The 59,387-nt window shown below is 35.0% G+C and overlaps 7 protein-coding genes across 13 annotated transcripts; 2 read left to right on the forward strand and 5 right to left on the reverse strand.

The window, feature by feature from the left end:
- The first annotated feature begins 924 nt into the window (after positions 1 to 924).
- LOC18038129 lies at positions 925 to 1,800 on the forward strand. The gene is made up of 3 exons (XM_024182547.1): positions 925 to 1,135; positions 1,253 to 1,488; positions 1,561 to 1,800. Exons 1-3 carry the CDS (start codon positions 925 to 927, stop codon positions 1,798 to 1,800), a joined length of 687 nt encoding a protein of 228 aa, XP_024038315.1.
- Positions 1,801 to 25,484: 23,684 nt separating this feature from the next.
- Positions 25,485 to 28,357, reverse strand: LOC18040017 (glutathione S-transferase L3). The gene is made up of 9 exons (XM_024182548.1): positions 28,272 to 28,357; positions 28,070 to 28,144; positions 27,227 to 27,287; positions 26,985 to 27,071; positions 26,341 to 26,439; positions 26,133 to 26,235; positions 25,966 to 26,042; positions 25,715 to 25,822; positions 25,485 to 25,601 (listed from the first exon to the last, which is right to left on the reverse strand). Exons 1-9 carry the CDS (start codon positions 28,355 to 28,357, stop codon positions 25,485 to 25,487), a joined length of 813 nt encoding a protein of 270 aa, XP_024038316.1.
- An 8,344-nt stretch (positions 28,358 to 36,701) lies between these two features.
- On the reverse strand, positions 36,702 to 39,980 carry LOC18040018 (glutathione S-transferase L3). Of its 2 annotated transcripts, XM_006428870.2 has the most exons (10): positions 39,828 to 39,980; positions 39,629 to 39,706; positions 38,985 to 39,045; positions 38,774 to 38,860; positions 38,254 to 38,352; positions 38,062 to 38,164; positions 37,904 to 37,980; positions 37,306 to 37,413; positions 37,120 to 37,206; positions 36,702 to 37,008 (listed from the first exon to the last, which is right to left on the reverse strand). In XM_006428870.2, the coding sequence occupies exons 1-10, from the start codon at positions 39,836 to 39,838 to the stop codon at positions 37,003 to 37,005; spliced, it is 717 nt and encodes a 238-aa protein (XP_006428933.1). In that variant the 5' UTR covers positions 39,839 to 39,980; the 3' UTR covers positions 36,702 to 37,002. The 2 variants fall into 2 exon arrangements, with proteins under 2 accessions (XP_006428933.1, XP_024037999.1); XM_024182231.1 differs by lacking the exon at positions 37,120 to 37,206.
- Positions 39,981 to 40,560: 580 nt separating this feature from the next.
- Positions 40,561 to 43,271, reverse strand: LOC18039297 (glutathione S-transferase L3). The gene is made up of 9 exons (XM_006428871.2): positions 43,166 to 43,271; positions 42,947 to 43,079; positions 42,688 to 42,774; positions 41,875 to 41,973; positions 41,665 to 41,767; positions 41,490 to 41,566; positions 41,149 to 41,256; positions 40,960 to 41,040; positions 40,561 to 40,827 (listed from the first exon to the last, which is right to left on the reverse strand). The coding sequence occupies exons 1-9, from the start codon at positions 43,174 to 43,176 to the stop codon at positions 40,816 to 40,818; spliced, it is 711 nt and encodes a 236-aa protein (XP_006428934.1). The 5' UTR covers positions 43,177 to 43,271; the 3' UTR covers positions 40,561 to 40,815.
- A 1,176-nt stretch (positions 43,272 to 44,447) lies between these two features.
- LOC18038047 (thylakoid membrane protein TERC, chloroplastic) lies at positions 44,448 to 50,340 on the reverse strand. 5 transcript variants are annotated; one of them, XR_002904830.1, is made up of 15 exons: positions 50,075 to 50,340; positions 49,879 to 49,962; positions 49,267 to 49,400; positions 49,093 to 49,169; positions 48,316 to 48,403; positions 48,094 to 48,174; positions 47,938 to 47,994; positions 47,480 to 47,561; positions 46,635 to 46,684; positions 46,346 to 46,402; positions 46,163 to 46,241; positions 45,632 to 45,690; positions 45,082 to 45,231; positions 44,907 to 44,964; positions 44,789 to 44,808 (listed from the first exon to the last, which is right to left on the reverse strand). XR_002904830.1 is itself a non-coding variant. In XM_006428873.2 (14 exons), the coding sequence occupies exons 1-14, from the start codon at positions 50,226 to 50,228 to the stop codon at positions 44,717 to 44,719; spliced, it is 1,152 nt and encodes a 383-aa protein (XP_006428936.1). In that variant the 5' UTR covers positions 50,229 to 50,340; the 3' UTR covers positions 44,448 to 44,716. The 5 variants fall into 5 exon arrangements, 2 of the variants coding, with proteins under 2 accessions (XP_006428936.1, XP_024037359.1); XM_006428873.2 differs by lacking the exon at positions 45,082 to 45,231 and having other exon boundaries at positions 44,448 to 44,808; XR_002904829.1 differs by having other exon boundaries at positions 44,769 to 44,808; positions 44,907 to 45,231.
- A 906-nt stretch (positions 50,341 to 51,246) lies between these two features.
- LOC18038048 (protein MODIFIER OF SNC1 11) lies at positions 51,247 to 55,562 on the forward strand. 2 transcript variants are annotated; one of them, XM_006428880.2, is made up of 6 exons: positions 51,247 to 51,718; positions 53,149 to 53,229; positions 53,344 to 53,472; positions 53,606 to 53,672; positions 53,770 to 53,841; positions 55,274 to 55,562. In XM_006428880.2, the coding sequence occupies exons 1-5, from the start codon at positions 51,399 to 51,401 to the stop codon at positions 53,806 to 53,808; spliced, it is 636 nt and encodes a 211-aa protein (XP_006428943.1). In that variant the 5' UTR covers positions 51,247 to 51,398; the 3' UTR covers positions 53,809 to 53,841; positions 55,274 to 55,562. The 2 variants fall into 2 exon arrangements, with proteins under 2 accessions (XP_006428943.1, XP_006428944.1); XM_006428881.2 differs by having other exon boundaries at positions 51,248 to 51,718; positions 54,002 to 55,562.
- Positions 55,563 to 56,880: 1,318 nt separating this feature from the next.
- LOC18038136 (probable protein phosphatase 2C 38) lies at positions 56,881 to 58,812 on the reverse strand. Its single transcript, XM_024182100.1, has 4 exons — positions 58,427 to 58,812; positions 57,981 to 58,348; positions 57,568 to 57,804; positions 56,881 to 57,403 (listed from the first exon to the last, which is right to left on the reverse strand). The coding sequence occupies exons 1-4, from the start codon at positions 58,755 to 58,757 to the stop codon at positions 57,179 to 57,181; spliced, it is 1,161 nt and encodes a 386-aa protein (XP_024037868.1). The 5' UTR covers positions 58,758 to 58,812; the 3' UTR covers positions 56,881 to 57,178.
- Between the last annotated feature and the right edge of the window lie 575 nt (positions 58,813 to 59,387).

The raw sequence follows: 59,387 nt of genomic DNA on the forward strand, positions 1-59,387 counted from the left end.
TTTCATATATTTTTTTATTTTTTTTATTGATAATTGATCTTTTCCTTTGTATAGTTAAGTTAAATACATAAGTTGTTTTTTGTTTATTTAAAGTTTAATGTTGATTTACAATTGTTTGTTTTGTTTAACAATTTTAAAACACCAATTTATTACTCTTATATTAATTTACTTATTTTACCTTTTTTTTAAAAAAAATCTATAACCGTGACTGAAATAAAAGTTATTGCATAACATACGGTAGATTCCATTAAATAAGCCATTATTAACTCAGTGACAGATTGAGTTGTCGTATAAAATATACTAAATAGGACTGAGTTTGCATATTGAATACGTAACTCGGTGACTAAAACTTACTGTACCGGTAGAATTTCCTTTTTTTCGTTTTCATTCCAAAAATACCAACAAAAAAAAGTTAAAAACCTTCCTATGTTTTAGTAAATTAATCATTTTCCCACCATATTTCAAAACTCATAAAAAAAATTTTCCTTGTCAATGAACAGATCTGATTAATTTTCAGCTTTTTTTTTTGTCTTTTACTATTTTACCTCTAATACAGTGAAAATCACCATTGATCGAAATAAATTTCCAATTCTCTAAAAAAATTAAAAAATAACGAAACTTTTAACGGCATGGAAATTTTGATTGGTTTTGAAATATGCAGATGAAATGATTAATTTTAACAAACAATAGGGTGTTTCGATAGTTTTCCCTAATAATAGTAATCAATTAAAGAGTACTGCATGAGAATCTATTGTATGTAATCCAATTTGTCTTTTGGGAGAATACCTTGGGCTCTCATTTCACTTTTTCTATATAACTCTCCAACAACCCTTATAGCTCTCATCATCACTACAGATTTTTAAGAGTTATAGAAAAAAGAAAGAGAGAGTAGTTGATATTTTTGTTTTTTTTGAGAGATAAAAAATGAGTTCAAGGCTAAGTCTCAACTTGAGTCTTAAGACATCTTATGATCCAAAAACCATTTACAATTTGGTCAAAGATCTGTCAGAAATGAACAGCGTATCGGACAAATTATCGGTCTTGAATGATTATCTTCTCAAGTATGAAGGAGAATTAGCGAGGATTGCGGCCTCTAAACTTGAGCTTCCTCAGTGCAAGTTGCTTCTAATCGAGGGTATATTTATCTTTGAAGAAAATGGTTCAGTTTTAATTTTTGCATGTTGTATAAATGTGAATGCTTGTTTGTATTTGTTTAATTCGGTTTTGTGCTTTTGTGTTTATATACATATAGCTATTGAAACCCTGAAGAAGGAGATCATGAACATAAAGAATCTTAAGGAACCCGAAACCAAAAATTCTATGAAGAGGAAGTATTATGAGAATCAACAAATGATTCTCTCGGATGTTCATAACAGAAAAGGGAAAAATCTAATGATCAATTTGAACTCTCCTGCTGAATCTGATCCTGAACCTTGGAACCCTGCTCATGATCACAAGAAGCAAAAAACAATCATTGATACTACCCTGGTAAAAAATATTTAAATTAGATGTAACTATAAAAAATTTTCGTTATATTTTGTAAGTTTGGTAATGACGCAGGTGGCAAATCTCACTCAGTCATCCATCAATCGGGCGCCAACTATGGCCGCTGATAGAAGTTCGGCCCTTGAAATTCAAAGCGTAACCGAGCCTGCTAATCTCTGTAGCTTTAATCTACGGACCGATCCTGTCACCCCAAATTATCACTCGAATCCGTTAACAGAACAAACAATGAAGAACAAAGGGAGATCCTGGACACCGCAACTGCATAGTGCATACAAGATTTCTAGAGGCTCTTAATTCCCTTGGCGGAGAACGAGGTCCATTCTTACTACATAAGACATTTATGATGGATGATCATGTTTTTTTTTCTTCTTGCTCTTATCATTGATTTTAAATTTATTCTAATTTTTATTTTATTTTCTTTTGGTTTTAATTTTAACGAGCAGTGGCTACTCCGAAGCAAATCGGGGATGTGATGCAGGTTGAGGGGCTGACCATAGATCAAGTGAAGAGACGGGTTGACTTGAACTCTTTTAGGTGTATTGTTAGCTAATTTGTAGAACGTTGATGACCATGTGCATAAAATGCGGTAATTATTTCAGTGCTGTCATCAATTGTCTTCTTCTTGCTTTGATTGGATTACTTGTATACATATTTCAAATGAAAATTGGTTTACCATTATTCAATTTATGATTATAATTATTGATTATGTGGATCAGCCAGGGAAGTTGCTCTTGCTTCTTTTCTCAGTTTCTGTTCACTCATTACAACATATATATTTTAACCAATTGTAATATTCTAGCAACTAGTGAATGGATAAGGAAGAATACTCTACTCTAGGATTAACAAGTAAGAACTTATATAACTATTGAGTGTTTCTGGAGTACTCCCTTATTTATTGAATTATTATCACGTAGTGAATAAAAACATGTCCAGTCTCCTCAACTTAGATTATAGTAAAGAATAAACAGAAGCTCCTTTGAAAAATAAGGTATTATTGGGAGCATATTGTAGCCAAGTATTGTTTACTCAAAAAGATTTATTTTTCAATAATTATTGGAAACTGACGAAATTCTGTGGATGAAATTCTGTTGAATGCAATATCTTGGCTATAGCCATCATTCGATACGCTGCTTACCACTTGCCTATTTGATATCAGCAAACTAAATGAATTATGTTGGTTATTGTTATCACCTTTACACATTTATGATGATACAACCGACATGTAGGTTTTCATTCAACATTACATTTTTTCATATACATCTGTTATTATGACAACTTGTGGAGATGAAGGTAACGATTGAACTTGACTCTAATTTCAGAAGCATCGACTGCACGTATAGATTCCGAGAGCTCAAAAAAAAATTGTCACAAACAACTACTAGGAGAATCACGATCCATTGGTATACTATCAACCCTGACGCCCCATCACTTCTTCATTAGGGTACCTTTGAAAGGAGGCTCCACTTAGCAATTTACATTAGAAGAGTTCCGCAACATAGAAGATTTGGGGAAAAGTTATTAGAGAGCTGTAGCTGGAGGCATGAATTTCACATAGACTAGAAACTGAGGAACTTTTTTCATCAATTTGTTGACCACCTTGATATCCTGTTTGTTCAAAAGATAGTTAACATCAGTTTTATTTTTCTGCAATACAATACAAATTCTCTTAGTCTGAATAATATGTCCTAGGATTTGAAGCCTGGTATCTCTTACCCCAGTTTTCTCTGTTTCTTCTGCTGCTTCTGTGGTTTCGGAAATCTGAATGTTTTCCAGATTTCATTATGTCTTAGTTAATCACTTGCAGTATTAGGCTCAAAGCCTGAGATTGAAATATCCGTTTCCAGGCTCAAATGAACATATGGAGACTGTAGTCAACAGTGTGACAATTCTGTACCGAATTTCCTTTATTTTCCCTCCTCTCAAACTGCAAAGCAAATTTAAAAAAATCAGATGGCTGTTTGGGGTTCTTTTTACCTGTCCACATGTCTGAAGGCAAAGCTCTGAAGCTTTGTCTCATCCATTATCAGATTTTACCTTCTCAGACCATTGTCATTCAGTTAAGGTTCTATATCTGCATCCATGACAATCAGGTTAACTGATTCCAAACATAAAGACAGAGCAGATGCTCATGTGTTCATAAGCTGAAGGATGTTGATGAACAGCCCTCCACAAACCGGAACATGATTCCCAAAGAGCTTCAAAAATCTTGCTCATGCATGTCCTCCTGCATTTGTGACGTATTGCTGGTCAAATACCATTGGCTTCACAATGCAACCTATTTCAAGTCATGGGAGGCATCCTATTTGGTCAAAAAATCTGATAGGCCACCAATTAGGTACACATATGCACGACGCAAGAAAGGAAGTACCTAGCTGCTAATTACCTTAATTTACGGGCAGTTTTGGGAACATTGTTCCGGTATGGAAATGGTAACCAATATCTGCCATAATGGTCATGGAATCTGGATAATTATGGGTAGGAATTATTTATGGTAATATGTAGGCAATAAAAAGGAACACAAGGGAAAGTGTAGGGATATTGAGAATTATTTGTATTGAGCCTTGGCCCTGGGAGAGAACTAGGTCTCTCGAACTACCTGGTTGTTAGCTTGTTTCCTTTAATTTCAATAAAACACATATCCCCTTTCCTATCAAATTATCTATTTCCTTTACAACAAAATCGAGGGTCTATCATTTGGTATTAGAGCAGGCTCTGGGAATATGGTCACGAGGATGGAATCACGGGTGGAGTTCATGGAAGAGGTGGTGATGTCGGTACAGGGGGAGTTAGGTGTAATCAAACAAGAATTCCAGAAAATCCCTAACCTGGAGCAAGGAATCGCTGCCTTGATGAAGAAGCTTGATCAGGTCGTTCAGATACAAGAGGAGGCGAAGCGCGAGAATGGCATATTACAATCATCGACGGCGGGCAAGACTCCGAAGCAGACTGACGAGGCAATAGATGAGAACCATGGCAGAGAGATGATGCTTAACGCTCGGTGGGATCTCTGGCCTAGACGAATTAAACTTTCCTCCTTTGATAGAGAGAACTTCGACGATTGGATATTAAAGGCAGAGAGATATTTTGCCTTGCATCGGATGACTAACACAGAGAAATTGGAGACAACCATTATCAGTTTTGAAGGGGAAGCCTTGATCTGGTTTGGATGGGAGAACCAGAGAAGACTAGGGATGGCAAAAACCAGGTCTGAGTCCGGGTTTGGCCTTTCCGGTTCCGGACCTGGATGCCAATTCTCCTTCCCAGATCCTAATAAAAACCCACATTTTCTTTCTCCGGGTCCGGTATGGGTTCAACCTGAAAAAATTCGGGTTTCCGGATTGCGGGTTTTAAACCCGAAAAGTTGGAGGCTGGAACAATGAAGCCTTTGTGCGTGCCCCTTTTGACTCTGTATAAGAGTGGATTAGCGGTTTCTTTGAGGTGTCGGTTGAGACACCGGCGAGTCCACGAGGCAGCAGCCATGAAAGCAATGAGCAAGGTTAGAGATCCAGCATCCACGAACAAGAGAGAGATGAGATCGAGCGCTGGCAAGAGTGGATTAGTAGTTTCTTTGAGGTGTCGGTTGAGGCACCTGCGAGTCCAGGAGGCGGCAGCCATGAGAGCAGCGAGCAAGGTTTGAGATCCAACATCCAAGAACAAGAGAGAAATGTGATCAAATTTAATGAGAGATGAGAGATAAGGTTGAATTTGATGGTGCCAAAGATTGTTTGTTGCTTTTAATGATGATCGATGATGAATTGACAATGATTTAAATTGATGTTGAGGATGATATTGATTGTTATTATTGTTGATGATGAATTGACGATGGGTGGATGATGATGAATTGAATTGATGTTGAGGAAGAGGAAAATAAAGGTGGCGGCTGGGGTGGGGATTTAGGGTTTCTTTTCGTTTCTTTCTTTTTTTTTTCTTTTGGCTTTTATATTTATATTTAATAATAAAAATTAATTAATTAATAAATTATTAATACTGTAGTGCGGGTTCAGGTTCGGTTGAACACGCAACCGGACCCGCATGTATCCGGGTTTGAAAAAATGCTACCCGGATCTGTTTTTTTATGCACCTGGGGCGGGTTTAACCCGGACCGGATCGTCCAGGTTTATCCGGGTCCGCGCCGGGTCTGAAAAAATTTTCCATCCCTAGAGAAGACCATTCCTGAGTTAGGAGGAACTCAAATCCCAACTCCTTTTGAGGTTCCGATCTCTACCCAATGGCTCTATGTATAAGGAATTTTCGGCTCTTAGACAAAACGAATCCGTGAGGGAGTATCGAAGACGGTTTGAGCAAATGGCTTCCACGTTAAAAGATATTTCTGAACAGGTTTTGGAGTCTACATTCATAAATGGGCTGGGGAGTGACATACGGGCTGAATTAAAGGTATTGGGTCCAAATGGGCTTGAAAAGGCTATGGGATTGGCAATGAAAATTAAAGCAAAAAATTTAGAGTCTAAAAGTTACACACGTGGGCCTGGACATTCTAATTACTTACCCACTAGAACTCAAATGGGGTGAGGCACTACAACATTGGAGACTACAGTTCCAACAAAAGCTCACGAAGGCCAAGGATTTCGAAAATTAACAGAGGCAGAATTGCAATCCAATCAAGAATGTGGCCTGTGTTATAAATGTGACGAAAATTTTTCACCAGGACATCGTTGTAGGAAGCAAGAACTACAAGTGGTTATACTTCAAGAATATGAAGCAGAGGCACAAGCGGTGGAAGATGTGGGTCAGGAAAGAGAACTGGAGTCCAAGCCAACGGAGGGGGCTAAAAATCAAGTGGTGGAGGTGTCATTAAATTCGGTGGTGGGGCTCACTTCACCTAAAACGCTCAAATTGGCGGGCGAGATTAATAATAAGAAGGTGGTCGTACTTACCGACAGCGGCGCATCACATAATTTTATTTCAAACGAGGTTGTCTTAGTCTTGAAACTTCCCATCACTAATACAGAACCTTACGGGGTGATTTTGAGAACTGGTTCAGCCACCAAAGCTCAAGGGATCTGCCGAGGTGTAGGGTTCATTTTACAAGGAGTGGAGATAGTAGAAGATTTTTTACCTCTAGATCTGGGTATTACTGACATTATCATGGGAATTCATTGGTTGAAGACTTTGGAAGCGACTCACATTAATTGGAAGACTCACTCTATGAAATTTAATACGAGAAATACTATTGGGAAAAATCAGTTTTTTTAAATTTTATAAAAACTTTTAGGATCAATCTCATACAATACATATGAATTCGTAATCTAGAAAATCATACATTGACAATCCGATTTGGCTATTTCATTGAATTAATCTAGGCTCCCAAATCACGATCCGTCACCACCACTCCTATTAGATCACGATCCGTCATCAATGATCTTTCAGGTTATGACTCAAGATTGATCTGCACTAAACGTGTGGGCGCTTTTATCACCATTAAAAGAACTAGCAAGAGAAAATATTTCTCTCAAAATTAGAGAGAAAAACTTTTTTTCTCTAATCTGTATATTGTGGCCTCCCTTTTCTTTTAGAGAAAATAAGCATTTTTATATCTCTATTTGGTGGAAACCTTAGGCTCTATATTTATTAATTTTTTAATTCCATTAAATCACATTTGATTTAAATTAAAAAATAATAAAACTAAAAGTGGTGTTACTTGTTCATGTGTTATAGGGGCCCACCTTATAAAATAACGCAAGACCCCTTACAAACAAGTATATTAAATGGAGTCTCCTACTAAATATTATATTTAGGCTTTTAAACTAAATAGCTAGTTATCTTACTTATTAAACCAGTAGCAGGGCAGTCAATTAAATGAGCTAACCCAGGGATTAAATAGGTTCATACAATAGTGGCTACAATAATTAGTCCTGTAATTAAATTAGCCCAATTATTTAATACCATATATACTCCACTAAAAGATTGGAATTGACCTCCATAATTGTATGTTATCTAGGATAGTGTTTTCAAATAATAATTCGACCCATGCCATATTGATTTCTTTACTGTATAATCCTTTGTACCACATCGTTAATTAAATTGATATCTCAGTTGTCTAATAAATTTAATTACATCTTATTCCTTGATACTTATTGGTTTTCTCTAATGATCATTTTGAATATACTAAATATGTTGACACACTCTGGCAAGAAAATTCTATGATCAAGTGCTGAAAACCCATCAAGAGATGTGTTGCACAAATTCTATATTGTTAATATATAACTCCAATACTCATAATTGCTCCCACCAAGATACCAGGTAATCTTGACTATAAATGTGTGTCGTGCCCATTGGTAACTCAAATAGAATAACAATTACAATCATGAAATCATAACTAATTCAAGATTAAGATTACAGTAAAATCAATGCCTATAAAATTTAATAAGTCTAACAGTTATTATAAAGTTAATTAAATCTTATATGTGATCATGTTCAATTTAGTCGTACTACATCAATAAATTCATACATGGTTAAGACAAATCATTCAATGAATTTATTATAGTCTATACCTAAATAAAGTGCTCAACTTTATTTATCAACTGCGAACTTAATTTATTTAATCATAAGATAACTTGTATTTATTTCTTTTGTGAATCAACATGGTGATCACATAAATACATATAATATGATTAAATGAACTATACTCAAAATATTAATGTAATTAATATACTTGAATAAAATACCTCATTTATTTTATTAATCAGAAAAATTATTTATTACAATCAAATAAACACATATGCTTTTAAAGAGCATATTTTCCCAACAAATACACCGGTGAATTTACAAGGGCATCCCTCATTACACAAAACATTGGTATCACTTAAAGCCATGTGTCATACTATTAAACACGAAGGATACAGATATGTAGTGGAGATCGTCGCAGTAAGAATTGCCACAGAAGAAACAATTGTTATTCCCCATGAGATTGAGACAGTGTTAGAAAATTCTAAGGAATTGTTTGAGGTACCTATGGACTTACCACCTTTTCTTGGAAAGGAGCATGCCGTAATCTTAAAGGAAGGAACTTCACCTATTAGTGTCATTCCTTATCGATATCCTCAAGTACAAAAAGATGAGATTGAGCGATTAGTAAGGGAGATGTTGGCGCCAAGATCATACAGCCTAGTGTGAGCCTTTTTTTAAGTCCAATGTTAAGTAAAGAAAAAGGATGGGAGCTGGAGATTCTGTGTGGACTATCGTGCCTTGAAAAAAGAGACAATGGCAGATAAATTTCCCATACCCGTGATTGATGAGTTGCTGGATGAGTTACATGGAGCGACTGTGTTCTCTAAGCTTGACTTGAAATCTGGATACCATCAGATTCGAGTACGGCCTGAAGATGTTCCTAAGATGGCTTTCCGAACCCATGAGGGTCATTACGAATTCTTGGTCATGCCGTTTGGGCTAACTAATACACCTGCAACATTTCAAGCACTAATGAATCAGGTTTTTCGACCATACCTTCGTTATTTTGTGTTAGTATTTTTTTGATGACATCTTAGTATACAGTCGTAGTATGATAGAACATGCATGTCATCTGGCAATGGTCTTACAGCTTCTCATAAAGCATCGACTATATGCAAATCACAAGAAGTGCTCATTCGCTTGTACCCATTTAGAATATTTAGGGTACATAATCTCCGGAGATAGCATGGAGGTAGATAACTCTAAAATACAAGCCATGCTTGAATGGCCAGTACCACAGTCAATTCGAGAATTGCGAGGCTTTCTAGGACTTATAGGGTATTATCGTAAGTTTTTCAAGGGGTATGGATTGATTGAATGGCCTCTTATAGAGCAATTGAAGAAAAATCGTTTCGGGTGGAATAAGGAGGCTATGGAGGCATTTGAGGCTCTTAAAAAAATTATGACCACAGTTTCTATTTTAGCTCTTCCAGACTTCACTAAACCATTCGTCATTGAAACCGATGCATCGGGATATGGTTTAAGTGCCGTCTTGATGCAAGAAGAATGACAATGGCTTATTACAGCTAAGGGCTAAGGCAACGAGCAAAGCTGCGTCTGATTTATGAAAAAGAATTGATGTTTATTGTCTTTAATATTCAAAAATGGTGCCCATAGCTGGTTGGGAGGAAATTCGTAGTTCGAACTGATCAACAAAGCCTGAAACACTTATTGGAGCAGTGAATCGTGGCACCTGATTATCAAAAATGGATGGCCAAGTTACTTGGTATGACTCCGAAATTCAATATAAACTGGGTACAAGCAATGAGGTGGCTGATACATTATCGAGAGTATTACTTCCTACAGAGTTACACCAGCTGGTGGGCATATAGTGGTTAGATTGAGAGGCTTTGTAGGGGGAAATTGATAAGGACGAATTTTGAACAAAGTTGAAGATGGACCTGTAGTAAAAAAGAATGCGAGCTAATAGATTTTCCTTGGAAAATGCTCGGGTTTTCTATAAAGGGCGTATGATGTTGTCCAAGCATTCCACCATGTTACTTTCTATTTTGAAGGAGTACCAATCATCCCCTATGGGTGGACATTCTGGAAAGGAACGTACTTATAAAAGAATAGTTGCTGATTTTTTTTGGATTGCCATGTGTGGGGTCGTTTTCAAATAGGTGCAGCAGTATGACGTATGTCAAAGAAGCAAGTCTATGTCCATGTCATCGGCAGGGTTGTTACACCCCCTTTCTTTACCTAACCAAGTTTGGGAGGATTTAACAATGGATTTTACAGAAGGGCTGCCCAAATTAGAAGGTATGAATACAATACTAGTGGTGGTTGACAGGTTGGCCAAATATGCCCACTTCTTGCCTTTGAAACACCCATTTACAGCTCGAACAGTGGCAGAGTTATTCTTGCGAGAAATCATTTGCTTACATGGGGTACCTAGCATTATCATCTCTAGTCGCGACAAAGTCTCTCTCAGTCACTTTTGGCAGCAATTATTTCGCCTCCAAGGATCAGAGTTGCGCCGTAGTACAGCGTATCATCCTCAAATGGACAGGCAATCCAAAGTGGTGAATCGTTACTTAGAGACATATTTGCGATGCTACGTCCCAGAGAAACCACGGGTTTGGTGCAAATGGTTAGCCTAGGCAGAGTACTAGTATAATACCACATACCATAACACCATTAATTGTACTCCTTTCAAAGCACTCTATCGGCCGGATCCACCACCCCTCATCCGTTATAAATCAAGGAGTACTCCAGTCTCGTCAGTGGAGCAACTCTTAGAGGATTGAGATGCACAGTTAGATGAGTTTAAACTACATCTCTTGCGTGCTCAACAGAAGATGAAGTCCAAGGTTGATGCTAAACGGCGAGATGAAGAGTTTGAGGTGGGAGAGAAGGTTTTTGTAAAGTTCGACCTTATTGCTAGAAATCTTTGGCAAACCGACACAATGAGAAACTTGCTCCACGTTTCTGTGGCTTTTTTGAAATTGTGGCTCGTGTAGGTATAATGGCATATAAGTTGTCCTGACCTCCCAGCTCATCTATCAACCCGGTCTTTCATGTTTCCCAGCTTTGCCGAGCTCATGGGGTGACTAATTCTTCTCCTCTCTTGCCACCACAGCTGTCACCTGACCTAGAATTGTTAATAAAGCCTGCTAAAGTTCTTGGAGTGAGCCATCTTGACAATGACCGACCTGCTCTTGTTGAAGTTTTGATTTAATGGAAAGACTTACCTCTGTTTGAGGCCACTCAAGAGTAGTTTGACACCATTCAACACTAATTTCTTCTGCTTCCCCTTGAGGTCAAGGTGAAAGCATGGGCAATGGGTAATGATGGGCCACCAATTAGGTACACATATGCATGACGCAAGAAATGAAGTACTTAGCTGTTAATTACCTTAATTTACGGGCAATTTTGGGAACATTATTCTGATATGGATATGGTTACCAATATCTGTCATAATGGTCATGGAATCTGAGTAATTATGGGTAGGAGTTATTTATGATAATATGTAGGCAATAAAAAGTGGCACAAGGGAAAGTATAGGGATTTCGAGAATTATTTGTATTGAGCCTTAGCTCTGGGAGAGAACCAGGTCTCTCAAACTACCTGGCTGTTAGCTTATTTCCTTTAATTTTAATAAAACACATATTCATATTCCTGTCAAATTATCTATTTCATTTACAACAAAACCGAGGGTCTATCAAAATCATATATTCAAGGATTAAAATTCAAATTTAATAGGTCAGAATGATTTGAAGCTGCCACATTTGCTTTCTAGTGTAATATCTTATCATTCAGGCTATACAAAACTGAACAGGTAATAGAACATCTAAAATAAAAGTACCTTATGCAAACACCCTATTGTTTATACACCATGTAATAAAAAGCTACAGTAACATCGAGGCCCAAATAACTATTTATGGAAAACGTTCTTGAGTTTCTTCAAAAGCTTTACCTTGAATCTTTTACATTGCAGTCAACTGAGGATAAAAAATGCTTCTAAGGTAAATTACTAATTGAAACCTTCAGAAGCATGCAAATGGAGAAGTGGTGGGCAGCAAGGTTGATAGTGCGTCCATGGATCATCATTCTCCTGGTAGTAGTTGGTGACATTTTCTTGAGCTCCCAAAATCTCGGTACTTCAAAAATTAGTGACAAGATGGATCATTGTCTTCATCCCCATGGTTAGTCACTTCAGCTCATGTGATATAATATGCACAAAATATAATTTTGAAATTAGAGACAAGATAATGATTAATCAAGAAACATATATCAAACTAATAATAATGATGATCGAGAATTTACATATCAATTGTATCTAGAATGATAAATATAATATAAAGAGGTGTACCAATAACCACAAAAACATTCAGTCAGTTTACTGACATAAAAGGGACAAGTGCAAGATAACATATCATTCAACTGAAGAAACCAGCAACAGCAAGATACAAATGATTGTACTTTACTATTGACGTAGCTTATTATGATATTAACAATTGTTCTGATATTAACAATTCGTTATTGCATAATCTAAGATATTCTAAACCAAAATGGTCATATTCATCTAGACCATAGTCATTACTACAGTTTAAAGGTTCAAAATCCTAAAAATCCCACCAATATAGTCCTAGCAATGTTCACATAATAAGCAAAAAAAAAAAAGTGATTGATTTATCATAATGTCTATCTACCAGTAAAAAACAACGTATAAATTATTTATGCTCGAGCTCAATAACCAAAAACATGAAAACAAGTTACCTTAATAAGGTTGGGATAAATAAGTATTCTATATTAAGCAGTTGGGCCTAAACACAGCCTCAACTGCTAAACCTGGCCTGCGGTCAAGCTCAGCCATGACAGGGCCAAGGTTGACATTGTAGAAAATGTCAAGCTTCTAGACGAAGGCCTGACGAAACCTTTGGTAGCAGCCCCCTGTTTAGAGGTTCATGCACACCAGAGTATGATTCAAATAGGTTGAAAAAATTGGTACAAGGAGAGTTTGAAAGTTTGAGAAGCTTTGCGACTAAGTATTATAAAGATGTTACTGAGCTAGGGGTCTTTAATCACCGAAATGATCTAGAAGGATTAAAGAAAGGGTTAAGAATCAATCGATTGTAGAATAACTTATATAGTAAAGGGATAGCAACATATGCTGAGGTGTAAGATCAGGAAAAATTGGATTGAAAACTAAAGATGCAAAAGAAGAAAATAAGAGAATGAAAGAGTAGAGAGGGGGAGAACCAAGAAGGAGAAGAGATAACTTTGGGTATAGCTTGAAAAGAACTCGAATGATAGGCTTAGTTATAGACGACCAGAAAGACCAGCTCCAGATTAGGAAAGAAATCGTGAAAGAAGAGAAGTCTCATTAATAGGAAATGGCTGAGAAAGAGAAAATAACTATGAGATGAACGAACGAGAGAACCGAGTAAGAGAGTATAACAGGGTGCTACTGCCTATAGGTCGGAGAGGATCTAGATCAGATCATAGGGTGAGCTTGGTAGAGCAAGGCAAGAGATACAAACCTTTGAACACGAGTAGAGTATAAATATATGATGCGATAAAAGATAAAGGACTACTAAGCCTGTCAAAGCAGATCATAGGGATTTTAGGTGAAAATGCTCACTACAAGTATTACAAATTTCACAAAGTGTCTGGACATAGACCATAGATTAAATAGACTTGAAGAGTAGATTGAGTGGCTAGTGCAAAATCAATATCTAAAGGAGTATGTGGATAACTAAAAAAAAGTGCGAAAATAGGGAACATCAGAGATAATACGACGATGATGATCACAAAAAGGCTAACCCTAGTAACAGACCCAAACTTTTTGATAAGAAATTATAATAGATATTCTCTGAAAAGTTAAGAGATGAATTTTAATGTTCCGATACCAAAGAAACAACGGGTTTAAAGAGTGCCAATCATGTTCACAGACAAAGATGAAGAACCGGTCGTTTATCTACATGAAGATGCTTTTGTAGTGAAAGTTACCTTGTGTAACACTCTAAGCAATCCCACAAGCCTTGGTGTGTGTCACCACCCACGAGGTTTTTAGAATCATGGAGGCTTTTATGCATGTTGTAGATAATTATATATAATTAATGAGTTATGTGGTAGTGGAGATAGTTCTAGGCCACCATTTAGACACTTTCTTGTACTCTATAAATAGGAAGGGCCTCATTTGGCTAACACACACAAGAAACACATAAGAAATCTAACACACAAATCACAGTAAGCTTTCTTTTGAGCAATAAGGGTTTTTTCCTATTATCTTGAGCGAGTTTGAGTGAATATCTTCCATACTTTCAAATCCATGAATGTTTTGAGTGTGCAAGGCTCACTTAAGGCCAATAGAGTGGGATTTGGTGCCGAAGGCAGCATGATTCAGCAAGGAAACATGTGGTTGTGATAGTTATTATCAGAACTATAATCACTCTTAGGGTAGTTGTGTTGTTTGAAAGGAAGAATGTCGGACTTCACTCATAACAACCAAAGGGAAATAGACCAAAATCCCAATGCGAAAAAGAAGAAAAACGAGCAGAAGTTTGTGGACATGTTGAACGCCATGGAGAATCGGTTTGTCCTTGGGAAATTGTTTTCGTCGAAATAATAGAGCACTTAAAAATCTTTGAGCAGAAGATAGAGAAGGTGGATCATTTGGAGGGGTGGATGAGTGACTTGAACCAAGACGTGTTAACGTAACGCTAAAGTCTTAAAAAGTTCCAAGCCGTGGTGATGAACTCCATTGAGGCAGTAAGGGCTCAAATAGAGGAACTTCACGCGGGTCTTGAAGAGACCAAGAGCGATTGGGCACTTTACAAGAAGGCGATGGCCAGCGGAGTACTCACCACCAATGTTATACCTCCAATGAAGGTTAAAGTGTCGAGACCAAGGAGATATAAGGGCAAGCGGGATTCCCAAGAGATTGAGAACTTTCTGTGGTCCATGGAGAGATACTTTGAAGCCACCAATGTTCAAGGCAAGCAAGAGAATGTGAACATTGCGACAAAGTATCTTGAAGATCACGCTACCGCTTGGTGGCAGCGGATGTAGACAAAGATTGTGTGCAGGACGTGCATCATTAACACATGGCACTTGCTCAAGTGCGAGTTAAAGAAGAAATTATATTGGGGGAATATGGCATATGAGGCTCACAAGAAGATGAGGGAACTAAAGCATACGAGATTTATCTCGAGATATGTCGATAAATTCTTGAAGCTAATACTTTAAATCGATAACATGAACTCAGATGACTTGTTATTTAACTCCATAGAAGGACTCCAACCGTGGGCATAACTGGAGCTTCAGCAGCGCTAAGTGAATAACATCTCCACTGCTCTCACTGAGGCAAACATACTTGTGGAGTTTCAAAAGATAAATCATCCAAGCCAAAGAATGATGATAAGCTCCAATATGGCAAATGTGGGGGGAGCGAAGGAAGACAAGCTGCCATCATGATGGCAAGAAAAAGTCGCAACAAAAGAAAGATGGCTCGAAAGATGGCAAAAAGGAGGTTAAACGCAAGACAATTGCTTCATTTGCGATGGAGACCATTGGATGAAGGACTACCTAAAGAAGAAGGCTGTCAACGCCATGTGCAGCGAGTCTAGAGAGAAGCAACAAAAGTGCCACCATTTGAGTCCTCCAATATGGGTTGCCTTTAACTTTTCAATGCTTTAAATGCCAAATAACTTCCTGCGAATGTGCAAGACAAGTCGTTAATATATATGGAGGCCACAAAAAGAGCTCAAGCCTTGATTGACACAAGAGCGTCCCATAACTTCATCAAGATGGATGAGGTCAAGCGACTTAGTTTCAAAGTTGAGAAAACTGATGGTTAGCTCAAGATCGGGATTGCGGACACCAAGCCACTGAACAAGGTAGCACGGGATGTGCAGCTACATCTAGGCACTTGATGTGGTAAGTTAAACTTCTTCATCGTACCTGTAAATGATTTTACTTTAGTTTTGGGTATAGAGTTCTTGCGATAGTTCAATGTCATGTCACTTCCAATATATAACTTGATGCGCATCTTAGAGAGAGCCCCATGCTTGGTTCTGACCATGAGTAAAGTAGCACCACTAACCCAATTTTCTGCAATGCAAATCAGCAAGGGTTGCAAACAGCATAAGGAGACTTTTCTCGCTACCATTCATTAGGTTGATGACGGGAAGAATACCACAGCCATAGAACCAATATCGAAGGCGATACTCTAGTCCTTGACGAGTATAAGGATGTGATGCCACCCGAGTTACTAAAGTAATTGTTGCCACGATGGAAAATGGATTATAAGATAGACTTTGAGCCGAGTGCCAAGCCACTCGTAAAAGCGCCATATCAAATGTCTCCACCGGAGTTAGAGGAGTTGCAGAAGCAAATTAAGGAGCTGCCAGATACGAGATATATCTAGCCCTCAAAGGCACCATATAGGGTGCCGGTTCTCTTTTAATAAAAGCATGATAGCTCGCTTCGATTGTGTATTGACTACCGGACCCTCAACAAGCTGACCGTGAAGAACAAGTATCCCATCCCATTGATTGCGAACTTTTTCAACCAAATTAGACAGGCTAAGTACTTTTCCAAGCTTGATTTGAGATCAGGATACTATCAAGTGCGGATTGCGGAAAGAGATAAGTCGAAGACTGCTTGTGACTACATATGGGGCGTACGAGTTCATAGTCATGCCTTTTGACCTCACTAATGCTCCAATCACATTTTGGACGCTCCTGAACCGCATCTTCCAACCGTACCTTGATTTCAATTTGTTGTAGTATATCTTAATGATATTATGGTCTATAGTAACACTTTAAAAAAACACGCAGAGCATTTACGAACTATTTTCAAGGTGTGGTAGGACAATGAGCTCTATGTTAAGTAGGAGAAGTGCTCGTTTGCAAAGTTGGAAGTTGATTTTCTTGGCAACAAAATCAGAGATGGTACATTATTCATAGATAAGGCTAAAGTCAAGGCCATTGCCGAATGAGAATCGCTAACGAAGGTTATGAGGTCGCGTTATTTCTTAGTCCTTACAAAAGGTTTATCAAGGGTTATTCCGCCATTATGCTCCACTTACCAACTTGCTTAAAGACTTCCAAGTAGGAATGGACGGAGAAGAGCTAATAAGCCTTTGATGCCTTCAAAAAGACTGTTATAGAAGAGCTAGTTTTAGCACTACCAAACCATGCATTGCCTTCCGAGGTACACAATGATACTTCTGATTTTGCTATTAGAGTTGTGTTGATGCAAGGCTAACATCCCACAGCTTTTGAGAGCCAAAAGCTAAATGATACAGAGAGGTGGTGTACGATGCAAGAGAAAGAAATGACTGTAGTAGTGCATTGTTTACACACATAGAGACATTACTTACTTAGGTCCAAGTTCATGGTAAAGATGGACAATATAGCGATTAGCTACTTTCAAAGCCAAAATAAACTAAGTCCAGAACAAGTAAGATGGTATGATTTTCTTGTTGAATTTGACTATGTCTCAGAGTATAAGTCAGGAAGGGTCAATATGGTTGCGGACGCCTTGAGTTACCAGCATGAGCAAGATACAAGGAGAATTTCTCACACTTATAAAGGAGGGCATGGAAAATGATCTATTTAGCAAGCAGTTGGTTTCTCTTGTGAAATAAGGGAAATCCAAGAAATTTTGGGTTGAAGATGGTCTTTTGTACAACAAAAGAAGGCGTGTATATATTCTGAAGTGGGGAAACTTGAACCAGAATTTGATTAAGGAGTGTCATGATACCAAGTGGGTTAGACACTTAGGACAAAGACGAACACGAGCATTGCTAGAGTCGGCATACTATTGGCCTCAAATGCGAGGCGACGTGGAATAGTTCGTGAGGACATGTCTTTTATGCCAACAAGATAAAGTGGAACAACAATATCCCGTGGGGTTACTTGATCCACTTCCCCCTTCGGATTGACCATGGAAGAGCATATCGACGGATTTCATAACTTTTCTTCTGCAGTTCAAGGGGTTTATGACTATTGTTGTAGTGGTGGATCGATTCTTCAAATATACTACCTTCATTCCTACTCCGTAGGAGTGCTCAGCAGAGGACACCGCCAAGCTTTTCTTTAAGCATGTGGTGAAGTATTGGGGACTTCTGAAATCCATCATTAGTGACCGTGACAACCAATTTACCAGTAGGTTTTAGATTGAGTTGTTCAACCTTATAGGATCGGCGCTACACTTCTCTACAAGCTTTCAACCATAAACTGAAGGGCAAACGAAGAGAGTGAATGCTTTGCTAGAGCTGTACTTGTGGCATTTTGTGAGCAATAACCAGTATGATTGGGCAAAGTTGCTGGACGTCGCTTTATTTTCTTACAATTTGTAGCAGAGCGAGTCTACCTCTAAGAGCCCGTTTGAGGTGATCATAGGACTGAAGTTGCTAACACCATATACATTCATTACAAATTATATTGGGAGGTGTCTCACGGTATAAAAGGTTGCTAAGTTGTGGCATGAGTAAGTGGACAACAAGTATAGACATGTGGAGTTCAATGTGGGGCACTTTGTTTTAGTTAAACTTCTATTGTCCCAACACAAGTCTACCTGCTCACTGCACAAGGGCTTTGTTTAGCAGTACGAGGGTCCATTTCCTGTTATTAACAGGGTTGGCAATGTATCATACAAGCTAGAGTTGCCTTCTTGGTTTAAACTTCATCCGGTTTTTCATGTTAGTTATTTGAAGCTATAACATAAGGATACAGAAAATCTGATACGAGGACAGTCCAAGCGCCCTCTACTCGACAACATAATGGTATATGACAAAGAACTAGAGAGTATTTTGGCTGATTGTATTGTTCGAAAAAAAGAATTTTTCACCGTACCAAGAGTACTTCGTTAAATATAAAGGACTATCCAAGAGCGAAGCAAGCTAGGATCCTATAAACAACTTGTGACAGTTCCAAGATAAGATCAAAGACTTCCACAATGAGTCGACTATGACATCTCTGGATTTGGTGGGTGAGAATGTAATGCCCTAAGTATTCTCACAAGCTTTGGTGTGTGTCACCACCCATGAGGATTCTCGAATCATAGAGGCTTTTTATGCATATTGTAGATAATTCTATATAATTAATGAGTTCGGTGGTAATGGATATAGTTCCAGGCTCTATAAATAGGAGAGGCCTCATTTGGCCAACACATGCAAGAAACACACAAGAAATCTAGCACATAAAGCATTGTAAGCTTTCCTTTGAGCAATAAGAGTTCTTTCCTCCCATCTTGAGCAAGTTTGAGTGAATATTCTTCCCTACTTTCAAATCCAACAACATTTTAAACGTACAAGGCTGACTTAGGGCCTGGAAAGTAGGATTTAGAATTTAAGGCCTCACGATTCGACAAGGAAACAAGCGGATCATGACACTTGGTAGGGCAGAAGTTAAATCGGGCTCTTATAGATGGGGGTAACTGGGTCGATATTTTATTTAAGCAAATGTTGGAGGATTTACAAATAGGTGACCTTAAGCTTGATCCTATCAAACATTGTTAAAAGGGTTTAGTGGAGTAAAGCTGATTCCCTTTAGGGTGATTGACCTTCCATTGACTATAGGGTTTAGCCCACTACAAAAGACGACGATGGTAAAATTGGTGGTAGTTGATGAGTTTAACCCTTATCAAGTTATTTTGGGCAGATCGTTCAATAGAATAGCAGGAGCAGTGAGTTCAATCCACATGTAATGCGTGAAGTTGAGAGTCTAAAGTAGGGTTAGAGTAATTAAAGACCAGCAACAAGTAGTTATAAGCAATTACGCTACAGTTGCGAGAATATATATAGATCTTGAATTTCGATCCATGAGATGAGAATAGATTGTGCTAGTAGTGACCTAATAAAGAAATGAAATAAGTGCCAGTGAGCGAAGATGATTCAAGCAGAGTGGTAAGAGTGGGAATAAAATGACAGGTGACATTTCCAATGAGCTTCAGAATTTATTAGTAGAGTACAACAACATATTTGCATGGAATCATGAAAATATGCTGGGAATAGACCCTCGGATTATATGTCACCGATTGGCTATAGATAAAAAAAAACACAAGCATGTGAAGCAGAAGAGGAGCGTGTTCAATTAGGAAAGGCATAAGGCCATCCGTGATGAGGTAGATAAGGAAAATGGATTAACCGGAATGGGTTTCGAATGTAGTAATGGTTAAAAAGACAATTGAAAAATAAAATATGTGTGAATACGTTATCGATCTCTACAAAGCTTGTCCCAAAGATAGTTTTCCTCTCCCAAAGATTAATCAATTAGTAGATTCAACAGCAAGTCATGGCCTGATGAGTTTTATAGACGCATTTTCAAGTTACAACCAGATTTGTATGTCGACTACTAATGAAGAAAATATAACTTTTGTGATTGACTACGGATTGCATTGTTATCGTGTGATGCCGTTTGGATTAAAAATTATCGATGCTACATATCAAATGTTCGTAAACAAGCTTTTCAAACCCTTGATCGATAAAACGATGGAGGTGTATATGGATGACATGACAATCAAGTCCGTTCAGCTAACCAACCATGTAGTGGATTTGCGTGAAACATTTGAGGTGCTATTCAGATGAGCTGAACCGAGAAAAGTGTTTGGGTTTCTTGGTTAGTCAAATAGGAATAGAGGCTAATTCGAAAAAGATCGAGGTCAACCTTAAGATGAGGTTACCGAAGGACTATAAAGATATTCAGAACCTAATTAAGAAAGTTGCCGTGCTGAGTAAGTTCATATTTGAAGGCATCAGACAAATGCCATCCATTTTTTAGTTAACGAAGAAAGGAAAAAGATTGAAGTGGTCAGAGGAATGTAAGGCAGTTTTTTAACAACTAAAGGCATATTTGGCTAATGTACCAACTCTGGCTAAGCCCTCAGTGGGTGACGTACTTTTACTCTGTTTGGCAGTCTCGAATTACTCAACTAGCACAGTCTTGGTAAAAGAAGAGGCCGGAGTTCAACGTTTGGTATACTACACGAGCAGATCTCTTACAGAGGCGGAAGTAAGATACCTTATTTTAGAAAAATAATTTATGGCTTAGTTGTAGCTACGAGAAAGCTGAGGCTATATTTCTAAGCTCACGAGACTGTGGTTGTCACCAATCAACCTTTGAGACAAATCTTACAAAGATCATACATCAATTACCAACCGAGGTCGACAATTAAGACTCAAGCTTTGGTCGACTTCATCAATGAGTATAGTGAGAGGAGTCAGGAGATTAATGCCGAGCAGGAGATTAAGTGAGGCAAACAATAAACATAATGTATGGGGAGTTAAAATAAACGGGCTTTAAACCCAGAAAGGGCAAGTGGGTGAATTGTTCATAATTTATCTTTTTTATTTTTGTTTGTTAATTAATACATTATATTATATATATATCATAGCATACACTTTATTTTATTGTTGAACTTTGTTATTTTAATTTATTATTGTTAGATTTAATTATATTGGTTATTATTTATGCATTTCTAGATTGTTTTGGAATTTATTATGTTAATTTACTATTGTTAAATTTTATTATGTTGTTTATTGTTTGCTAATTTATAGACTCAAGATTATTGTTGTATTAATAGTGTATTATTATATTATTTTTTTATTAAATAATGAATATATCAGATAAAATCAAATGGAACCGAACCGAACCGAACCAAACCGAACTAAATTATAGAACCGAACCAAATTAATTTGGCAACCTAGTTTATAAGTACAACCTAGAGCCTACATGGATGACCTGGTTGATAAATATGACCTTAAGTTTATTTGAGCAACCTGAAAATCCATCAATCCGATCTGGAAGTGAAGTAGTTCGGCTTGAAAATTTATTTGTCCGACCTGAGGATATGCCAGGTTTACATGGAAAATTATTGGTCAGGATAACGTGGCCTATATTTTAAGGAAGCCGTGTATCACAACTTTTTAACCGCCTTCAACTGACAACTAGCTGCAACTGCTCAAGAGAGTGGGCTGAAACTAAGGAGCTAATCACCCACAACCAAGAGTCTATTTAAGCGGAAAAGAGCATCAGAGGAAAGGGTTAGCAAAATCAACTAAAAACTCTACAAGTGACTAGTCTTAAACCCTTCCTATTTTCTACGAAATTGACAACACCACCACCCAAGAATTCCTTGATTTTAAATCACCTCTAGTTTCTCTTTTTCATTTTCTTTTTTCTTATAAACAAAACATTTGACTTAAATAGCAAAGGATTTTCACCGGAACCCCTACTAGAATGTCCTAAAATGTGTCCTATGGTTGGCAATTATAGAAAGTTGCGATTATGATGTAGTTTGAACTTGGATTCATGCTATTATTCCCCATAAAATAAATTCAACTGTTGAGGTGGTTTTTCCGTATCAACACCTTCAAAAATGAATTTTAAGTTTTGCTTTTTGTTCAAAGTATACCCATCAATTTTGTGAAAGAAGAAACCGCATGTTTATGTTTTTCTATTGAGGTAAAATAAAAATTCTTTTCGATGTTGATTTTTTGTTTATAGGCTTTGATTTACTTCTCACCATTGTTTGTACGTCAAGACGTGGCATTTGGTTTAAATGTTACGTTACAAATTGGGGGATGAGTTGTTGTTATTCAGAAATCTAGAATCAAATGTTTCACAATTCCACATTTTGCGAAATCAATTGAGTGTTTTTGGGCTCGATTTAGCATTATTTTTCGAAGAAAGCTCTTTTCAATACAATTTTTATTAGTAAAATTTTTATAAATAAATTTTTTATTAATAATATTTGAATTATCTTGTAGTCAATGAAAATTTTTATTAAAAAGTATAAAATTATTTCAATAGATTAAGTTTTTAAATTTATATTATAAAGTAATGAATAAGAATGTAAAATAAATAAAGGGTATTTTAGATATTTTAATTCTTTAAAAAAAAGTTCCACAACTTTTACTTCAAAAGTCTAAAATTTGAGTTTTTATTGATAGAGATAAAATAATTTATTTAATCCTCATAAGCTCTATTCAATATAAAATCAAATAATAGCATAAGTTTTTAAAAGAACTTATAAGATTAAATAAGACTTTTAACCATTACATTAGCTATAGTAAACATGCACTTATATAACCCAATGGGCAATGGAGCTCCCAATTTCATCACGGGAAAATGACATTTGAACAAAGTGGTGTTACCATCCTCTCTTTTTTTTTTTTTCTTTTTTTTCTTTTTTCACAACGCTTACCTATTGAGGCTTGAATCAAAATTTAAATTTTAAGGAGACTACTCTTTATTAGATTTTGCTCTCCATCCCCTGTAACTATTTTTCACTCTCACCCTATTACCATCAATTTTACTAAAGCACAACCCAATTTCTACCCTCATAAATTCTAAAAGAGAACTTACTCCACCCAGTCACATTAATAGGAGAAAAATCTATTTCTATCTATTTGTTTAAATTGAGAGAAAAATAAAATCTTAAGCATATATTGGGACTTAAATCTATGTCGTCCAAAACTTTGAGAGTACGAGTTTTACCAATTAGCGGGTAGCCCATTGACTTATTATTCTATTAAAAACATGCGTATTCTCAACTTTACCAGTCCATCATCCAAATTTTTCTTGTCTTATCGTTACTTTTCTCTCCCGTTAACTGTCATTATCTTTCACACCCGACATGATCCAAAGTCGTTATTTTCTTTCCTTTTCACTTTCAATTACCCAACATTACTTTAAAAAATATAAATAAACAAAACCAAAATTGATTGGTGTGAGCGGTTCTCACTCTTTAACAAAAATCAGGGGTTCAAGCCCTGCTTTCATATGAAGTCACCACTTTGGCTAGCACTTTATCTTTTACGGGCCAACTCGGTGCGGACGGGGATTAGTCTGGATTGTGGTACATACTTAAAAGTGCCTCCCACAATTATAACTCACTCAGAACCACCTCATGGTTCAAACCAAAAAATATATATATATACATATAAACAACAGTTACCCTACATTAGCCCCTCTCATTCTCGTTTACTCTCATCACTGTCCATTCATTGGAGGCGGAGCTACTTACACTCTAACTTATGCTTTGGACACTTTAATTTTTTATTAATAAATTATTAATAAAATAATCCAAATTGAATTTACTGTTAAGGGCATTAATATAATTTGAGTAAATACTATATATTACTCTTAACATACATACAAATACTAGTAATCTCATTGTTTAATCTAATTTCCATTTTTTCCTTGACAATTCCTAAATTAAATGAGTCTTCATGTACAACAGTGTAATCTGTTGGTAATAGGAGTGGAAACTTAAAATAGTAAACAGCAAACACTTAAGGTGGATATACAAAGGCTATTTGATCTCTAGGATATAATGACTACTAGCGTGAAGTTGGACTCTGAACATGATAGATTTGAACAACGGAAAGTATATAATCAAATCTTTACGCAAAATTCACTTGTAGGTTTAACAGTATTTTAGAATTTTTGTATTCTTTGGGTGGAAAATTGATAATTCCAAGTTAAAAATTAATTTAAAGCTTTGTAACCAAACGAATAACTTTTTTAATGGTGAATGTTATAAACAAAATAATAAAGAGCAATTTATAAAAACAAACGGTAAAAGATTTAAAAGTCTTTTACCCAACTTTAAAATTTGGTATCTAATTAAAGGATTTAGATTCAGTGCTGAGTTGTGTTGTGTTCAACTCTTCATAATCTTGAGCCACACATGCAGTGAGCAATATACGGTTAAAATTTAATTAATTTTATATTTTTCTCAAAAAATTATCATTTGTATCTTTCTAAAAAGTTAGCGAAAAATTCAGGTCACCGTTGAATCCAAATCCTAAATTAAGGCCCTATTTAGAATTAGAATTGAGCAATTTATATGTGCCAGCCCAACTACTAGGAGGTTTGTAACTCCAACAACCAAGCAGAGGCATCTGTATTTCTTTATGTTTTGTTTTTTACCTTTAATCTCATCCATTTTTTAACAACTTTTACGCATTGAGTCTTACATAATAATATTCGTACCAAATGTCATAAATCTTTTTTTTTAGCAGTTATAACTTTTATTTCACAGAAGTAATAATAATTCACTACCAAATAGACCCTAAAGAGAGTAAATCCACAGCCAATGGCCTTAATTTCTCAAAGTTCTGACAAAATATGAACATAGTAACTAGTATGACAATTCAAGTAGCTTCAATTTTATTTGTTCATGCAAGCTCGACAAACACGCAAAACACACACTGATACCTGAAGGCATCAACAAGATCACATCTCCACACAATCAAATACATATATGGTTTACATTTACATAAAACATAGCTTAATTTATCACAAGTGATATTAATCCACGATACTGCACCAACTTATCTGGCTTCTATAATACATTCTCTCATCTGCACTTGATATGTTCATAACATGCAGCTTTATTATACGAGAGATTTCACCAAGGCACCAAATTGTTCAGCATGGTAACGACGTGCAAGATCACTGCAATGAACAAAACAGTTGGTAGAGGTCACCAATCTGGCTACAGGTTGTTCACCCAGATGGAAAGTAATAATACAGCAAAAATCAGATTATTTAAATTAACACGAAGTGCTCTGCGTATGGTACCATGTAGCGGATCTTGTAAAGTTCAACGAGCCCTTTGGGATCTTTTAATTTTGTCTGCTTATAAGCATCGACCTGGTTCAACTCCTGCACAGGGGTTTTTCACAATATATGTATATGTATATGTATATGTATATATAGCCAAGTACTTTGACGAGTTTCACAATAAGTAAAGTAGAAAGAAGGGCTTTCGTATGTACCTCAATCCATGCTGCCAATTTAGGCCTGCCTGCTGTGATGTCATACTTGATTACTTCTGATAAGAAGATCTGGGCTCTTTCAACAAATGGAATATAGGCTATGTCCACCTGAAGATCAAATCATTCCCATTCATAATCATAGAAACAGTACTCAAATCATTTATCATGCAACATTGTTCCAAGTGCACTATTTAGTTTCCGCACTGTAAACTACTTGCTTTTACATCACAAAATCTGTAAGATTAACGTACCAAACTGAGCTGGCCAAGGAGGAATGGACCGTCATCAAACTTATGAAGAGCCTTCTCCAAGTAATCAAAACAAGGACCTGTAACAATTGAAAATTCTAGCGAGTTTAGCATAAATCCGAAATGAAATCCATAACAAACTAATAAGTTCAGCAAGATTTAAATCCAACCAGCTTCCTTTGCCGGGTCTCCTTTGAATGAACCATACACAGTGATGTTGAATGTATCAGAGTAGGAAAACAATTCTTCAGCAAACTTTCTTTTCTCAGGATCCTGCAATATTTGCATAACGAAGTTTTTTTTTTACGCGTTACTCGAAGTTAAGTGATGAGAAAGAAGCTTTTTATCAATAGCAACAATGAATTCAGCACATCTTACATCAGATAATAGTGAAGGCCCTTCAAAATTGCTGTCTACATACTTAATCAAATCAAGACTCTCACCAACAATTTTGCCGTTGTGTTCAAGCGCAGGCACCTGTAAAGAAGAACTCTAATAGGTAAATACTTCACACAGCTCCCCTTGCACGCAGGCAATTTAACTCAATAAGATCAATCAAGCCACTTAATGACTAGGAAAATTTTGACCTTTCATTTTAAGCATTCGACTTATCGTGACTTTTGATTCATGGATTGATTCATAAATATTGCAAGCATTTTCAAGACACGCATATACACGTGAATACACATACTCTTCCTCTACATTGATCTATCAACAATTACACTGGTTATTTAAATTTCATTAACTTCCAAATTTTTCAAAAGTTTCACATTAGAGACTTAGTTTCTTTTAAGATTTTTAAACTTATTCCCAAATTCCAAATGATAAGACGAGCATTACAGATGAACAATCTCTAACAATGAGCATTTGGCACGTCACTATAGCTTTGCTAAAGCTACAATTTCTTACCCACATAACGGTATTTGCTTTTAACAATAATGGAAAAATGCAGCAGATCTATTAAAATGAAAATAACAGCATCACAATTTTATTTATTTATTTAGTTTTTCTTTTCGTATCACCTTGTTAGCAGGGTGAACTTTCTCCTTGTACCAAACAGGCTTATCTTCAAGGCTTATGGCAACTAACTTAATCTCATCTTGTAATCCCTGCAGCACATCAAATTCAGAGGGTATTAAAAGGAAATTAAATTACAAATCCATTGTTTTTTTCTTTAAGAAACCCAAAAAAAAAATTCTAGATTAAAGGCAGAGTACAGAACAAATAAATAACAAAAAATTAAAGAAAATAAAAAATAAAAAACCTTATAGTTCCTGGTGATCCACACACGCTGAGCAAATGGGCACGTGTAAGCCATATACAGCCTTAAATATACAAGAAAATGAATCAGTCTATTTTAAAATGATCTGAGCAATGTCAGTAACTAAGATATTGTTTAGAATTAAGGTGCTATAGTTTTTCAGGTGCAGTTGAAAAAAAATTATAACTGTCAAACAAAAATTAATAATATATAGTAAATATACATTTTAAATAATAATTTTGATAAAATTATTAAAGATATAATAAATTTTTATTATATAAGTGAAAAATCGTATCAACGTAGCTTACAAGTTACAGCAGTTAGTGTTTACCAAACACTTTAGTATTGTACCTTTTAACCTACAGCTGTTCAACCTCAATCTTAAACGCACTCTAAATAGTAAACTACACAATCACACGATTTTGTAAGCCTTTGTGCAAATTATGTTAGGAGAATATTATTTTGCCTCTATTAGATATTTTTTTCACTGGTTAGGCCACTATTAACAACTTATTTCATCCCTTCAACGGTCCTTTTTTTTTTTTTTTCTTTTCTGTTACAATTTTAACAACAGTGAAAGAATGACCAAATTAAAGTGTCAGTATGCCTCACTTAGATGTGAATTAATCAATCTGAATGACTTCTACTCGAGCAACACCATAAATGAGAAATGTCACCATACAATTCAATCCGAATTATATTATCTTAAACTACATTAAACACAGGACGGTACTGAATTTTAGTCTAGTCCAATCTTTTTTCTAGAAAATCCGAGCTTTTATATAAATATATACACACTCAGTTAACAAAAAATGAAAAAAAAAAAAAGTAAGTAGATAAAAGAACCTGGTAGTTCCATCGAAAACAGATGGTGGTTGCTCGGATTTAGAATCCAACACTGGAGGAAGATTCTCATGAACACTATCAAATAAAACATAGAATGATCGTTAAAATCATCGCGATGATCATGATCGTGAGCATTACGAGATTCTAAGAGAAACCCTGTAACAAAAATACAAATACGACAATATAGAATGGAAATTCTTACACAGTCGCCATTGCGTTGACTTTTTTACGAGTACTTTTCTTGTAAGCTTTTTGTTCTGTACTGTCTCTGCTGGCAATCTCATACATAAAATGCGACTACGGTGCCGTTGATATAGGAGCTGTTAAATCATTATTTATCATTCTGTGACGCCATTTGCAGTTTATTTATTGTATAGATTTTAAATCACGCAACGACTTGACAAACTGTGAGTGGTGCGTAGTGAGTGGGGAATTTTTCTTTCTTTTTATTTTTTTAAGTTTATTTTGACCAATTAAACAGAGTTAAACCTAACAACTTGCCATTTTATTAATTTCTTGATAGGTAACGTAGTACTCTTATTTAGCCCTTCCCGGTTTCACGAGTTGCTCAATTTCAACTTGACTTTTTCTTTATTCCTACATTTTTTACATTAATGCGAGTGATTTAGCTACAATATTTCCTGGCACTCTGACTTCAAAGAAAATGACTTGGATGATTGCTGATCTCCAGAAAGTTATTTTTTCAACAGTGATATGTGCACAATAAATAACACACTAATATTAGAATTTGATCATTTTATATTATAAGATAAAATAGTCAAATAAAATATATATCTTTAAATAAATTTAATGATAAATAAAGAACAAGTAAAAAAATTATAAGAATAAATTAATTAATCAATTGTCTAAGCTTCTATTGATTTGCATATTTAAAAATAATGCGAACTTATTATAATTATTTTCTGGAACGGATGGATTTACAAAAAAAAAATAGGGTGGAAAAATTCCACCCAAAAAAAGCATTGTGATGCTGAAACCAAAAAATATATATTGATATATGTGCCAAAAATAGCTCAAAATTTAGAACAAAAGGTAGATAAATAAAAATTTAACTACATGACAAAATATTCACTATAAGATAAGTGTTTTTTTTTTTTTTTGGTTTTTTGATGATCACATAGACCCCCTTGGATTTATAAATAATTTATGATTATATCCCTTAATTATAATCAAAACCTTTTGTAATAAATGCATATACAATATTAAGATAAAAATAATAAATAAAATACATATAAATACAACTAAAGTAATAAAATAACATATAAACATGTCATGCAAATTACTTTTAATATTAAGCTATTATAAGTATATCTTGGCAAATTTTATTAATATGTAAATTCATTAATCCAAAATTAACTTCAAAATTTTTGCTACTATAGAAATAATAAAAAAAATCATAAATGAAATATATAATACAGATTTTGTAAGTAATTTTTTATGCTAAAATAATTATTTAAATATTATTAATCAGTGAAACATATTTTATTAATATTAAACCATATTTGGCATATCGATAATAATTAAATAATTTTGTTTAATTTAAAAATAATTTATAAAATTATATTATTTTAATATATTAGATTATTTTAATACTTTATTCTTATTTATTATAGACGTTATATAAAGTCAATTTTTGGGTTGTCTTAATTGAAGGATATAATTGCAAAAATTGGGTTCATGTGAACATTTATAAAATTAAAGGGTCTATGTGACCATTTGAGAATACCTTAGGCTATGTTTGGGAGCTAGGATTATGTGTAAGATTGAATTAATTTTAGTATAAATTATGCATTTTATGTTCGGCAAGCTCCAATCTGGATTAGATTATGGGACAAAATTTAAATTTAGTCCTAAGATCATGGGATTAGCAATCCCAATTGGAACATCAGTTTAGTCAGGATTAACTTTAAAAATAATTATTTATTTAATTAATTATTACTTGAATATCTAATGTTCTATTTAATTTAATAATCACTATATTAAAATTAATCATGAAAATGAATAATACTAGTAATTGGTTGCTTTTATATTGTTTGCTAACCTTTTATTAAAATAAAATATATTTAAAATATTTAATAAAAATTAAATTAAATATTTAAATAATTTTTAATTTAATTTAATTCAACCTAATCTAATTTATATTTGTTTATTATGATTATGATTATCTAATAACTAATTTTCTATATATTTAATTTTAATTAATTGTCTTTTAAATTAATATTAATAATATTTTATTATTAAATATTCCTAAATGCCAACTTAAATGCTAATTAATTTTTCTTCAAATATAATTTAATATAGTCCAATCCAATATTGTACTAAATATAAGACAATATTATATAATCAAATCTAATACAATTAAATCTAATCTAGTCTGATCCTAATAATCAGTCCAATCTAATCCTACGTGCCAAATGAGCTTAAGTGTGTAGATAGCTTTTTAATTCCATCTTTTATAGGTACTGATTTAATAATGTCACGTACCTTAATTAGCTTCATCTACTTAAAATATTTAAGTGATTTTTTTTTTAATTTATAGAATTTGGCACTATAGATGCTCTAACGAATTTTCTATTACCCTTGCATTTCCAGCAATAAAATGTTGGTAGAAGGTCGTATTGGTTTTTGGCTGCCTTCCGGGAGGATGTAATTAATGGTTTGTGCTGCTTTCTTAGAAGATCATTTCATGATGCAAACTTAGTTTTTTTGTGGCTTCTTTGATTATAATACAGACTTCAATTTTTGTGTGGTCTCTTTTATTTCTTTAGCTTCCTTCCGTTACCACATTGTGTCAGTATTCTTATGAGAGACGAGATCTGAGGAGCATTGTTGTTACAAATGGCTAACAGGTTGTCTCATCCATTAAAGGAAGGCTCATGCGTGCTCATGCTCGTGCTTGTGTCTTACCGTCATGTGTTTCGTGTTGTGTTGTGCCTAATCTTTTTTGTTTGGCCTAGCCCAACACACATGACATGCCCACTTGTGTCATGCCCACACGAGTCGTGCCATAGGCCGTACCATGCCTAAGAGAAAAAAGCACAATAAATTTTTTTTAATATTTTTAAGAGGGTATGCCAAGTTGCTGGCATACTTTTCTCAAGTCTATATGTTTTTTGGCTCCATATGCCTTTAGTCAAATTCAATAGAATCAAAAATTCAAAACTTAAGTCTATATTCAATAATAATAAACTAATGATAGTAAAATAATGTAATATTAATTACTAAGTTAGACTATACAGTATTAGAATTCTTTTTTAATACTTATCAGAAACAACAACAACAATAATAATTTTTTTCTAAAGGTTTATTTAATTGTTAACTTGGACTTAAATAAAATCATACATCATAATCCATAATAACAATAACACATATTTATAAAATTGTGATATGTATATTTTATTTATTAAAATCATGATATCAATTATTCATTTACAATTCAAATTATTTGTAAAATCATAAAACTTTAAGTTTGCACTCATTAAAAAGTGAAATGTGCATATTGCAGACCTGTTCACGTGCCGTGTTTTAGCCTATATCTAATTGTGTCGTGCTTTTAAAGCCTACATGCCTAAATTATAAGCCCATCCAATTCGTGTGCATGTCATGCCGTGCCCTGTGCACTACCGAAACGTGCTCATGTCGTGCCATGTTGTACGAACATATGCAGTGTTGGTGTTGTGCCACGTGTCGTCTGGCCCGTTAGCCATATCTAATAGTTACTCATTATTCCTCCCTTGAGATTTTGTGTACCTCCACTTCGGTAGAAAGTATTAGCGTATCTTCACTTTCTTCTCCTGTCGTTAATACATTGTTTCGTATATGGTTTGTCATTGACGGCAAGTTTGTAATTGCATACTTTATTGATTGGATTCGGCTATGTTGGAGCATCATCTCCAACGTAGCGACAAATGACACAAGACGTACGATCATATAAACTCGATCTGACGGTCACGATTAAGACGACAAAGAACACAAGATATGCATATGATTATAGGTTATTGTCCACGAAGACATCTTAGAGGCCATAATGTCATGTGCCACTTATCGTCTCTGCCTCTTTTTCGCCTTCGCTCTTCATCACTTTCTTCATTATAATCGGAATCAATCTCATCTTCGCTCCATCACGTCAACAAAATCAAGAAATGGCATAGTTTAATCAGCCAAGTTTCTTTAGAATTTTTAAGAAATGGTATTTGTAGGCAAATGCAAAGACAAAGGAAAACTTCTTCTCAATATAATAATCTTACAAATGGTATCTGAGATTTAAAGCAATTAATGAGATAGCCTTGATAGATATGACTGGAACTATTGATTGATTAGGTTGCTTCATAGTTTCATATCCTCTCCTAGGAAATGCTCCCACTCCAGGAACTCTAGTCTCAATCAAGTCTTGGTTGTTGCTCTATACACAGTTGCAAAGAACTATGGCCCCTTACCTCACAACCATACACGTTTACGATGCCCGCTCCCATTGTGGATCAAAATAAGAAACAATGGAATCTCGTCCTTCGACTTCCTCCTCTGCTCGTCTCACAGTCCTATTCCACGCTTATGTACACCATCTCAACCTCCAAGTTCTCATCCTCTTTTCACCTCCTCTATCTCACTTGGCACCACGTGGATGCCCTTCGCGTGTGGAGGACCGACCCATTGTCGCATTGGTTGGAAAAAATCATATCGAATTAGAGAAAATTAGGTATTTGCAGTTGCAGAAGACCAACCCCATTGTTGCCTTAATCGTGACCGTCATATCAAGTTTATATGATCGCACGGCTTGTGTCAGTTTGTGCTACGTTGGAGATGCTCCAATGTATCCTGACCCTGATTGATTATACATTTAAGACAAATTTACAAGTTTTCACTTTGAAAATAGCATATGGATAGAAACTTGCTAATACCTACTATCAATAGATGCATTCTTTTATACACTGTGCTTTAACTCAAAACAAAAGCCATGCTTTTGTCTTTCATCTATTAGAATCGAAGCCACAAAAAGCTCATAACCCATTTCAATTGTTCTCAAATGGTCTAAAGAAATTAGAAGTTGCTTTAACAAAATGAAAAAGAATCGTCTCAATCAATAACATTTGGGATGGATTCTATGAATTTTACTGAACGAATTGCCATTAGTGAATATTGATGACGACCTAGAAATCATCCACTTGCATTAGAGCCAAGAGTCAGGTAGATGCATCATTTCCCTTTTATGGCTATTTTCCCCCTCGTAATGATGATGGGATTAGTTAGAGTGTAGTTAAGATCGTTGTTATTGGTGATCTAGGTTTGTGAGGATGATATTTAAATATTTTTTCTTTTAAGTATGAAAATGGATGACATAAATTAGGGTTTTAGTTAACTCCAATTGGTGTTTTAATTGACTACCCTTGACCTGACACTAGATTGTCTTTCCTTGATCTTTGCCTCCACAAATACCCAAGATTAGAAACCTATCATGATCATTCCTGAATCATTAAAATTTTCTTCATCTCTAAATAAGTACCAATTTTTGGAAACCAAAAAAAAAAAAAAAAAGCTCAGTTAGCCCACCTTAATATTTAGAGAATTCAAGAAATTCTTGGTGATGTGAACAACTACATTATCCATAAATGTAGGGAAATGTAGAAACCATCCATATTGTTGTCCAAGTTATACCTAAAAGTAATTGAATGGCAACCTATGATCAAAACTAAAGTCCACTCAATTAAGCAGAAGCTCAGTCCTATTTCATTATTCTCAATTTCTACAAACACAAATTTGTGTTTTAGTTACTTTATTTAATTCGACATGGATTATTTAGGCTAAAGATGAGATGATAATATGAATTTTGAAAGCAACTATTGGATACTGAGTCTATTAAATTCTGTTTTTTAGAGTAATTGTTTGGTATATATGGTCAGTTACTGTAGTGAACTGTTGGTACCTGATTAGGTGATAATATGAGCTTTTGATGCATTTGTTGAGTTTATTAAGTTTTATTTTTTGCTGCAGTTATTTAGTATATATGTTCAGTTGCTGCAGTGAATGTGTTGGTTCGATATTAAGTGATAAAAATGTTGGATGCATAAAAATGTGAATGCATTTGTTGGAAGCCGAGTTCTGTTTTTTAGGACAGTTGTTTAATATTGTTTATACACTTTGGCGCAAATTCTTACAAGAAGCTCTTGGCCAGTAGCTTTGATTATAATGGTTCAAGGATATTTTTGTCCTTTAATCAATTAACTAACAGGCATTTAAACAGTATGCTAATGGCAGGGAAGGAAAGCAGGATACGCCAATACTTTCTATCAAAGTGGAGATACACTAAGTCCTAGGGAAGGAAAGTGGAAATTACCCCTACTTTGTTTATGATAAAGAATTATATTTTTATGGTTTCCTTTATTTGTTCAGTTTCCATTCGATACCACATTGTGTTGGTATTCTTATGAGACATGAGATCTAATGAGTGTCGTTGCTCACTATTGTGACAGGCCACGTGTCTAGCTCTTATTAGGAGAGATCTAACTCTCACTACACATCTCTCTCATTGAGAGCTAGACATTTTCTATAAGGTGAGTGACAATGCTCACTAGATCAAATGCATTCTTATGATACACTATCGAGTATTGTATTTGGTATTCACTGATATTAGTAATAGACTTTGCTGACACAAATTTTAGTGTAACGTCCTATAAGGGCTTATGTGATACTAAAATTAGTGTCAACGAAACATTCATTAATGCTAGATTTAGTATGAATGAAGATTATTTTTCTACCAGTGATCCCACAAATAAAATATCTTTTAAATCTTCTTGTTTTAATTTCCATGCAAAAAGGATAATTATTTTATCCGCAAACCCGCAAAATCCATTCTCTGCGAGCAATCTTATCAGTAGTAGGCAGTTCTGGAAATATAAACCAAAACTTACCACAAGCAGTAGGCGGGTTTGGTAAAAGGAAAAAATCCACTGAATACTCGTATGAGTATCCACTCACCGACATTAGTGCTTTTATCTTTTAGTATATAAAATAAGAGTGAGACCTAACATTAAACCAAGAAGCAATATATAAGAAAATCACATGAATCATGTTGGATGAGTGCTACTAGTGGTTAAAGTTGGTAGAGTTCCTTGAATCTCTATTGGAATTCGAGATCCCAGCTTAGGATGGGATTTCGTACAAAATTTTATCCCGATTTAATTACTATTTGGATTGAGATTTGGGACTCAAATTTGTCCTGATTTACTATTCATAATGGAATTCAGGACGTTTGAAAATCATGATCGAGATCCCAAATGGCCTGGAATATGGGTTTTCAGATATGTATGACAAGTTAGTTTGATTAATCAAATAGATTTGATATGTTGGTCATACGTGTATGACAAGTTTTTATAAGTTATATATGACATGTTGGTAATAAATGTATGACAGATCGCTTATAGTGATATGAATGTCATTCACACAAAAAATCTGTAACATATGACAGAAAACTCATGTCATTTGAGACAATTTAGGATCTTGATCGAGCTGGGGTGGGGACATATTTTTGTCTCGATTTACTATTCAGCATGGGATTTAGAACATATTTTTTGTCCCAAGATAGGATTAGGATCAATAAATTCTGGGCCATCCTGACCCTATTGATGGTGGTAATGAGATAAAGATCTTTAACTCTAGGAGCTTAGTGTTGAATGATATGGATTCATGGGTGCTACTCTTGGATGCTAGTTCATGGACTATGGTTATTTGTTCTTTTTTTTTTTTTTTTAACAAAGTACTTGTGATGGAATTGTGTATTTTGTACTTAAATTGAAGAATTTGCGTATTCATACTTAAATTCGAGAATTTGTTCTTTTTAACGGTAAATGTTCGTTAAGTCTTTATATTTTGGGTTAAGCGTCTATTTAATTCCTATATTTTAAAAAACATCTTAAGACATCTTTATTGTTAAATATGTTATACTATGCACCTACTTTTTCTTTACTTTTATAATAATACCCTTCCAAGAATATTTGCATTAATTTACATTAATTTTTATTTATCAAACTGATATCAAATTAACCCTGAAAATAAAATAATAACAAAAAAATTTATACTAATTTTTTATAAATTATCATTTTTTTTATTAATGTCCCAAGATTATTGTATGGATATTTTTGTAAAACTTGAGAAAAAAATTAGTAAGGTGCAGAAGTGTAACCTATTTAACAAGAGGGACATTATGATATATTTTTTAAAATATAAGGAACTATGAGCATTTACATTTTGTTTTAATGTTGAAACTTTTATATTCTCACCTCCATTGCTGAAAATTAGAATTGAGTGTGTCATGTGAATTTTTTTAAACCAATTTTATAAATTTATAGTTTGATTTATGTAATTTATATTTTTAAGTTTGGAAACAGGCAAAAAATTCATTGGATACCCATGTGAGTTTGGTAATTACTCAATCCTCCAATGAGAGGATTTTGGAGGAAAAAAAAAAAACTCACAATGGGCATGGTGTGGGTTAGGTAATTTGATCTTTTGCTAGTGCGGGGCGTAGTATTGGCAAACCTGCGCCCTACGGCCCTACCCAGTGCCATTCATATCCTTGCAATACAAATCTAACAACTTTACAATATGGATATTAACAAGTTTTGACAGTTCTACGCTGCTTCAGTTTTTATTTATGAAAGAACAACATACACTCTAAATGAACATTGATACTTCAAAGACATCAACATGCTAGCTCACATCTGCAAATCAAACCTACAGGTACACATAGCTTAGCTTTGTCATGAGAGATCTCAACAAGGCACCAAACTTATTTATTAGGCATCATCAACAAGCTCACATCTGCACACAATATGTAAGTACATAACATAGCTTATTATAAGAGATCTCCTGACGGCACCAATTTATTCGGCATGCCACTGTGATGTTGGGTTGCAGATTCATTGCTGCGCAAGCAAAAAAAGAAAACAGTTTGTAGAGGTTACAAAACTGGCTAGAAAGAAATAATCTAACAAAAATCAGATTATTCATATTAACACAGGCTCTATAGATGGTACCAGGAAACGGATCTTGTAATATTCAAAAAGCTGTTTTGGATCTTTGAAATATTTTGTCTGCTTATAAACATCCATCTTGTTCAACTCCTGTGTAGGGATTTATGACAAGATATATTACCATTCAAGAACCAAAAACTTGGATTAATTTCGCATTCATAAAGGAGATAGAATGGTTTTTCAATGTACCTCAATCCATGCTGCAAGTTTAGGCCTGCCTACTGTGGCATCATACTTAAATCCTTCTGATAAGATCATCTGGTAACCGTCAACAAATGGAATATAGGCTATGTCCACCTGAAGATCATGTAATTCCATTCATAATCAGAGAAGAAAGTACTCAAATCATTATCAAATGATATTGTTCAAACGGGCTACTCGGCCTTTGGCCAAGTGTTTAGGGCAGCAGTTCGAACCCACAAAAGCATTGCGGGAGTAATTCTTTCCTAAACTATTTTGTATAATTGAGTGGAGTCTTCTCTTTTACTAAATGTGAGTGGAGTAGACATCCCTTGAATATTTGTAAAGGTAAAACTCTGTGCAGTATTTTATAAGATTTAATATAAATTAGTCCTAATAATTATCTGATTGTACATTATCAGTAGTAGTCTCATGTAATATGAGTTGTAATTTGAGTAATAGTGTAATCTGAGCAATAGCCTTATATAATTAAAAGAAAAAAAAAAGACATTGTTCAAACGGCATTATTTATAGTAGACTACTTGCTTTCACATTGCTACATTAGTAAAGGTTAAACAACTGTTGTTATCAAGAGAAGTCAACATACCAAACTGAACTGGCCAAGGAAGAATGGCCCGTCATCAAACTTATCAAGAGCCTTCTCCAAGAAATCAAAAGCAGGACCTGTAGAAATTTTAAAAATTAGGTGAGTTCAGCTTATTTCCAAAATGCGCAATCTGTTTAACAGCAAGTTTTATGTCCAACCAGCTTCTTTTGCCGTGTCTCCTTTGAATGAAGTAGATACATCTTTGATGAATGTATCACTGTAGGAAAACAATTCTTCAGCAAACTTTCTTTTCTCAGGATCCTACAATATTTTCGTGACATTACTTTACTTGGAAGTTAAGCAAGAGAGAAGCTGTTACTGATAGCAACAATGTGTTCAGAAAATCTTACATCAGGTAAAAGCGAAGGCCCTTCAAAATTGCTGTCAACGTAGTTAATCAAATCAAGACTCTCCCCAATAATTTTGCCATTATGTTCAAGTGAAGGCACCTGTAAATAACAACTCTCTAAAAGGTAAATATTTCACAGCCCCATTCATTGAGGAACCCCAAATGTTGCACGAATGAAAAAATATGACAAACCAATTTAACCCTTCCAACCACTTTTCCCCTTGCAAGCAAGCAAGCAATTTAACTCGATGGGATTAGGCCACCTTGTGGCTAGGTAAACAAATTTCAAAATCTAAGTAATGACCAATTTCATTTAAGCATTTGACTCATCATGTCATTTGATTCATTGATTCATTCATACAGATTACAAGCATTTTAAAGACCGGCTATGTACGTGCAGACATTAGAAATTAACTTACAGATTAACAAACTCTACCAATGTGCATTTTGGCACTTTACTAATAAAATTGACAATAACACTCAATAGAATTAATTACAATTTTTTTTATCAGATTTATCACCTTGTTAGAAGGGTAAACTTTCTCCTTGTACCAAGCAGGCTTATCTTGAAGATCGAAGGCAACCAACTTAATCTCATCTTGTAATCCCTGCAGCACATCAAATTCAAAGAGGGTATTTAAATCCCAGAATCAATTGTTTTTTCTTTTGGGTGAAAAAAAGGTCTAAAGGCAAGAGACAGAACAAATAAATAAGAAAACCAAAAAAAAAAACCTTATAGTTCCTGGTGATCCACACACGCTGAGCAAATGGGCACGTGTAAGCCATATAGAGCCTTTCATAATTCATACACGAGCAAAGAAATCAGAGTATGTTTAGAATTAGAGCAACGTGGCAATCTAAATAGTAAATTAGAAAATAACATCAAACATGGTTTTGCAAGCCTTTCTGAATTATGTTTATGAGGAATAACATTTTGGGTCTCTATTATTATTATTTTTTTACCATTTAAGTCTATAATAAATTATTAATTTTTTATTTTGTTTTTCTAACATTTTTTCTCTATTTTAATTTTAACACTTGAGATTAAATAAGTTATTCGATTATATGGGTTACAGTTTGACTAGATAGCTTTTTGTTTTTTTAATATAATTTATTTAACTAATTGTTTATCACTGGTAATTTGGAATATATATATATAAGATGTCTATGTTTGTAATTTCCTTTACATATCGAAACATGTGATAATATAAAAAAAAATGGAGCCTTTAAGTTACAATAATTGTAACTTACACTTCTCATGTGAATCACACAAAATTATAAAACTCGTAATTTATGTAGTTCACATGAGAGATGTAAGTTACAATCTTTGTAACTTAGCATTTGCCTAAAAAAAAATGATAAATAGAAAAATGAACCTGGTAGTTCCATCGAATAAAGGTGGCGGAGGTTGCTCGGATTTTGAATCCAATACTGGAGGAAGATTCTCGTACACACTATCAAATAAAACACGATCGTTAAAGCCGCCGTGATGATCATGATCATGATCATCAGCATTACGAGATTCGAGAGAAACCCCGTAACAAAATTACAAAAAACAAAAATGCAAATTCTTACACAGAAGCCATTGTGTTGACTTTTTAGGAGTACTTTCTTGCAAGCTTTTGTGTCTGTACTAATTAGAAATCTGATACAATCATACGATACAGAAATGCTACTAAACGAGCACCTCTAAATATATAAGTAGGAGCCGTATATTCATTTTGTGAAGCGAGCAGTGACGACGCCATTTGCAAATTTTTTATGAGGTGATTTTTAAGTTCAGGCAAATGACGAATTGACGATCGTGTGCGGTGACGTTAGAGTTTACATTTTTTTTTTTCCCAAGTTAGGCCTTTGTTCGCAATATAATTAAATAATTAAATCCAAATGCGATGTATTAAAATAGTCATAAACGTGTATTTGGTCAAATTTAATTAAATAATTATTCAACACATCAAATTTGGTCTTCAACGTTACAGAGACGGTGTTATAATAAAACGACCATTTCCTTTTGCGCCTTTTTATGAATCTAGTTTGATTTGCAGGTAAGGTTCATTCGACGTTGAGTGCATATGTAATATAAAATTATTTTGACTAATTTACCAAGGACCTTGCTACGTTAAAGACTCTGTATGTAACGTAGCAAATGGGGAGCATCCACGGCTCCACGCGTTGCAGGAGAGAGGAAAAGTTGTTGGAACTTAGCTGATACAAGACCAATTTGCACTGAGCTGTTGCATACAGAGTCTGTATCGTAGTTTTGTCCATTTACCAAATAGCATCAATTTTTATTAATGATAGCACAACATACAACGCTAAACAAACACTAATACTTTAAGATATAAACAAGACGACAGTCAACAAACATATAGGTACATATGAGATAGCATTCTGTCATACGAGATATCAACAAGTCATCAACTCATTCAATATCCAGCAACGTACACAAGCTCACATCGGCAAACAATATGTAATGCGTATAACGCGCAGCTTTATTATACGAGATTTTACAAACCACGCCACCAACTGATTCAGTGCGCTTCTAAGACGACTGATTGCAGGTTCACTGCTTGGCCTGCAAAAGACAAAAGCAGTTTGTCCAGGTTACTAAACTGGCTAAAGATTATTCGCACTAGCTAGAAAGTAATAATCCTGAAGAAAAGAAAAATCAGATTGTTCATATTAACACGGACTCTACAAATTGTACCACGAAGCGGCTCCTGTAAAATTCAACGAGTTCTTTTGGATCTGCTTTTGTTGACTTGTAAGCATCGAGCTTGTTCAACTCCTGCACAGGGAGTTTTGACAAGATAGATATGTTACCATTCAAGAACCAAAAGCTTGAGAGCAATTTCACAACCGGTAAAAAGGTGATAGAAAGGGTTTTTCAATGTACCTCAATCCATGCTGCCAGTTTAGGCCTGCCTGCAGTGATGTCATACTTAAATTCTTCTGATAAGAAGATCTGGAATCTCTCAACAAATGGAATATAGGCTATGTCCACCTAAAGATCACATCATTCCATTCATAATATTAGGGAAATGTACTCAAATCATTTATGAAAACATTGTCAAAACAGCAGTATTAATTTAGTTTCCACACGGTAAACTACTTATACTCTCATTGCATAAAAATGTTACCCAAATAAAACTTTCTTACACGTTAGATATCATGCCATCTATCACATCACTACATCAATAGGATTAAATAACCAAAATGATTGAGCAGTCAACATACCTGACTGAACTGTCCAAGGAAGAACGGGCCATCATCAAATTTATCAAGGGCCTTCTCTAAGTAATCAAAAGCAGGACCTGTGACAAATTAAAACTTTTTCCGTGACTTCAGCATATATATATACATATTCAAAATGCATTCCATTATAAACAAGTAAGCAAGTTTCAAATCCTACCAGCTTGTTTTGCTGGGTCTCCTTTGAATGAAGTGTACACATCGTTGGTGAAGGTATCGATGTGGGAAAACAGTTCATCAGCAAACTTTCGTTTCTCAGGATCCTACAATATTTTCACAACATTACTTTACTCAAAGTTGAGAGAGAGAGAGAGAGAGAGAGAGAGAGAAGCTTTTATTAAAAGCAACAATGTAATCAGCAAAATCTTACATCAGGTAAAAGTGAAGGCCCTTCAAAATTGCTGTCAACATATTTAATCAAATCAAGAGATTCTCCAATAACTTTGCCATTGTGCTCCAGTGCTGGAACCTGTAAAGAAGAACTCTAATAGGTAAATATACTTCATAACTCCAGCAATGATCCCTAATCTTGCACGAAAGTGTAACAATCAGTTTAACTCTTTCGTTGTGTTTTCTTGCAAGCAAGCAACTTGCTCAAATCAGAATATGTTAAGATTTTACTAGGTACACAAAGCACAAAAGACACCATTCCAATTTTATTCAGGAACTCCTCCGCACAGATTACAAGCATTTCAATTTCAAAGATGGGGCATAAGGACACAGAGTCACATAATTAGGCTATTTGGTATTGAGGTGCTGTGGTTTTTTTAGCTACAGCTGCTATGGACAAAAAAAAAACTGTAACTATGAAATAAAAGTTAAAAATGTGTAATAAATATGATTTTTAAATTATGATTTTGACAAAAATAGTAGAAATATTATAGTTTTACAAAACACTTTAGCTCTGTAGTTTTTAATCTACAGCTGCCCTACCTCAATACCAAACACAGCTAACCTCTTCCTTTTCTATATCTGAATTGGTCTATCAACACCTTGATTAGAAAAATTCCTAATTATTATTCAGAAACTTTCTAATACTATTCAAAATCTTCCCAGTAGATTATAAGCTCCATGTTAACCAAAACAATGCACATATTGTTGATCTATCAAATTACTTAAATGATCAATCAAATAAAATCAAATATTATTATTGATCAGCCATCAGCATCAGCATCAGCATCACCTTGTTAACAGGATAAACCTTCTCCTTGTACCAAGTGGGCCTATCTCGGAGGTTCAGTGGAACTAACTTAATCTTGTCTTGTAATCCCTGCAGCAGCACACCAAAAGTTGTCAAATTCAAAGAGAGTATTACGACAAAGGCGAAACGAATAAACCATAAATTACTGTTATTGTTATTATTACTTTAATTAAACCTAGAAAGCAGAGACGGGTCAACAGTGATAAAAAAATATAATAAAAATAGTAAATAAAAATAGAACCTTGTAGTTCCTGGTGATCCACGCACGCTGAGCAAATGGGCACGAGTAAGAAATGTACAACCTGGGAGTTCCATCGAACAGAGGTGGTAGCTCGGCCTTCGAATCCAACGGTGGAGGGAGATTCTCTTGCGCTCTATCAAAGATGACACATGATCGTTAAAATAATGATCATAATTAATTATGAAATTCCAAAAATAAAAAATAAAACCGAATTCTTACGTGGTTGCCATTGAGGAAGGTAAGACTCTAGAGGTTTCCTGAAAGCTTTTCTTTTGCTTTGAAGAAGAAAGTTACCTGATACCGAAATGTGTCTCTATGCAGAATGAGTGCGCTTATATATAGAAGCTTTAAAGTGACCTTCTGAAGCCGGCATTGACGCAATGCGCACGTGTTAGGGTGTCATGATAATAATGTATGTTGCCAAAAAAAGGGCAAACGTCTTATCAGTTTTAGGCAATTGCCATGCATATTAGTTGGATTCAATGGCAGCGAGGGAGAAGCGATGAGAATATCGCTAGAAGCATGCCGTGGTGCCGTCGCTACAATGTTAGTTATCAATTTGAAATGTGTTTCATTAAAAAATTGGGTGACAATACATAAATTATTTTTGTACAAATAAACGCGATATGATATAATTTATTAAATAAAAATATTTTCACTTAACTAATGATACAATACTATATCGATTTGTATAAAAATTATTTTCACCAAAAGTTTATAGCTATTAGTATTATTCCAAAAGAGAAATAAAGGTATCACTACCAAATATTGGGGATGGAAAATTGATGAGTTGCGCTGAACTTTTTCAAGCCCATGTTAGAAAATATAAAGTTAGGCATGGATTTCCTCATATTTTTTAAATTATTGCAGACTTATAATAAGTTAATAATTAACAAATTATTATAATGAACAATAAATACTGTTTTTAAATAAAATAAAAAATTTAATCATTTAATTTTCTAATATCGTATTTTCTAACTCAAATACCTTCTTAATTAATTAAATATTTAAAAAATTAATATTTTAATTTTAGAGTTTTTAAATCATCACTAATTTATGAATTAAGAATTTAAGTTTTTTATTATTTTTTAAATTTTAATTAATAAACTTATATTTAAAAAAATAGAACGCTCAAGCTGGTCGAAGCCTTGTTTTCTTAAAGCTTTGTCCATTCTCTCATTTGAAGGGCCGGGCTTAAGCCCACCAGACAGGCTCGGACTTTTTTTGCCGATTCTATCGAATATTATCTTGGAAATCTACTCTCCATACAGGAGATATTTACCTGCGGTGGTGGTCGTGGGGGCTTGGGGCCCACGACCTTAACATACAAGAGAAGTGCGGGTGTGATCGATGTGACTCTCGGCATCTTCTAATTGCCACGTATCTGCGGCAGAAGAATTACAAGTTTGCTACTTATCAACTAAAGCGCGAAGTCAAACGAAAATATGTTCATATATATATAGAGAGAGAGAGAGAGAGAGGAAAACAGAAAGAGTTCCTATGTTAGAAGACTTGCACAGACAGGTATTTTCAATAATTTACAAAGAGTGTTACAGCAGTATCTTAAAAATTTGGAGATTCTGGATTTTCCAGACAAAAATGATACAAGGTGACAGAAGAGGTGCTGTTTTTCTTCATTAATAACCCAAGATGGAAAGGAACAGAAAGAGATCAACAACTTGATCTCTCTGCTTGTATTCTATCTACTAAAGATAGATGTAAAAATACAAAGTTTTCACCTTCTTTGCTTGTGCTGGTTTGCTTGTTTAACTAGTCAGACTTCTTCATGAGACTCAAAAGCACCCCAGCACTAAGACTTGTTGCTACAAAACTGAGAGATGCCTCAGTTGATATGTGAAACCCTGTGGGAAGATTCGAGAAATGTATTTTATTTATTTTCATTTAAGCAAGAAGAATAAAAATGATTAAGCATGAGATACTTGTGGTAGAAGAGACTCACCAAAGTAATCCAAGATCATCTTACACCCAATGAAACCCAAGACAACTGCAATGGAAGGCTGAAAAAGAGACAAGCCAAGAAAAAAATCTACAAGTATTAATGCATTCTGCTCGACAGATGGTAACCACAAACGTTTGAAAAAAAAAAAAATTATTGGTGCCACTCAGTAGCATACGATATTTTTGGATGCAAAGCACTCATGATGTTTCACATCAAAACCACATATACTTGTGAAAGCAAACTGTTGTTTCTACAGTCTCATGTGGACATCCCTTCAAAGGAAACGTCTATTGCATATTTCTGCCATTTTGCTGGATGCAAGCCTCTACATGAATGGTGCAAATATATATAGATAAATCTATATATTTAATGGGGGAAAAAAGATTCCTTCACCACAGGCTATTTATAAAAATCTAATATATTCTATCTAAACAAGCATCAATGCCGAAACAGATGAGATTGGTTGCATGATCTGACAGTAAAGTTTAGCATTTACCAACCATGCAACCATACTAAGACCAAAGGTATGTGACATCAAGTCAGTCAAAACTAATTTGAATGCGAGGAAAAAGAAAATACAAACTACTGAAGCATAAAAGCCTGACGTAATCCAAGAAGTAACAGTTATCTTTTTTTGCAATTCACTGATAGAGTGTCGCCAGTTGCATCAAAATCATCTGTTAATGTGGCTAATGAAGATTTATAGACACCCAGTAAACTTTTACCTGTAAATATTCCAAGTCTGCCATACCTTCAGAGATAAGTGTGAAAAGTGACCTTAAGCCTGCATTGGCCGGAGTTATCGTCGGTTAATCCCTACTTGAATATGATATACAATTTCCTTATATACTATTATAAGTACATTCTTTTATATTAAAGAGATATAGAAAATGGTTGTATGTAAGAAAACAGCATATTAGTGTTTCTTACATCGGAAGTGAATGGGCTACCCAAATTACATTTTTATTCCAACTGTTACCTTTCCAAGGGGGAAAACCAGTTGATTTAACATCTTGCAAGGGGTTAAAGTATCAATACCCCCACATAGGGATTTTTATAGTTAGTATTTATGCATGGATGGGGTGAGTGAATTTTTTTTTGGGGGGTCGTTGGGGGGACGGGATCCAATAATTCCACCTTCCAGGCAGGCAATCATCAATTTCATATATATAAGTAGCAGTTTTGAGTTGCTATGAATCTATATCAAGAATCCTTTCATAAAAAAAGCCTATATTAAGAATAAACAACAATCGTACCCAAGATGGCAAACAGATTAGATGAAAATACTATGAAAGGATCCCTCGTAACACCAAAAACAGCAGGAATTGAGTCAACCTGAAGGAAACGAAATTTTCATCAACATTTATGTTACAAAATCAATCAATAAAACATAATCAGGATATGTGTAGCTGTGTCGTCTATGCCAGATGAGAACTTACAGCGAAGGCTATGTCACTGAGTTCAATAACTGCCACCGTGAGAAGCAATGGTGTTGCCTGCTCAAAATGTTTGATGCCTGTTAGAAATTAAATAAAATTAATTTAACAAAGTTAAGGAACTCTGATATTTGTCTGATAATGCAAGAACAGAAATGTAATATGAGCACAGTAACAACTGATTATTCAATGCAATGATTGAAAAATTAGTACACCAAACATGGGATAAAATGACACCACCAAGGTTCAGAGTAGCATTCTGATTTCTTATAATCAATCATAAATGACTTACTTTCCGCATGCCATCCTGATTTGTGAAAAATCGATTTCCATCATAATAAGCTGTAGCACATAGAAATAAGAAAATTTAAGTCTTGGAAAGGAAATATCGGTAAATAAATCAAAATACGAATTCAATCATCAGAACCATTTTGGCAACTGATTTTGCAACACAATTTTCATTTGAATACGCAAATACAAATAACAAAGAGTTTGCATCTAGGTTGGCTTTTCTTCCCTTCTCATGTGTTGGTCAGGGCAGTTGGGGTGGGGGTGGCACAAGTAGTGTTATTTTGGTCCAAAGCAGACTTCGTTTTGCTTCAAGAAATAAGTGTTCAATTACTATTGGAGGTTATTAAAAGAAAGTGGTGCAAAACTAAAGGTATAACACTACATCTATTAGCTCCCTAAGTATACAATATTATTCAACTAAGTCCTCAACTGCTCTTATTTTTTCTATCTTGACAAGTATCCCACTCAATTGTGGGAGTAATGCATCGAAAGAGCACCAAACTCAACAAAAGTAACGCTTCCACAAGAGCAGTATAATACATCATGACTTGAATAAAAAGAACATATTGCATTTATAGGCAATGCTGTTGATGATTTGAACTAGCTCTCCCAAACACAACATATTCCACCTGAAATATGAGTGGACAAAAGCTTAGTCATTTAGTCAAGAAAGCCTAGTTGAAAGGTTTACTCAAATCAAATTCAAACTTCAAACTGAGCTACACAACAATGGCCTAACTGAAAAATAAATTGAGACTGAGAAATCAACCTTGACAAACATTCATGAAGTCAAATGTAAGAACTCAGACAGAGAAACATAAAGGGAATGTGTACACAAAACATTACTTGTTACAGGAATAAATCTTTGGCATGTCTTCACTATAAAATTGTCAGATAGATCAGTGTCATCCTCTTCACTGGCAAATAGCTATCACAAAAAAGGCAAATCATGAGGCACAGTACATTTAAGCCCCTAATAACTACAAGAAACTGAATGAAATAGCACATGCAGAAGAATATATATTTTGTTAATTTATTTCAAGAGAGATACACAAAACTAAATAATAATAAAAAATAATATGTAGCAAAGAAATTAAGAAAGATCCAAGATCTTAAACATCAAAGTCTGTGAATTATTTCCACTGTTATTCAAATATCCTTACTTGATTCTTCAAAAAAATTGCTTATATAATTGCAAGCCATCCAGCAGGAAGGAAAAAAAATTGAAATAATCTATCAAGAAAATTAATTTCCACCGATGAATTGCATTAAATGTAGCTACATCTATTGGAAGAGAATGGCACCTTGAAGGATGAGAATAGAAGTATTCCAGCCAGGACCAGATTAACTGCCTCAAACCTCTAAATAACAAGAAGGCAAAAAGTTTAGAAAGAACTCACTCAAATAGTACAGCATGTCAATGAGCACAGAAAACTTGCTGTTATGGGCAGGGGATTTACCTGGAGGGTAGCTGTTCCAAGTAATATCAATGACAAACGGAAGACAATTGCACCGGCAATACCATATGAAAGCACCCGATTCTATATTACATAGCATAACAAATTGTTTGTTACCAATGATTAACATGCAGTATTTGCATAAAAAAAAAGGAATATTGAAAGACATCAAGAGACTAAGGGCTACATAATTATCATTAAGCAACTAAAGGGTTTGTACAGCACCTGATACATAACTGGTACTTTGAAGTACTTGAATATCAGAACAAAGACAAACAAATTGTCCACTGACAAACTTTGCTCCAAAATGTACCTGAAAATCATTCACAATAATCATTATTATGAAACACCTAGAACATAAATTGGGGAAATCATGCACTTGGAAACTTAATATAAGTCCGAGAACTCCATGAATAAACATGATAAAAACAACAGCCAAATAATTTTTTAAAATAAAATGCTTATAGTCACATCTTTATTTGACCCCTTGGTACATCCCTCTCCAGAAGCTATAATCATAAAGGGATTCAAAGAGGCAGATGCGATTAGTCCAGGGTAGGAACTTGCATCATTAACCAACTAATCATACCAGGAAATCAAAGAGGCAGGGGTAAAGAAGAAACAGAAGCCTCGGGGGTCCAAAATTTGGTTTAAGGTATATAGACATATAACCTCCAGTACTCCTCCTCAGTCTGACGTATGCAAGCTCTTGTCATTTGCTAAGCTTCAAGAATTTCAGAAGCAACAGAATATCTTTACTTGTGCCTCATTAGCTACAAGCAGGATTTCCCAATACACAAAAAGGACGTAAAGCTGATCTCTAAGGTATTCCAAATATGACCAGGGCTTAAGACAGTGCTTGCACGATGAAATGATATTTCAATTAGCCATTTTCATAACACCAGAAAAAGTAATAGTTTCTAGTAGTTTTTAGCTCGCTGAGTGTTAATTTCCTCTACCATATACGCCTTTAACATTATTATCATGCCAAAACCAGCATACCCAGCAAAAAATTCTGATGCCTTGCTAGCTCCTTCTATGAAACCCACGCCAAGACCAAATGCCACTGCAGTGCTCACCTATAAAGAACAAAACATCTAAATTGATTTTAATCTAGATAATGACAGGATCCTATATTGAATACACAATCATAATAATAAGCCCACAGGTACTCACGCAGAAAGCAACGGTTTTAACAGATGATGTGTAAGATTCACGTCCCTCAATTTGCCTCTCTGCATCATCTACAGTAGTGGGAGAATGAGATGTGTTATCATTTTCATGTGACTGGGAACTGCTCCTCCCAACTTCTGCAAATACATTTCACTAGTGTATCAGTATCAGAACAGTTAAAAAGAACAAAAAAATAAAAGAATAAAAGAAATAAATTGGCATAACAAGGTGGTACAACAACAAGACAATTGATAACATTAGTGAATGATGCCAAAATAACAAATAAAACTCTCACAATAATATAAGCCACTAACGTCTAAAAATCAAATGGTACTCCGAAATAAAATGGCCAGGAGCAACGTTAGTCCATGAACCAAAAATGTTGTTGCAGTTTTGCTATCTACTTCAACACTGACGTAAGGGCCTGTGTTTTTTTTTTTTTTTGCATAACTAATTAACCATTCAATCCACCTAATCACCGAAGATACCAAAATATTAACAGAATCAACTTATAAATTATGCAAATTAATTAAGAAGCACAAGACAACAGCTACAAACATGACCTCAATATTTTTGCTTCAAGCATCAAGTATATACAACGCAAAATCCTTTCACCTGAAGTAGATAAATCATCCTCCTGTTCAGTTCCTTTGGCACACGCAAGTAACGGCGAGTACTGGCCACGTCGGTTATGACTAACTGTAAAATTAAAAGAATAAATAAAACAAAACTCAACATCGAAATTTCATAGACATAACATAATCCATGACTAAGCGGATGATTATTTACGGAGATAAAAAGAGGGAGAAACCTGAATAGAATGTGGGAGCTTGGGAGTTACAGAAATGAAGAAGACTGGTTAATTTGGGAACTTGCGAGGTCGAGGTCGGCGAAAACCGGAGCAGAAGAGAATCAAATTTGTGAGGAGCTTGAACACCACTGTAAATGACCGAAGCTAATCCCATGGCCTGATTGATTTGACTTCAGCTCTTTGTTTCCGTTTATTATATATCCTTTATAAATTTCTGATCACCAGAAAACGTTTGGGCTTACCACGAGTGTGTGAAACAGTGTCGTTTTTGCGCAAAACATACTCCTTGAAAAATAAATAAAAGCCAATGGGTTGGTAGTCCATTGTCGACTCGTATTTAGGGTAGAATATATCTTTCTTTAGTATTAAGTGAAAATTAATTTTTAAATTATGTTATAATAAAATTATTAAAGAATGTGTTATAATAGTTTATTGTCAACTCATGCATTATTGGGACTAAACTCCTCTCATTATAAGGGTTTATTTGTCCTTCATATTTAAGGTAGAATATATCTTTTTTAATATTAAGTAAAGATTAACTTTCGAGTTGTTTCATAATAAAATTATTAAAGAGCGTTATAATTGATTTCTGATTATTAATATCATTAAAATTTTAATTATAATATATCAATATACAAAATAAATAAATAAATAAAAGATTCACACAAGTGTCTATCCTTTTGATTTTTTTTTTTTTGACCGACATAGTATGACTTAAAAACACCAAAATATTAAAACAATAATGATAAATTGAGACCACATGATAATAAGGTTTATGACAAAATAGTTGGATACAGATTGATTGAGTGAAGGGAGTCGAGGACAAGAGTAAAAGTTTTATTTAGTTATTATAAAATATTTTAGCAATATAATTTTTTTTGTACGTGAGTGTTTGAGTGTTTTTCTGATTACAAATAACTAGTTATATTTTTTTTTATGATTAAAGATTTTAAAAAAATTATTAATCCAAATAGTTTTTTTTCGAATAATTAGCATTATTCTTTTATTATTTTAGCATTTATATATTTATAAAAATGAAAATGAAAACGAAAATTCCAATTGAGACCGAACCCGGTCGGTTTTTGGTTAGTTCACTTTTCGTTCACTGAAAAATATCCAAAGCAAGAAGAATCGCGCGGCTCAGTATGAAATCTCTTTTCTAACCCTACACTTGTTTATTTCATTATCATTTGAACATTCTTTTTCAATTTCGCAGCATTAAGGAAACTCAAAAGCCTTTCTGCCTTCGTCGTCTTAATATTCTTCTGGTTCGCTCGTACTCTTCACGCCACCCCTCGCTCTCATACATACACTCACTCGCTGAATGGCAGCAGACGCAGAGAAGCTCGCTACCGTCACCACCACAACCGACAACGCCAAGGCATCGGCCGAAGGAAACCCTAAAAATAACGTGGGCCCCATGGATCTTGAGCAAAACCCTGGCGCCGCCGTTAATTCTTCAGCTGTCGAGGTCAAGAAGAACGGCAATGACTCGAAGACGGCCGTTACTATTACTGCGGTGAGTCCGGTGTCGGGGGATGCCGATCTGGTCACCGACACTCAGAAGAAGATCCGCCGAGCCGAGCGGTTTGGCATGCCGGTTCAGATGTCTGAGGAAGAGAAGCGTAATACTCGGGCTGAAAGGTAATTAGAAGCTCATTATCGTTTGCTTTTGTAATTTTAGGGTTTCTGTGTATTAGAAAGTAAAAATTTTTTATTTATCTGTTTATGTTGATATAGAGGAGAGGAAAAAAATGAAAAAGTAATTCTAGGAAACTAAAAGACTGTGGTAATTTACATGTACAGTGAATTGTTTGTTGTTGATTTGATTAGTTTTTGTTTTAGTAATCAATTTAGTTGCAAAAATTACTTCTCATATGTCTGATCTTGTTTTTTATGACAGAATGTAATTTGAAAGGGATGATTGTTGATTTAATGCTTGATGCATCATCAATTGTTATATTTTGCTTTAGCTTATTTGTGGGGTTTCTTGTGTTTGTATCTATGTTCTCAGTTCGTGCTTGAATTATTCCACTACCAAATGCAATGTTGAGGCTTCTTCATCTCATTCTAGTCCTTTTATTTTTGGTGTGTTTTATTGTTGGTTAAGTCCTTTTATTTTTGGTGTGTTCTGTTGTTGGTTATGTTTGAAAAGTGACCCATTGCCATGATGGTATTGAACTCTAGGCACTTGGACTGGGTTTGAACTCCCAGACTATGTTTGTGTGGTAGCTGTGATACCAAATTTTCTAACTGGGAGAAGCCTCTCTGACTGAGGGAGAGAAGTGCTTTACATGACACCCTGTACTATATAAAAATGACATAGATAACTAAGGGAAGGGAAGTTTTATAGATGCTAAAGGGGTTCTGATTTTTCCGTCATCCACTGTGATATAGTAGATCGTTGGCTGGAACTGTCTCAACCCTATGTCGAAAATTTTGTCTGACCACTTATTTATCCCATTCAGAAGCCTATACCCCAATCAATAATAGGCCATATCAAGTCATTGCTGTAGATCATCAAATGCTCCGCAAGAGCATTCCTAGGAGCTATTTTTTGAGGGCTATCTTGCTAGGGTGTGCTATTGGGTTTCGGTGTTTTTGACATGCTATGGAATCTCCATTCAGATCCTCTCCTGCGACACAACAAAAAAGGGTTTGGAGGTTCTTCTGGATGCAAGTGCTGCTTCTTTGATAGGAAAAAGAAAGAAAAATTATATTCCAGAATCCATAAGTACTTTATATTTTACCCTTTATTATATAACAATGGAAAGGTATCTATCTATGAAATTTAGCATTTGAAGGTATGATGTTCAAATTTATATGCAACAGTTTCTCTGTGCTATCCAGCTTGAGGGATGCCAAACAATGGAACTTGACAATTGTTTTGCTTCTTCCACTTCCATCTTATCATCCAAATCCAAGGACAAATTATCTTGCCTTTTCTCTTTTCCTTGCCATGTACTTGGTGGGGATTTATTTATTGGTGATAGCAAGTTTTACCGTGTAAACCTGAATTTTCATTTGTCTGTTTGTTCACTAAGACGTTTTAGTTTGGATTGATCTTCTTGCAGGTTTGGAACTGGATCCAAAACACAGGGATCGGAGGTATCAAAGACCTCAGAGGAGCTGAAGAGAAAGGCTAGAGCAGAGAGGTAACAGTCCATGCCAACTTTATGTGGTTTCATGTCTGCAGAAGTTGAATTTTCAGTCTCTGTCAGTTTACTGTTTTCCACAGTATGTTATTAATCCTTCTTGTTGTTTCTTAGATTTGGGCTTCCTGTGCCATCTTCAGTTAGTGAGGAGGAGGCAAAGAGGAAAGCTCGACTCGCCAGATTTGCACCATATCCCAAAACAGACTCTGTGGAAGAAGACAAAAGAAAAGCTAGGGCACTTCGGTATGTATTATTGCAAAAGAATTGTTTTTTTCCCCGTTATTAGCCGATTATTTAATAAATATGTAATCACAGTCTGTGATACAATGGTTGGTTGACATGCATGACTGATTTAGGCTTTTTCTTTCCCCTTCAGCTTCTCAAAAACGTCATCAAGTTCTGTGTCACAAGTGAATGGCAAGGGAAATATTGAAGTTGAAGCAGTAAGTCCCTCTTTTACTGTTTACAAGCACATTGGAGAAAATGCTCTTACAATTTTGCTTTCTACAGAACTGACCTTTCTTTTGTTTTATATGACAGAAGGCAGCTATCACTGGCGAGGCTGATGGAGTGGCCTAAATAGAAAATGCCTTGTGAAATTTGCATGTTAAGGTATAATTTGAGAATGGAGTGTACTTTAGCATTTACCACACCAATTATGTTCAATTTAGTCATCTATCCTTAGGAATGATGTGGTTCAATTCATACATGTATCTGCATCTTTTGAATGATCTTTTGTAATGTTTTTTTTTTTTTTTAATTTTCCTGGCAGGTCTAGGGTACTAACTTTCAGTGATTCCTTCTGCGGCTGTACCTATGTCTACTTGCTAGATGAATTAGTACTTCCTCCTTTAATGTATTTCTACATTGCAGTTAACAAGCTTTTGCAGTATGAGCTTTCCCTCCTTTAAGAAGATAGTTTCAGAATATCAATTCACCTTGTGAAACTTAGAGTAATTAGCAACTACCTTTAGTCTTAACTTGTCTTAAAATCTTCTAAGAATTTCAGAAATTCTGAAGAAACAAACTAGGGACCTTTTTCTATCTTTTTTATCTTTTGCAACTTTCAGAAACTACCGAGAGGTAAGTTGGTTTCTTTAGAAACATTGGATTCCTATATATTGACATGTGACCAATCTATGGATTTCTCATATTTTTATATATGATTTTATGATCAAGCTGGAGACAGAAGTAGTTACCCAACATATGGATTTCTCATATTCTGATATATGATTTTAGGTTTCAAAATGTGTTGTTTTGATTTAATAGGTTTTTGGATTTTTTACTGATTTTTCTTAACTGAATCAAAATCTGTTAAGAGTTTCTGACAATGAGTGCGGTTTGGTATGATTTGATCTCAAGTTTAATTTCATTTGGTATTTTGCTTTACATATGGGCTCTGATGGTGACTTGTTCTAATGGTAGGATCTAGGACACTTTGATACTAACAATCAGAAGTAACAAGGATAGTGCGATTGCTGTGTTTGGACTATTAGTATAAATTAAAGCATTGTGGTCATTAGTCTTTGACGCATGCGTAATTTTTTTTTAATTGGGTTCTATGCCCTGGAAAAGGGGGAGAAAAAGGAGGGAGAGGGAGAGAGGGAGAGAGGGGGGAAGATCAGGGAAAAAGGGTAAGTTTGTATCTGTGGTTCGGTGTTAATGCTAACCAGGGACTTTTTTGTATTAATTGTTGGAATATTACTTTTGGATGCCCAATTTCAATTTAAGTCCATTTCCTCTAGTATCAAGGGAGGCATGAAATCCATATGTTGCTGCTACATTTTTTTTTATTTTTGATCATGTGACGCCTCTAATGCAGTCCATTTTGATTGAATGTGAGTCTGTCAGATGAGAAGCTAAATTAGACTTGCTTCAGACTGTTATTTTCTAGTTCAAAAAACAGTGTTTTGTTTCAAAACCTAGGTCCAGATAAGAGAAATAATTTGAGCCAGTTGCTTCAGAATTTCTGATTTTTCTTATATGGCGTTTTAAGATAGGTTAGTTGTTGAAAGGTGCTTGTTAATTTTCTATAGTTTCACAGAGTGAATTGCTGGACATGCAAGGTAGGATGCCGGGAGTGGAAGATGTTACTTGATAACTGTCTTTTTCCTGTTTAGTTATGTATCTTGTGTAGTTCTCTCCTTTTCTTAATTTTGAATATCTTCATTGTAAGGCTGAATTACACCCGGCTAGTGTGGAACTCTTTGTTTTCTATTTGGATATCATTTGAATAGATGGACTTAGTAACGGTATAGAAGGAAATCACTGTATGGTTTTCTGTTACTGTGTTTTTATTTCTTATTAATACATGGTTTTACTTTATGATCTTAGTGGGGGATGGATCACCATGAGGATTAAAAATGTTGTACTCTGAGGTTAAGGTTATTATCTCATCAGAAAAATGGTTTGTGTTATTATTAGTTCACAGATTTCAGTTAAAAATATGGGGACATTCCTTCCTGTGAGGCTGTGATGATGAAAAATTGAGCACTTTTGAGTTTTAACAAACTGTAATTTTCGAGATATTGTAATCCATACTGAATGCTGGTCTCGCTCCTTGTCTTTTAGCTAAAGAATGAACTAATTAATACAATTGAGGCAAGTTTCTGTATTATGTGTTGACAATTTAAACTTTTCAAGTGATTTGTCTGTTAATTTACGTTCAATCGGAAGGCCAAAGATAATTTTTCTTGTTTACATCTTAAATGTAATATTCATCAATAGTTTATTCACTTAGATTTTATAAAAAACTATGACACATCATTTGAGATGAAATTTGAGATAAAAAAAAAAAAGATAGGATACCTACGGTTATTGTAAGAAGGGTCGTATTCTCAAGTCATGAGAGCAGTGAAACTTCAAGTGTAATTTTTGAAAGTTCAAATGTAATTTTGAAAAGTAACAGCCGCCTCGCATGGTCAAATGGAGCTGCATCTTTTTATCCAATGATAACAACGAACGGGCATCCGATTGAACGTAGATATTTCATGTTAAGCAAGGCTGCAATAAATTAATTGAAAATGCAGAGACAAATAAGCCCTCTACAGTTGGGGTCGATTAGGTAAACGTGAATCATAAATTTGTATCTAAACTATGCTAAAATATGTTTCACCAAACTTTTGAGGGAAAGGATGGTGACTCCAATTCGTATGCGCACTCAAAAAAGTAGAGATTTTCTTTCTTTCATTCTTTTTTTCCAAAAATAACCGGAACAAAGTAGGAGTAAAATCCCTAAGAAGTAAAATAAAAGTCGCAATAACAATTCTAACAAGGAAGGTACAAAGGTCTCAAAAGAAAGAGATGAATTACTAATATTTTATAATTAGCATGGAGATGAGATTGATGGTTTTGCTCACTCCATAACGGGGAGGGGGGGAAGAACAAAGATTCGACGGTTCTTGAGAGAAAAGAAAGAGGTAGAGAAAGTTCTCAAGCAGAAAATTAACAATCTCTCAATCACGAACTCGTGTGTACTGTAGATGAATGGAAGCCAAAAAGAAAAATAATTGTGCGGGTGGTGTAACTCAGCTGCTGAGCTGAACGTAACAGTGGTGAAATTTTTTTTTTTTTTTTTAATGTTGCCAAATACAACTATGGAAAAGAAACAGTACAGCTTTAAGCAATAGGTAGAAAACAAAGAGTAAAAGAACTTTTATATCTACATAGATATCACTTTCACTAGATAAGCAACTATAAGGTTCATATTCTGTAATCTCAGTTCCCCACTTACCAATTAAATCTTCCTTGTAAACAACTGATGTTCTCATGCTAGTACGATTTTTGTCGGTGTTTAACGAAGAAGAGAACTGTTCTTCCTCTTAACACATATAACCTTACACAACACTAACTGATAAATTTCCTAATGGGAAGGCTTGCTACAACTTTCAGAATACGTTTTTCCTCCTATCAACCATAGATAATTTGCCAGGAGCTTTGCCTTGATCAATCAGTAGTGGGGGTGGAACCCAGTACCTCCTCTCATCGAAAAAGGAGAACTGCAGTTGAAGTTCTGATCAATCAAACCCGGATCTAGATAGATGACTACGACTGATACATCATCATGAAAATGTCTCCTCACTCCGCGATCAATCTTCTTCAGGTCTGAGAATCTCATTTCTCTTTTCTTAGCTGCTTCCTTTAGTGCAGCTTTAACAAGTCTCCTAGCAATTCCCTGCATCACAAGTTACAAGACTATTTAGCAATGATAGCAGTTTTGAGCCATAATTTATCGATAAATACAACTACTTGCTTTACAGCTGACAATCATTTGTGCTGCCGGAGTAGGAATGGTTTCAGAACTATGATACCAAAATGTGAACAGAAATGTATTCTTACATGTCTTGGATAGTTCTGTACAATGTCGACTGCCTCCTCGTTACTAAGATGCTCCCATAGACCATCAGAAGCAAATATGAGAAATTGATCTTCTGGGTAGAGTTTATGTACTAATATTGATGGCTCTGCGCTAATGATTGGCTCTTCGAAAGGCTCAGGCAATCTAAACTTAGATGCTAGAGGCTCTCTGTTGAACTCTGCCCTCTTCAAATATGCATCACCAATGGCTCTTGACACCTGCAAAGACAAGGAGAAGATTTCTTAGTACACTTATTACACCCACATTTATGAGCTAACTAGTCTCTTCTCAGCTTAACCTATACAATGGAAGTGACTTAACAGTCTAATGCTGCTCCAGGAACCGTTAATCCTAACTGTTACAACCAGGGGAAAGTAAAACACAGGAAAGTTACCTGTATGATGCCCTTGACACGCCAAACCTTGTGCTTCAAGACAACGATCTGTGGATCATGGGGATGCAGTGAATGAAGCTCATCTCTCACAGATTCTATGTTTGCATTGTGCTCCATGGATACTTGTATGGCAGAAACTTCCCTAGTGCCCCTTTGTGCTCTCCCTAGCACTACTCGAGAATCCCCAACATTCGCGATATACAGCAATCCACTGCATATTAACCCCACCAGACAACACGATCCCACAGACGCCATATTTGGCTTACTAGGCCACTCTTTCTTCACAAGGGAGAGAAAATCATCCTCTGTTGCTGCGAAAGCCTTTCTTATAACATTTTCCGACATCTCATGATGCTCCGATGCAAATCCTGCAACAAGGCATGCAACAAACATTGACGCTACTAATTAAAGAAATTGCAAAGCAATAAAGGGGGAAGGGAACATACTCTTAAGATTTTGGAAAAGATTGTCACTGATGAATCTTGCAGTCTCAGGACCTCCATGTCCATCATAAACACCAACGAAGGTTCCGTGAGGACCGGAATTTGAGGAACTCAATGGCCCTGATTCGAGTTGACATTGATCCTCCATAATGCTGTTGGCTTGCACTAAGGCCATCGAGAATTCACCGTAAACATGAGGCCCCAAATCCTTATACCACAACAACCCATCAATACGACCACTATCTTCATCTTCATAAGACGATTTCCAACAAGGTTTCACCATTTTCAGGTAATCACTTGACATCATATAATCATATATAGTACTATTTGACATCCTTCTTTCGTCTTGTTTTTATAATATCATCCAAATGAACCAGCAATTAATGTTATATTCATCAAAATCAAATAAAAAACAAGAACCAAATTTAATAATCTCAGTTCCAGGTTATGAAACTCACGCTTCAAGACCGCAACAACAATTCTTGAACATATATAGGCTCTACGACAACCAGACACCATTAATATGTACAATTCTTAGATGAAGACCAAAAGGGTATGGGCTAAATGAACTGAAAAACTTGTGTGGTTGTATTCAAAAGACAAGAAAGCAATAGTTTTTATGTGAGTTCAGAGAATATGGAGGCTTGCTGGTGCTATGTACCTTGAATCTTGGTTAAATGTGTTTGGTCCTCCACACTGTGCCATCTCACAAGGAACAGACTTAGCTGTAAAAGAACATAAAGATCTGATACAAGACAGAGTTTGGTCTGAGATCAGAGAGATGATCAAAAGGGGAGCAAGGGCAATGGATAAGAAAAAAAATAATTTTGGAGCCTTTTGACAGACGATCTTCAGTTTGTTGTCAGATGAGATCCAGGATGGGAAATAATAAAGAGACTTAATTTTACAAACTCTGACATTGTTGTTGTTTTTTCAATTTTTCTTTCTTGTGGCCGAGTGGGTC

Source organism: Citrus clementina, unplaced genomic scaffold (assembly GCF_000493195.1).
Source record: "Citrus clementina cultivar Clemenules unplaced genomic scaffold, Citrus_clementina_v1.0 scaffold_6, whole genome shotgun sequence".
NCBI lineage: Eukaryota > Viridiplantae > Streptophyta > Magnoliopsida > Sapindales > Rutaceae > Citrus > Citrus x clementina.

Coding starts and splice junctions, on each gene's coding strand:
- LOC18038129 (XM_024182547.1), top strand. CDS start 925: ATGAGTTCAAGGCTAAGTCTCAACTTGAGTCTTAAGACATCTTATGAT. Junction 1,136..1,252: donor CAAGTTGCTTCTAATCGAGG/GTATATTTATCT, acceptor ATATACATATAG/CTATTGAAACCCTGAAGAAG. Junction 1,489..1,560: donor CAATCATTGATACTACCCTG/GTAAAAAATATT, acceptor GTAATGACGCAG/GTGGCAAATCTCACTCAGTC.
- LOC18040017 (XM_024182548.1), bottom strand. CDS start 28,357: ATGTATGAGATTGCCAGCAGAGACAGTACAGAACAAAAAGCTTACAAG. Junction 26,236..26,340: donor GGCCTTCACTATTATCTGAT/GTAAGATGTGCT, acceptor CAAATATTGCAG/GATCCTGAGAAAAGAAAGTT. Junction 25,602..25,714: donor AATTGGCAGCATGGATTGAG/GTACATACGAAA, acceptor ACCCCTGTGCAG/GAGTTGAACCAGGTCGATGC.
- LOC18040018 (XM_006428870.2), bottom strand. Junction 38,353..38,773: donor AAGTTTACCCTTCTAACAAG/GTGATAAATCTG, acceptor TGTTATTTACAG/GTGCCTTCACTTGAACATAA. Junction 37,207..37,305: donor AACTTGCAGCATGGATTGAG/GTACATTGAAAA, acceptor ATCCCTACACAG/GAGTTGAACAAGATGGATGT.
- LOC18039297 (XM_006428871.2), bottom strand. Junction 41,768..41,874: donor GGCCTTCACTTTTACCTGAT/GTAAGATTTTGC, acceptor AAAATATTGTAG/GATCCTGAGAAACGAAAGTT. Junction 41,257..41,489: donor TCCTTGGACAGTTCAGTCAG/GTATGTTGACTG, acceptor TGTGATCTTTAG/GTGGACATAGCCTATATTCC.
- LOC18038047 (XM_006428873.2), bottom strand. CDS start 50,228: ATGGGATTAGCTTCGGTCATTTACAGTGGTGTTCAAGCTCCTCACAAA. Junction 48,175..48,315: donor AAGTACCAGTTATGTATCAG/GTGCTGTACAAA, acceptor TATGTAATATAG/AATCGGGTGCTTTCATATGG. Junction 46,685..47,479: donor AAGATTTATTCCTGTAACAA/GTAATGTTTTGT, acceptor TATGTGCTACAG/CTTATTATGATGGAAATCGA.
- LOC18038048 (XM_006428880.2), top strand. CDS start 51,399: ATGGCAGCAGACGCAGAGAAGCTCGCTACCGTCACCACCACAACCGAC. Junction 53,473..53,605: donor AGAAAAGCTAGGGCACTTCG/GTATGTATTATT, acceptor TTTCCCCTTCAG/CTTCTCAAAAACGTCATCAA. Junction 53,673..53,769: donor GAAATATTGAAGTTGAAGCA/GTAAGTCCCTCT, acceptor TTTATATGACAG/AAGGCAGCTATCACTGGCGA.
- LOC18038136 (XM_024182100.1), bottom strand. CDS start 58,757: ATGTCAAATAGTACTATATATGATTATATGATGTCAAGTGATTACCTG. Junction 57,805..57,980: donor GTGTCAAGGGCATCATACAG/GTAACTTTCCTG, acceptor TTGTCTTTGCAG/GTGTCAAGAGCCATTGGTGA. Junction 57,404..57,567: donor TACAGAACTATCCAAGACAT/GTAAGAATACAT, acceptor CTTGTGATGCAG/GGAATTGCTAGGAGACTTGT.